The sequence below is a fragment of the Lottia gigantea genome (assembly GCF_000327385.1).
Source record: "Lottia gigantea unplaced genomic scaffold LOTGIsca_29, whole genome shotgun sequence".
Lineage (NCBI taxonomy): Eukaryota > Metazoa > Mollusca > Gastropoda > Lottiidae > Lottia > Lottia gigantea.
In genome coordinates this window covers 2,035,667-2,096,614 of record NW_008708943.1, presented here as the reverse complement: position 1 = coordinate 2,096,614, position 60,948 = coordinate 2,035,667, and the positions used below count along the sequence as shown (strand labels likewise).

At 33.4% G+C, this 60,948-nt stretch overlaps 7 protein-coding genes across 7 annotated transcripts in view; 5 read left to right on the top strand and 2 right to left on the bottom strand.

The window, feature by feature from the left end:
* Nucleotides 1-3,607: 3,607 nt before the first annotated feature.
* Nucleotides 3,608-10,073, top strand: LOTGIDRAFT_215812 (hypothetical protein; the record flags this gene model as incomplete). Its single annotated transcript, XM_009056884.1, has 13 exons — nt 3,608-3,712; nt 4,337-4,727; nt 5,141-5,238; nt 5,436-5,545; nt 5,883-6,126; nt 6,405-6,644; nt 6,919-7,081; nt 7,420-7,556; nt 7,947-8,077; nt 8,382-8,559; nt 8,884-9,000; nt 9,469-9,651; nt 9,981-10,073. The coding sequence occupies exons 2-13, from the start codon at nt 4,370-4,372 to the stop codon at nt 10,071-10,073; spliced, it is 2,052 nt and encodes a 683-aa protein (XP_009055132.1). The 5' UTR covers nt 3,608-3,712; nt 4,337-4,369.
* Nucleotides 10,074-14,073: 4,000 nt separating this feature from the next.
* Nucleotides 14,074-18,893, top strand: LOTGIDRAFT_232526 (hypothetical protein). Its single transcript, XM_009056883.1, has 8 exons — nt 14,074-14,127; nt 14,621-14,786; nt 15,115-15,203; nt 15,501-15,622; nt 15,948-16,061; nt 16,585-16,727; nt 17,020-17,170; nt 17,626-18,893. Exons 1-8 carry the CDS (start codon nt 14,094-14,096, stop codon nt 17,719-17,721), a joined length of 915 nt encoding a protein of 304 aa, XP_009055131.1. The 5' UTR covers nt 14,074-14,093; the 3' UTR covers nt 17,722-18,893.
* Nucleotides 18,894-20,909: 2,016 nt separating this feature from the next.
* On the bottom strand, nt 20,910-22,241 carry LOTGIDRAFT_73790 (hypothetical protein; the record flags this gene model as incomplete). The annotated part of the gene is made up of 2 exons (XM_009056714.1): nt 20,910-21,001; nt 21,188-22,241. Coding segments are annotated over 2 exons (1,146 nt in total), but the record flags the coding sequence as incomplete, so codon positions are not given.
* Nucleotides 22,242-25,095: 2,854 nt separating this feature from the next.
* On the top strand, nt 25,096-28,170 carry LOTGIDRAFT_161510 (hypothetical protein; the record flags this gene model as incomplete). The annotated part of the gene is made up of 2 exons (XM_009056882.1): nt 25,096-26,616; nt 27,589-28,170. The coding sequence occupies 2 exons, from the start codon at nt 25,096-25,098 to the stop codon at nt 28,168-28,170; spliced, it is 2,103 nt and encodes a 700-aa protein (XP_009055130.1).
* Nucleotides 28,171-39,993: 11,823 nt separating this feature from the next.
* Nucleotides 39,994-46,801, top strand: LOTGIDRAFT_161509 (hypothetical protein; the record flags this gene model as incomplete). Its single annotated transcript, XM_009056881.1, has 13 exons — nt 39,994-40,003; nt 41,958-42,073; nt 42,236-42,576; nt 42,744-42,911; nt 43,202-43,328; nt 43,536-43,859; nt 44,056-44,124; nt 44,357-44,466; nt 44,741-44,955; nt 45,289-45,427; nt 45,905-46,010; nt 46,165-46,323; nt 46,652-46,801. 13 exons carry the CDS (start codon nt 39,994-39,996, stop codon nt 46,799-46,801), a joined length of 2,034 nt encoding a protein of 677 aa, XP_009055129.1.
* A 2,554-nt stretch (nt 46,802-49,355) lies between these two features.
* On the top strand, nt 49,356-53,118 carry LOTGIDRAFT_161508 (hypothetical protein; the record flags this gene model as incomplete). Its single annotated transcript, XM_009056880.1, has 7 exons — nt 49,356-49,538; nt 49,866-50,053; nt 50,253-50,398; nt 51,307-51,461; nt 51,940-52,109; nt 52,265-52,409; nt 52,936-53,118. The coding sequence occupies 7 exons, from the start codon at nt 49,356-49,358 to the stop codon at nt 53,116-53,118; spliced, it is 1,170 nt and encodes a 389-aa protein (XP_009055128.1).
* Nucleotides 53,119-56,683: 3,565 nt separating this feature from the next.
* The window catches only part of Syt16 (synaptotagmin 16), a gene marked incomplete at its 5' end in the record, with an annotated part of 40,490 nt that continues 36,225 nt past the window's right edge, over nt 56,684-60,948 (bottom strand). The window contains 5 exons of the mRNA XM_009056945.1: nt 56,684-57,280; nt 57,989-58,201; nt 58,600-58,786; nt 59,023-59,180; nt 59,667-59,946. Coding sequence (XP_009055193.1) covers nt 57,177-57,280; nt 57,989-58,201; nt 58,600-58,786; nt 59,023-59,180; nt 59,667-59,946 — 942 coding nt within the window. The remainder of the gene's footprint in view (nt 57,281-57,988; nt 58,202-58,599; nt 58,787-59,022; nt 59,181-59,666; nt 59,947-60,948) is intronic.

The following is a 60,948-nucleotide window of genomic DNA, read 5'->3' as shown; positions in this document are numbered from 1 at the left end:
CTGACTCATCCAGTCAGCTCTTCTGAACTCCCAACCTCTGTTGCTCAGTCTCTTCCTGGACAAGTCAGACCTCAGTATCCGGGACCTCGACAAGCAGGACCTCATCAAATGCCGCACAGTACTCTTCCATCTAACATGTCTGATCATCACCGTCAAATGCTGGCACAACAGGATGCAGGATCTCAGAAAATGGTAACCTCATCAGCCCACCATTTCACTCCTGGGCACAGACCACCATTGTCTGTCTCAATGCCTCATGGAATACCAAGCAGCATGGCAGGCCCTCACACAGGTTACCATAATCGACCACCAGCCCCTGGTCTACTTGCATCTGCAATGAGCCCAACAGGGTTCCAACATGGACCACATCCTCATCAAATACCAGGCTCATTCCCAGGATTGCCACTTCATCAAACATCTGAGGCTGTTTCAAACCTGGAACATTTTGTATCATCTGCTAGCATGCCTTCAGCCATCAGTAATCAGGCATCATCATCAACCACATCCACACCAAGTCCTCATCTGACTTCACCAGCCTCTAGTACATCACCAGCTATAATGAACATTAAACAAGAGCCTGGAACAGAAGCTAGATTATTAGGTGAGAAATTTTATAAATTGTATCCCTTCTTGCATATTTTCTTCATAGATCTTCAAGTGAGCAAATACCCAAAGGGGCCAAGTTACAAAAAAACCGAACAGATTAGCATTGAATATATTTTGAATTTTGGAATTTGAAGTTTATTTGGACTTGGAAATCTCAACAATTGTTAATGTTTTAAATTTGATGTTATATTTAGAAATGGTAAATGAAGACACTGAAGGTGGAGAACAGAGACCCAGTCAGAATGTGTTGTTAAAACAACTGTTAGCTACTAGTAGTGCTCGAAATCTGTCACAGGCAACTAGATCAGAGACACCAAGCTCACAAGGAGTAAGTTTACTAGCTATTCTGTTATAAAGCTGTTGCTTAAATATGAAAAGTAAATACTAACAATTTGCACAACAAAATTCAAAATTCAAATGTATTCATATGAAGAAGTATACCAATCATAAATGAAGAAGTATTTCATAATAAGTGGTATTAAACTGGTAGTAAATATGACACTCCCTGTTTTTTTTTTCAGACTGATGATGCCCTGCCAGAATTAACCCCTGAACAACAGAGACAGCTTGAGATGATAGAAGAAATGCCAATATATAAAGAAGCTGATGTGTCTCAAGAAGAATGGGAGAAAAAGACACCTGAGGAACAAGAGGCAATTATGGGTAAATTCATTTTCATCTGATTTTACAGTTTGATTTATTGCCATGAAATTAAGAGCAAAATGTGTCTGTCATGGAACATGCCATCTTTTTTCAAATGCTTCCACAATTGATTAAGAAAATTGGATCTTTGGATCCTGTTTTTGTGTTATCAGGTGATTGTCCTTTTCCAGAACGAAGGAAACAAGAATATGAAGAAAAGAGACGAAAGTATGAAGAAATACGAAAGGCAAAGAGAAAAATTGGTCAACCGCCAGATCAAAAACAGAAACGTCGTAAAAGAACGGAGGGTGGAACTGGAGCAGATCCTCCACAACCTGGAGTTATCAAGCGACGGCGGAAATCGAAGCTCAGTAAAGAATTTAAACCATCTGGGCCTGAGGCAGAGTTAGAAGTTATGTATGAAACATTCATGTATCAGTTAAGAACAATGCCTGCTGTACCTTTACAAGAACCAATGTTAGAACTTCATCATAATATTATACCAATCAAAGGAGCTTCCACAAACAAAGGTACTTCACTTACAAAACTTCTTTAATTCCTTGCCACCATTGAAAGACCCAGGATATCTGTTTTTGGTACATTTCATGCAAATCTTTTTAATTATTTTTTTGTCAGACTGGACTAATTTTTATTATTATGTACATTTTTAAAGGTGTAGAAAAATTTTGTCCCATGTGTAATTTTGAATGAAATGGGTAAGATGTAGATCTACAAGAGATACATATTGATCAATTCTAATTTGATTTTACAATACTAAGTTTTAAAGCCACACTTATCTTTAGTCACCAACAAACCATCTTTTTTGTTGTAGAAGAGAAACTGAATGGTAAATATGGTCATGGAGTATTTGATCAAGAACCAGACTATTATGGCAAACTGATCTTATCTCAGATGTCCCCACGATCTTTACGAACCTTACCAGGTTTGGATAAAGCCAGCAGACGACGATTTTTGGGTATGACAGACAATGCTTCACCATGTAAGAATTTTTGATATTTTGTTTTGTTATGTTTGAGAATTGCATCTATATGTGATCTAAGAACTGAATTTTCTGTACATTTTGTTTGCTTCTTTTTGTTTAAAACATAAAAGTTTTCAAGAAATGTACTTATGACATTCTGCAATTTGAATTTATTTTTGCTTTGATCTAATGTTTAACATGAATAGAGTCAGAAATTAGTGTACTGTATAAAAGATATTTTCAAGACGAACTGAAATTTAAAATCAAAAAGAAATTTGACTGCAAACTTAAGTTTATATTTGATTGTTTTTGCAGTTGACATGAATGATCGACAAAGATACCAATTAATGCCTGATAAAGATGGCGGATTATTGTCACAACAGTTGTTGTCTGAATTTAATAAAGAGTTACAGTTACCTCCCCATCCTAGAATCGATTCAAGATTAACACTCATAAAAAGGTAAAGATTATATATTATGTATTATTTATGGTCACAGAATTTTTCTGATTTACTGTAGTGTAAAATGTGAGCATTATATTCCCAATTATACAGTTATTGATTATGTCAAATTAAGTTTAATTCATGAGTATGAAATTGTCTTTACAGAATTGGCAAAGGATCGACTGATTGTCACTACTTATATATGATTAAGTTTAGAAATATATTATTTTATTTTGAGACTATTCTTATTTCAGCGAGAGTCCTGATACTGTAATTTCTTCATCATCCCCTGAATTTGGATTTGGTGAACAAGAATCAGTTGATTTCCCAGCATTACGTCCAATAGAGCCTGCTGAATCTTCTCAAGATGGCAAGATCTCTCCTTTCGTACCTTTAATTCAACCAATCCCCATTAAATCTGAGCCAGGAGTGAAATTGAAAGAAGAAGAGGAAGAGGAAGCAGAAGTGAAGATGATCACAGACGGTCAGAACGAATTAAAGGAAAAAGATCTTGCATTGGTTCCAGTAACGAAGGGGGATGAAATGATCACCAAAAAGTTACCAATCACATCTGGTCTAGTCAGTCCATTCACCGATCCTAATTCTGACCAACAGGTTTCAGTGACCTTAACCTTATCAGCATCTGCTGCAGAAGACATAGGTGGCGTAATCGCAGGGATTGCAGATCTGTTACAGATTGCAATACCACCCACTTATGAAGTCAGAAGAACACCATCACCAGAATCTTATAAAGTACAAATGACTCGTAAGTAGTTTATTCATATGAATTTTTTTTTGCAATTTGACATAAAAACTGATGTACGCCTACAAACTATAAATGTATTGCATGTAACACAGTTTAAAGTCTAAATAATTTTATTTTGTCATGAACAGATAAAGAACAAGCTTTGAACATCCACTCCCTGGTGAAAGCAAAACCTAAATTCTGTCGTCATTGTGATGTGGTAGTTATAAGTTCTGGTATAATCAAGAAGAAAGCTGATCTACCAGTATTAACCAAGGAGGAACAGGTCAGGACTGTTTTATTTAAGATATTCTATATTTAATACCAACATTGCCCAAAGAATTTATTATGTACTGCATTTTTAATGTACTTATATTCATTTGTCTACAGTTATGATAAAGTGCTTCAATTTGAAAGAAGTCAGACAAAATATATTTTATTGATTGCTATGGTTTTAATAGTTTGATTATGTACAAAAATATCTTTTTCTTGATATTTCATTTTAGGGTTTTCAAAGTTTAGAGTAGGCCTATAAGTATTGCCATTCATTCAATGGATTTCTTAGTTTAATCATGACTTATTCATTGAACTTTCTGTTAATTCAATCAACCATTTTTGGTTGTGTTAAAATTTGATTTTTTAATGCCTGATTTCTATGAATGTATTTTCAAATCATGATTAATAGTTAATTTAGTAAATCATTCTTCATTTAATTTTATTGTTTAACATTTGTTCTTGTTATTTGTGTTTTTTATTTTATGTGCTCCTCTATTTCATTTGTTAGTTCCATGTTGCTCATTCATTCATTCATTCTTATTGATAATTCCTCTCACAAATGTATTTTCATTCTTATACATTCATTATCATCAAGTCATATCATTGAAGATGTGCACACTAAGATTATTCTAATATATTCCAGGAATCTGAAGGAGATGATGTGACATTCTGTAGTATGAATTGTTACATGCAATTTTCTATAACTCATCAGTCAGCTCATGCACAAGCCATGGAGACCAAAGAAAGTGGAAATATCGTGGAGCATAAAAGCGTGGAGTCAACACCGACAACATCCCCACGTAATGTCATGTCAGCATTATCAATTACAACAACGCCACCTAGTGGATCATCATCAGCCAATCATACTCTCCCATCAACGCCGACCACCCCATTACTTACACCGAACTTTGTAGCTCCTAAAGAAAGTCCCTCACCTAATACCCTCAGTCCTCAGATAAAGTTTAAACAGGAAGAGAAGATGAGTAGAAAGTTAAAAAGAATGAGCAGTATGACTTCTGATCCTCCAAAGGTTTGTTTCATTTCTTTGTTATTGCTTTTTTGATGCTGAAAATAATTTTCATTTTGCTTATTACTCTAAATTTTTGTTTTCAAAGACAACCATGCTACCCCTGCTACACAGTTTATTCATTCCTCATGAAATGCTGAAAATATTTTACTTTTGCTTATTTTTTCCTATTTTTGTTTTCAACGAAAACAGCATGCAATTGCCATTTATTGAAGAACAGCCTGTCCATTGGAGCAATACAATGAAAGGTGTGTGCAGTAGAGACGTGTGATTTCATTCCAAGCAAATATCAATAAAAACATAAAACACTTCTTGGTAGTGAAATGATTTATCCTTGAATTTAATCATATGTTATGTGATGGCTGATGTTTCAGTTGCAATCTTTGAAATAAACATATGTGAAATTTTTGTAGCCTGTAGTCAAGAAATGGAAAGATATACGATGGAAATATTGGGATATTGAAATCTCTGAAAGTTTAGTCAAAGTTAAGAAGCACTCTAAATCAGAAATCAATGAGGTAAGTTTAAAAAAGTTCAGCCATGCTTTACTTATTCATCATCTTCCACCTTAACATCACGTGACAGAAAGAGTAAGCAACTCCACCTGACTAGAAGGGAAGTTACTCTTGTTTAGAAGGGACTAATCTAGACCACAAAATATGAATTTTGACATTAAGGACTAATTAATGACTGATATTATTTTCTTTATTCCTAGTTATGGGCTAAATTAGAACTATACTATAAACCTAATCCAATGCCTGAAGATACCAGAGTGTGTTCCTTCTGTACATTAGTTGGTGATGGTAAACCAAATGGTCCTGGCAGGTAGAGTAATTTACTATCATATCAATATCACATAGTATATCTAATTCAACGAGGCATTTACTGAATAATGCATAGCATATTAGATTCAACTGTGTAAAGTTAAATGATATTGAATAATGCTTGTAAAACTTCACTACTCTAACTGACTTATATTTAGGTTTATTAATTTTCATGTATTGCTAATATGTAAGATATACAAAAACTGGCTTAATTACACTAAATCCTGGAATTTTTGTGTCTGGATTCTATTGAGACACCTTGTCTGAAGAATTTTATATCAGTGAATACCAGTTATTCACAGAATATATATTCCATCAATATTTGTTGGTTATTGTAGGTTATTGAATTTAGATGTTGATAAATGGGCACATCTAAACTGTTCACTGTGGTCCAGTGAAGTATATGAAACTCTAAATGGAGCATTGATGTCTGTAGATATAGCTTATAAGCGTGGGCTAACTGTGGAATGCCATCGCTGTAAGAAAGTTGGTGCTACGTTAAGTTGTTTTAAAGTACGTTGTGCCAATTCTTTCCATCTACCATGTGCTCAGGATGCTGGCTGTATGTTCTTCCAAGATAAGGTATGGATCTTTCACACTGTTACAAAACAACTTCTCATGATGCTTGATAAGGCTTGAATAATAAAACAAACTCAGTGTATCTAATGACAATAAGAGGGTTTGGAGATTTTATAGGACTTTAGACAACCTCTTCCCATAGAAGCCATAAAATTTCCGTTGGAACTCATTTTTGTATACTGTTTGCTTTCTAGCCATTTCAGTATATCATCTTGTTGTCAGAGAATTCATGACTTACAAGACTAAAGTTGATGTCTTAATTTTACATATTCATTTTTCAGACAATATTATGTAGTAACCACTTACCAAAAGGACCAGTAGAGAATGAACTGTCATCACTGGTGGTCAATAGACGTGTCTATATAAACAGGGATGAAGATAGACAAATAGCTAGTATGATACATCAAGAAGAGGGCAACCATATTCTACGTATTGGTTCTCTCACTTTACATTGTATTGGACAGCTATTACCACACCAAATACAGACCAATAACTTTAATACTAGAGAATATATTTATCCTGTAAGTACTGATTGAGACAGGAACTTTTATCACATTGGTGGCCCACAGGCACTTGAAAAGAGACTCTACATTGTGAATTTTGTTTAGAGATTCTATTGTTGGATATTGAACCATCTAATGAGAGCAGTGCCGATAATAAAATATTTCTAGAAATTACAGGTATTCTTACCTCATCAACAGGGTTAAAAGGAAAAATGCTTTTAAACATACTATTAAAGGAACAACATTGGTCTACAAACTTTCATTCTTAATTTTATACGATCTTTCTTTGCAGGTTGGATTCCGAACAAGCCGATTCTACTGGAGTACACGAGAGCTGTATAAACGCTGTCGTTATACATGCTTCATACAAGACAATGATGGAAAACCTGAATTTGCCATCAAAGCTACAGAGACTGGTTATAAAGATCTTGTTTTTAAAGATTCTAATCCTAAAGGTCAGTAATTACAAAATCCATAAGATTTAAATGTGACATTAAAATGCAAAAAGGTAGTGATAGTTCATATTTGAACAAATATTAGTGTGCATAGTTACTGTCAGATATCTTTGGCTCAACAACTGTTAGTGTGCATAGTCACTGTCCAGACCAAAATGAGTGTGCCTGATAATTTTATTGGCCTAAGTACTGCTAATTCGTATAGTCAATGTCAATAGTCTTTGCTCAACTATTTTTAATTCTCTACGATGTGTGTGCATAGTCACTTTGAATATCCTAAATCTGCATTGATTTCTTGAATGACCAAAAATACCCATGTTTATGGTTTTATTTTTTAGATGCCTGGATGCAAGTGTTTACACCTATAGAGAAAATAAAACGAGAAAATGATTTAGTTAAGTTGTATCCATCATTTGTGACTGGTGAAGAAATGTTTGGTTTAACTGAAACTAATATTGTTAAAGTATTGGAATCAGTAAGTATCTTTCATATTATTGGTTTCTTGTTGCTTTCTTTAAGGCAATGATTTCAATTGGAGATGTTGTTTCTACTTATAAAGATATACAGTTGGCTGCATGACAACTCTCAGCCTAACAGCAAAAAGTGTCCTGTTCTTTTTGGCACAAAATTTCTTTGACTGCTGTCATAAGGCAGCTTTAAATCAATTAGACAAAATCTTTTGGCAAGAGAACAAAAACCCATACATATTTCACAGGCTCCATCAGGTTAGTTGATTTGATGGGTGTTAACTTGTCAAATAGACCTACATCATAAGATCAAAATAAGCAAATTCACAGAACAGGAACATATGATTTTTGAGTTGTCATGTGGAAAAGTTAACCATTACTCTCTTTTGTGTTTGCAGCTTCCCGGAACAGATTTATTAAAAGATTATAGTTTTAAATTTGGAAGATCACCATTGATAGAGATGCCATTAGCTATCAATCCTACTGGTGCTGCTCGAACTGAACCTAAATTACGAACACACTTCAGAAGGTAATTTTACTTTATATTGTCTAGGAAGACTGCTAATTGCTACCTGTGATTACACCAACCAGTCAAATTCTGACAGAACTTCATGCATTAAGCATTGAGATATTTTAAGTAGATGAGAGTCTGTGGCAGCAGAAATTTGTGTCTTTTCTTGCCTTGGCAGACAGATGACTGTGCTTCTTGGGTACTTATAAAACTCCCAAGTTCTTTCTTGCTGCTGGTAGGATACTGCATTGTCATTCAATCTGCCAAACCAAATACCATGATCAAATTTCATGAAGATAATGGAACGATGTATCTATTCCAGACCACATGCTTTACAAACTAGCAGTTCATCACGATCTCTACCATCAACAGTAACTGGTGTAACTGGAGATATTAACTCTCCGTATATGAAACAATTTGTTCACTCTAAATCACAACAATATCGACGTCTAAAAACAGAATGGAAAATTAACGTCAATTTAGGTAGATCAAGAATTCAAGTAAGTACAGCTGTAATTTTTCAGAAAGCTAATAATTTTGCAAGAGTTGTGTGAGAATTTATAATTCATTTAGGCTTGTTTCAAATCCTTGTGAAATATCTAGTAAAATTTATTTGGATACCGGTACTTTAGACAGATATATATTGTTTGCATGGCTGTTTTCCAAGATAGATTTCAGAACGAAATAATGATCATACTTTGTTGATCTCTTGTATGGCATCAAATTCTGCCATTGAATCTATTAACTTAACTTAATTGATATAAGATATATGGATCAATTGAATTTTAAAGGTTTATTTTAAAGATGTATTTGTATGTTTGTAGGGCCTGGGTCTATTTGCTGCTAAAGACCTAGAGAAACATACAATGGTGATAGAATATATTGGTGATTTGATACGAAATGAGGTGGCCAATAGAAGAGAAAAAACATACGAAGAACAGGTAATATTATTGGAAAGAATTACTTTCTGTTTGGATAAATTCTCAACCCTAATTATCCTGTGTATTCTTGTAGGTGTGTATTGTCTTATTTTATTGATTTGTGGTCAATAGTTGTCAACCTTCACAATCTCCTATCTCTAATATTACATAGAATTCTATAACTGTAATCTTGGATTGACTGAACAGTGCCAGAATCTCCACGATATATGTATGACTATAGATATAGTACTATCTGTATTCTATACAATGATATATTGAACTATAAATGAAACTATTGTTATATATTGTAGAATCGTGGTATATATATGTATGACTATAGATATAGTACTATCTCTATGCTATATTGAACTATAAATGAAACTATTGTTATATATTGTAGAATCGTGGTATATATATGTATGACTATAGATATAGTACTATCTCTATGCTATATTGAACTGTAAATAAAACTATTGTTATATATTGTAGAATCGTGGTATATATATGTTCCGTATTGATGATGATAATGTAATTGATGCTACTATGTCTGGAGGTCCAGCACGATACATCAACCACTCCTGTGCTCCAAACTGTGTAGCTGAGGTGGTACCATTTGAGAAAGATAGTAAAATTATTATTATTACCAATAGAAGACTGAGTAAAGGAGAGGAAGTAAGTATATTAGATGATATTTGATTACCTTATAGGCTCCTGGATTAGTGTGTTCGATACTTAGATTATATTCCTTGATAAGGACATTTCAACAGCATAAGATCTGGCATTGTTCTTACTTGTTTTTGTATACATCCAGACTAACAGTTCAGTACACAATAGTGTAAGTAGTAATGATTTTTAAAAATCTGACCTGTTTAGCTTCAATTTCTTTTTATTTTAGCATATAATATACTTTTTGTATTATCTTGGCTTATGTTGGCCTTTTTATGTTTACAGTTTATTTTTATTATTTCATTGAATATATGATGATTATTTCTGTTTTTCAGTTAACCTATGATTATAAATTTGACTTTGAAGATGAATCCCACAAAATACCATGTAGTTGTGGAGCAGGTTGCTGTAGAAAATGGATGAACTGAAATATGCACAGAGTAGAGTTGAAATATGTTAACAGCTGGTCTGTTTCTTGTGAGTCAAAGAGTTAGGAAGGGCCTGAAAATGAAATATGTGAAAAATGGAAATATTGCGCACAAGTTTTCTGATTTTGTGTTAGATATATTTTTCACAACCTGAACATAGACCTCCAACCCCAAATATAGTGTAGAATCCTATTAATGACATCCACATGAAAATCATGTGAGTGAATGCGATGACAAAATTTTCTCACTGAAATACAGCACAAATACTGTTACTTGGAACAAAATCTTCCAAAAATTGTGACCTATTACGTAACAAGATGATTTTAAACCAAGAAAATACACAGACATTTTTTTCATGTATTCTGATAGTGCTATGCAGATTATGAACATATTTTTTACATACTTAGTTTCATTTTTCAAATTTTTTGTGTAATTAAGCTAAGTTTTCATACATCTTTGTAATAAATGGTAATTCACTTTTCATTGTAATTAAGATTTTTTATTCACTTTTTGTAAATTATTTAGGGAAGAGATGTTTCTTAGATTTTGCAATTGCAATGTTTTTTGCAATTTTTCCACATATATACATCATGGGATTTGCAATTTCAAATCTGTAACTATTTGTATTTAATGTTAGAAAGATACCTTGTTACTGTTAGTGTATTCATATATTTTCATTAAAACCAATTTTAGAGTCAAATATTTAATACTTAATGGGTACCTCAATTTCACAAAATATTAATTTTCAATCAATCTTAACCTTAAGGAAAATTCAGACCCTGAAATGAGTTTGTAATAAAATTCAAATATATCAGAACTTGATACAATTAATTTAAGTCATTTAATCAATATTAAACTCATATGACACCCAAATATCTAAAAAGCTCATTCAAATCATGTCATAAAGAACCAGTGTATTATTAATTATAGTCACTCTTGTTCTCAGTTTTTATTATTATTGTGATAAAATACCAGATATTATATAAACAAGGGCAATCATCTATTCAAATCTTGTACATAAATTCAAATTTCATCAATTTTTCACCCAATAGCAATAAAATGTAGATACAATGCTACTCAACTGTTGATTATTAATATTACCATTTAAATCATAATTATTATATACATTTAATACATAGGCTATAGGCTATTCTCAGCAGAATTTATTTTCTGTCACGATTTGATAACAGTATGGTCTTCAGAAATGTCCCACTTACTTCTAAAACCTGTTTAGTTTGACACTAATACAATAATTTTTGTGCTGGGAGATATTAGCAAGGCAGGGCGTCATTTTAATGCATCACGTTTTTGATCAAGAAATTTATTTTGAAAATTACAATACAAACAAGATATTCATTGGTTATTCATTTAATTTTCACCCAACTGTAAACCATGTCATAGATTTAAACTTTTCTACTAGTGCTGCACAAGAAATCCAAAATTTTCTAAAAAGCAATCAGATTTGGATTTAAGGTTTTTAATTGGTTATTTGTGAAGCAATCATCCAATCAAGTTAAAGAATTTCCATTCTAATTAAGTGCTTCTTAACACGTCTCAACATCTTTGTGCTAATATTTTATATTTTTCATTACTTTTTTACAAATTTGTGATTTGATTCCTTGATATTTTTTACTCGCTAAATATCTGCTGAAGTTTTAATGCAAGTGGTGAAAAGGTGCTATGAGAAACAGGTCTCAATGAAATTAAAATTTGGCAACTTGTAAAAGATTTTCTTTTTCATTGAAGGCAATCCATGAAAATTGATCAAAGAATACTATTGCAAAATTAAAACGTTGCAGTCAATAATTCTCATAATATATATGCTAATTAGCAAGTCATTATGTAAACTATCACATTTTCGTGTTCAATGGAAAAACAGAATTAGATCTATGGTTTATTAAATCTTATGCTGCAAGTTTTTTTGAAAACTAAACTTTTGAAACTATAATTGTAAAAAGGAAAATATCCATTTTGAATTGGTCCAGCAAATATTAAATTTCTTGATGTTATTATCAATTTGGCCAGGAGCCATTTTTTATTCTATTTTATCTTCTATTTTATTGAATTAATTGTATACTAAACTTTTACAATTTTCCTCTTCTTCCATTCTATTTTTTCAATTTTTCTTCAAACTTTTATAAATTATTACATTAATTCTGTTTCTTTTTTCAAATTTCTGACTTTTAATGTCATTAAATGAATGAATGACTTAATTTGCATAAATTACATCATTGCAGAACTTGAGGTCCTATAATTTATGAGATATCAATTATATTTCGGTATTTTTGCAGATCGTCGGTTTTCAAGTTTATTATATTTCCTGCATCTTATCTTATCTTATCTTTGTTTACTAACATTATATATCTCATCAATATATTCACATTCAAATGGTTCGAACTGTGAAGGAAAGATATAAATATTTGAGCCTACTTAAGCTTCTGTTTAGAAAGTTAAAATCTGAATCCAATCAGTAGAATGGTTTGTATGTGAATAGAATAACACTGGGTCTTACTGAACATGATGAACATCTTCTAAAAGATGAAAACAAAGGCATTTTTGAAATTGTTTGAAATTTGGCAATCCTATCATAGGTATGCACAAATAAAGCAGAAAAATTCAAAAGAGAGTCTAAATATTCCAGTATTCAAATTTCTTATCAAGTTCAGCATAGATCCAGCCTTAATGTATAAAAAGATAGATTTTATCGTGTAATTTATACAGTGTGTTCATTATATTGCATATTATCATATAATCATCTTATTTTGGAGAGTTCATTATCTTATATTACTATTGTCTGTTTATCAGAATTGTAAGGATTAGTGTTTACTAGCACTATGACCAATTCTCAAGAGGTTTTCTACCCTACATGTCTGAATCTGAAAAGTACAAATAGAAACTGTAAATGTTCAAGATACACCTCAAGATATCATTAGCTCTAGAATGTACACTATCTTGTTACTTTACTAAAGCCAAAAACTATTTGATTTTATACTTTCATTTGAGAAAAAAATTTATAACAAAATAATCTCAAGATTATTATGTAATATACGGTAATACTAATTACTAAATTGATACAGCAGTAAATGGACAAGATGATATTTATAAGTTTTCTGTGTGCGAAGCTTGGCTTGTTTCTTATTTTAAGATGTTATTTCTAATTTGAAAATACCCAACCATATATGTTGTTTCAAGATCTCTGTGTGCCAAGCATCAATTACTTGTTGTTTGTTTTTTATTTTTGTTTATTTGTGGTATATATTATTGTCTGGTAACTATGGCAAAAGTTGCCTTGGTAACAGAATCTTCAGTGACATGAATCATTGTTGAGGAATTCAGCATTTTAATTATTATCAATAATAATGATAATAAGGCTACAGCCTATTGCTGATGTGTTGTCCTAGAACCAGTTGCCATAGTTACCAGACACTGACTTAGTTTAATATTCTAATGCTATAAATAGTGTTGTCATGGTATTTTCAGTACATAGAAACTTGTATATAAACCATTTTCACCTCAATAAAATTAAATATACTTAAATACCTGAAGTCTTTATTTTGATAAAAAAAAAATTGATTTTTACCAGTTGGTTTGCCCGCTGTATGCCCAATTGAAAATTGACCAGAAGAACATAATCATGATATTAGTCTTTCAAAGGGGTTTCATGTTGCCAAAAAGCAAGGAAAAATTGTTACCAAAATGCAAGAATTCACGATTTCTAACAAGAACATCTGATCCATGAAAAATTTACATAGCCTACTTATTTTATTGGCAAAAATGAGAATTAATAAGTGAGATTTTGTCACTGATGATGTAATCTAAAGTCATCTGTGTAACTGAACTTTTCTGCGTACCTCCTAAAATGAAAGTAGAAATTTGACCTTTTACCCAATAAATTGAGTTGTGTAATCAGCTTCTGTATTGGATGTTAAAAATAGAACAACCAATCAGAAGTATCGTGACAATAAATCAGGAAAAGATAACTCTTTATCACAACTTGTCTGCTGGTGTAAACAAACAAGAATGTTCACCACCAAAGTTGCTGGAATTCTAAAAGGTAAAATTGCCTTTTCACTATCCATTTTTCATTTACTTTCGTGTGAGAATTGTTCAACAGCTTATTTGCATCGAATACAATAACTTTTGACGGAGAAATTCATTCAAACATTTCATGTTTGACAAGCAACTTGATAAGGGTTTCTGCAAGGTACAAAATCAAATTTCAACAGGTTCAAAGTCCAAAACATTTATGACATGAACGTTCTTTCAAAGAATCATATTTATTATCTAAGTGTGTTGAATCTAAGTTAAAGTACCTAAATTTGGAAAGTTAATTAATGTCATCAAAACTGGCCTTGATTAATTTGTCCCTGAAAATTTGACTACTCAACATTGTTCAGTGGAAATTTAATATTAAAATCTACTGACAAAGGCGCACTTCAACATTACAACAGTACCGGTAAGTGTTGTCTGTCTGTAGTCTGTCACTCATCTTAATCTGAGCATATGACACAAAAGATACATGCTTTATACTTAATTTGATTTTCAAGGTCTCACGAAACCATCAGTTTTAAAAATGACATCCAGAATGTGTAGTACTGCAACATCCACCTATAATTTTGAAACGTTGAAAGTTACACAACCGCGAGAATTTGTGTTACAAGTAGAGATCAACCGGCCTGAAAAACGTAATGCCATGAATCAAGCTTTCTGGAGGTAAATATTCATACATGTAATATGAGACAATCAATTTGGATTTTGGTTTAATATTTTGATTTTAGTGCATTCTTGGAATACAGCTGTGATCAGTTTAAAAAAGCAATAACAATTTATACTGAGAGTATGAACTTGCATTGAAGTTACAAGCCACTGGGGTTGGTAATGTTTAAAACTTGATAAAAAATTGCAGTGTTTGCATCAAAATAAACTAATAGTATCCTTTGATAATGAGTTGATCACTGATCATTACAAATTGTCGAACTTATTTTGATTGCAATTTGTTCTTATTTGATGAAATATTAAAGATAATGGTATTTATTTTAAGAGAAATGGTAGAATGTTTTAATCAGATATCAGATGACAGTGATTGTCGCGCTGTTATATTTACTGGCTCTGGTAAAATATTTACAGCTGGTAGGTAAAATACATTTTCTTAGTCAAACACCATGGGATTGGATTAAATTTCTTCCTCAGTGTTCTGCTGTTTTCAACAAAGCCTTGTTTAAATAACAACACATATAAGGAATTCATTGAGTGCAAAGTGCTGATGATTGAATCTTGCAATGTATCCTACTAGCCAGTTCTCAGTTTAGATTATAATCATGTTGCATAGCTATTTTATATGAGTTTGAAATTGATTTAGAAACTTTACTTTCACATCAGGAATTTCCATGCCCTTTTAAACAAGAAGTTGTATTTCTTCATCTGTAGGTTTGGATTTGATGGATATGGACAATGCCTTCATGCAGTCTGATTTAGATGTGGGTAGAAAAGCCATGAAGTTAAGAAAACTTATCAGGTCTTATCAGGAATCTTTTACCGCTATTGAAAAGGTTTGTTTATGTCAGCTTAGAATAAGAACATACTTCCAAGACTATTGCTGTTGAAGTTTTACAGTAGTCACTACATTCCATGACTGTTGATCCAATCAATTGGTCAAATACAAGATAAAATGTAGTCTGGTCTGTATCTTTTAGACTGACAACATGATACAATGTGAATGATGGACAGCACAATTAGTCTGCCATTTATGCTTGAATTTCATTAATTTGCAGAACCTTCTCAAGTTCTCTTTCTCGTCCTATCTAAAAGACTTGATTCAATCATTTCTCAGATTCCTTTATCAGCAATTTGTCTGATATTCATTTAATGTTCCAGTGTCCGAAACCAGTAATAGCCTGTGTACACAGTGCCTGTGTTGGTGGAGGTATTGATTTAATAGCAGCCTGTGATATGAGATATTCTTCATCAGATGCATGGTTCTGTGTCAAGGTGAGTACAAAATTGTATATTTTAATTTGTAGTGTATGCCAGTCTGTCTGGTGATTCAGCTTTGTATTTGATTTGGTTTGAATTAATTTTTGAAGGTGAAATTATTTGCAAAAACACTTAGCCAAAACATTATCTTCAAGTTTAGTAGATAAAAAGATTGTGATATCTTGATAAAGACCAGCTCAAATAAAGTTAGTAATTGTAATCCATAAGAATTGTTTTATTATTTCCAACACCTTTACTAAATGCCATTAAAAGATTATCTTATGGATATGTTGAACTCTGTTTTATGCTTTGGCAAGGAATTTGAAAGTTGCTGGTATTTCAAAGTTGTTCAACCGAGTTTCAATTTTGTGAAAGATGTAGTGTTATTTGTCTTATTACAAAGTACAAAGATGTTTTTTTATCTATGTCAATTTTAGGTCAAATTATTGTCCTAAATTGAAAAGTGTTATAGTTTTTCGTGGCCACCCGATATATCTTTTAACTCTAGATTTGATAACAATTTCATATTGATTAACAGGAAGTAGATATTGGTCTAGCAGCTGATGTTGGTACATTACAAAGATTACCTAAAATAATAGGAAATGACAGTATCGCTAGAGAACTGGCCTATACAGCCAGAAAATTCTTTGCTGATGAAGCCAAACAGATTGGACTCATAGGGTAGGAAACTCTCTTTCAGTATTAACACCAAAAAGCATAAGATTTTTAAAACCGGTTTGAGTTCTTTCAATCAATACATTTCAGAAAATTCAATTATTGAGTGTTGAGTTGTAAGGATGAAAGATTTGATGTTGGTTGATGCAATTATTGTTTTTTTCCAAAACAATTAATATTTGGAGGACGTAATATGGTTATTTAATTTACTTGAATGAACCAACCAAAAAATATAAATACTGGTCTACCAAAAACCTTAATTACTGTGCCTGTTTATAAGTATTATTTTGAATTTCAGGAGAATATTTGAGAATAAAGAAACAATGATACAAGGTGCATTAGATACAGCTAGTTTAATAGCCAGTAAAAGTCCTATAGCTGTACAGGGTACTAAAGTGTGTTTAGTCTATGCTAGAGATCATGGTGTCAGTGAGGGACTGGATCAAATGGTAACTACTGATTACAATTTTTCTTAATAAGAAATGGGGTTGAGGATCATTCCATGTCAAATCACCCAATGAGGTAAACCCCCTTTTTTTGGGTGATTTGACACGGAATGACCCTGGGATAAAATTCGGAATAGCTTCTGGTCAGTGGGTGGGCCTTGTATTCCATGATTAAATATTCCAAGATTCTATTTTTACACCATTCTGGTTTCATACCCATACTTCAATATTGTAGTATATTTACTACATAATAGAGTTCATTATTTTAAGGATGGACAGACATCATAACCAAACCTCGCTAGTCAAGCTATGTTATTGAAGTGAAGTGCACATGCAATACGAATAAAGTATAACAAGTGGTTTGCCCACGTATGGTACAAAACATAACCAGTTTATGAAGTGTAACCATTATCATTATTACAAATATGTGGTTGATTGATGGTATTATGTCTTTGCAGGTAACATGGAACCAGAATATGTTACAGTCAGAAGATTTGATGAAGGCTATGGTGGCAGGAATGGATAAAAAGGCACCAGTTTTCTCAAAACTATAACGCCCCTATCAACTTAGGGTAATCAATAAATACAAACTAATTAACAGAGTGGCTCAAAGCAAATTATTCCAGTCAATTGTGGACGTACAAAGTTTCCTTATGCCTAGTTCACACCAACAGCGAATGCCGCGCTTTAAATCGGCAAGCAAAGCGCCATCATTTTTTTTTACTTTTCAAAAAATATCACGATCTCCTAAGTAATGTTACGCTCTGATAAGCTCTGATACGAATTGGTTACGATTTGGGGACGAATTATTTCCCAATTTGATCAGGCCTTGTTACGCTATAAATCACGCTTTGATAAGCTTTATTAAGCTTTGATGCTTTTAATCACGCTCTGATACGATTATCAAGCTCTGTTGTGCTTAGTTAAGCTCTGTAATGCATTGGAAAATTTCGAGATCGCCGATTTCATGCCACTTTTGATCAAGTGGTGACAGATCGTGAAGACTGGGGTCCCAGCTTTGAATAAAGATCTGTTAAGCTTTCCTAAGCTTTGAGTCAAGCTTTGCTGAACTTTGTTACGCTTTGTTAAGCTTTGATACGTTCTCGACGCTTTAATCAATTCTTGACAGAGCGCCCAAAATTATTAAACAGTTTAAAAAATTTTGGCGCTCTTGCCGAATATCCAGCTTTGCTCAAAGCTTTCCAACGATCTATTACGACCCTGGCGCTTTAGTCGAGCTTTGTTACGCTTTGGTACCGCTTTGAATGCCGCTTTAAAGCGCCATCAAAGCGCCGTTGGTGTGAACTGAGCATTATGAATTTTTGCAGATGTTCTTGGACAGGAATCCATCTTTTATACACCAACAGTATGTGATTGACTTGTAAAGTGAGCATATTAAAGGTTTATAGTTTTGGTAAATATAAACAAAACTTAGGGCTGTATGCAGCGCTCTTTCCTTGACTAAAGTTGAACTTTACAAAGTTAGGATTAAGGCTTTTATTTTCTACACTTGATAGTCAAATTTAAGCATGACTTTCGTAAAGATTGACCGGTGCATAGCTAAAGTTCGACTTAAGTCTAACTTTAGTCAAAGTTTAGGTAAAGTACGAGCGCTGCATATGGCCCTAAGTATATGATGTATAGTTGAGAAATTAAATCTTCTCAACTATTTATATATATATGTTAAAATAAAAACACTGTTTCAATAAATAATGATATATTTGTTAATATTAGGATTTTTTCATTTATATCTTTTACATAGTAACTAAATTCTTTCTATCATATTTTTAACAGAGTTTAAGCACTGCCCAGATACATACTTTTAGATACATGATAAAAAGAGGATTTGCAGCAATATAATTTGCTCTTATTTAAATGGTCACAACCATGATATAGGACTTTCACTTTTCAATTTCCAAGCACGATTAAATTACAATAACTCTAATTATTGTTTGCAATTATTCTTATAATATTTTACCTTTGGAGCATTTTCTCCTTAATAATTTTTCATTCGCACATTTTTTAATACCTGATAATTAGAAGTACAGCATCTGATATCCACATATACTAATATAGAGGGAAATGCCTCAAAAAATTTAATACATCGGAAAGGTCAAAGACAAACTTCCATTAAATAACTATCAAACAAAACTTAAAAATTCAAAATAAAAATTGTGGCAATAAATAAATAATACAAAATCCCTGGAATTACCTTCAATATTATTGGAATAAAGAAACAAATAAATAAACAATGTGTCAAAAAAGACAGCCACAAAAATAGGTAAATCCCTTATCAAAATGACTAGCCCAGCCCTGCTGGAATATTTTATTGATACAAGCAGAATACATAATATATAGTTTCAGAACATAAAGGCTAAATCAAAACGATAATGGATGATAATAAATGAACTTCAGTCTGACATTATAACAAAATATCAAATAAAGGAACAAAATTTTATGGTTATTTTCACCTGATGATGGCAATGTAGATTGTTAAATCGCCAGGTAAACAATAAAACCAAGGAGTAGTATAACATAAAACTGTTATTTAATGGGATCTCTATCCCTAAATGCCACAGGATTATAACAAAATAAATTCTTAAAGAAAACCCTGGATTATTGTACCACATTATATTTCTAATCTACTGCTTAAAACAACAAATCCTGACAGTCTAATGGCAATATACTTTGGTCAATAAATAATTTTGAATAACTAAAAATATACAATGAAATGAAACTGATATGTAAAATTTAATATGCTAAGAAAGTTTTGAGTAACATCTGCTATGTAATTATAAAATCTACTTTGTTCCCTGGAATGTTTTTTTCAATTACATATTTCAATTATCAATCATAAATCCAGTATTAACAAAAGGCACAATAATTATTTTAGTTGCCATTTAAAAATTGAAGAGGCTATATGATCACCATACCTGGACTATAACTGGAGTACTGTCAATATGTGTAATTTTAATAGTAAACTGTAATGGATTTCAGGTAATCTTTATTATAGGAGGGACTGATTGAGCCATAACATGCTAAAATAGAGCAAACGGGACATATAGGCCGAAACATCTTCCTCCATTCCAGCAGTTGACAGCTATTTTGACAGTTAGTATTGGCGGTCTTTTCCAGTCAATAACTGTCAAAATAGCTATCAGAGGCTGGGATAGAGACAGATGTTTTGAACTAATAGGACATGTGCTCTTAAAATAGTAAGAGTTGGTGCATCATGTGATACACATACCAATATTGATGATTTCATTGCCAATCTCTTTCAAAGAATCTGATGAAAACACAGCTCAAAATAGTAGGCCAAGTAACTCGTAACAAGTAGGGCCTACAGTTATATTTATTTGAGTTACTTCACCAAATGGGTAACCAAAGGAACAGAATTTGAACGTGATAATCATTCAGGTTTATGAACAGTAACACAGGCATGATTGGACATGGATACTCGTAACGGAGGCATCATACTCCACCCTTCTTCAGGCTTGCTCAGGTCAAAATAATGAACCATGTCATGTGACTGAAAGGGAACTTCCAAACCGCCTGTACATACTAGTTTATTATCAATCACTGTTGATCCAGCAAAACGATGGTAACCATGACATTGGATTAGACTGGATAATGTCTTGGTTACCGGGTTGTAAATTTTTATATACTTTCCTCGATTGTCGTCAATACAAATCAGGAAGCCATTAACTGCCAAACAGTCTACACCTGTCACACGTAAATTTTCGCTTTGTATGTGTCTACTCAGGGCAGATAACTCATGCCAAGAGTTATCTTCAGGATCATAATATTGAGCATCTTCATAATTATTAATTCTTACTTCCTTATTTGGCTTTTTTTGACTGTACATTCCACCCAATAGAAACAGACGTCCATCTAAAGGAACTAATGCTGAATTTCCTACACCATCAACTCCACGAATAGAGGTCAATCGAGTCCACTGTTGAGTTTCAAGGTCATATGATTCACAGTCACCACGCAAACATGACCCAACCTGACCTCTACCCCCGACAACAAAAACTGAGTTAAGAAATCCACTGGTAGCGTGATTAAACCTTGCAAAATTCATAGGAAATATTTCTTTCCATTTGGATAATTTGACGTTAAATTCCCAGCATTCATTGTAGACAATTTTATTAGTATCGAACAGAGGCACTTCATTGCCTACGCCACCTGTGATATATATGTTGTTATTGACAACAGCAACTCCATATAACTGTCGATGATCAAAAGGAAAACTTGTTAGAGTATCCCAACATTTGTAGTCTTGATTATACCAGATAATATCAGATTTAACACTATTACGTGGATGGAGAGGATTTGTATCACGGCTAACCAGTACTATCACTTTATTCAATCGTGGCTTTATTTTCACATCCTTTTCAAATTCCACACTTGACAGAATCTTATGATCCAAAGATGATAAGGTTGAGTGTTCTATGCGCACACATTTGATCAGATCTTGCAGGTGCTTTTTACGTTCAGAATGATATGATACCCATTTATCAATAACAGACAATAAGTCAATCTCAAGAAAAACTTTGAGAAAGTCACTAGATAATATTTTCAATAAACATGCATACGTAATTTCACAGAAATCTTCTGACTGGGAGACGGCATCAAAATTTTCCAAAATGAAATTCCACGTCTGCTCTGCTAAATGATGTAAAGAATAACAATCGGCCATTTGAAAGGCTTTAAGGCAATTTTCACTGTTGATATGTTGCAATAAAAACCCGCTACATGATTTAACAATACTTCTAAAACCCAGAAAATCAGCACACTGTAATATTTCTACTACCGTATCAGCAGTTATGGTTAACTGAGCTGTATAAATATAATTCAATAATTCATTAAAAGCAACAGCACTGAAATCTCCTATTTCTATCAAATTATTTGGCTCTTCTTTATGTTCCGAGAAAGAAAATGACGATTTGAAATAGGGACAGGAAGCATCCAGAAGAATTTTATGACAATGGAAAATTTGATCCTGGACTTTAATCCTGACATCTGTATAAAGGTTCCGACTGCGACACTGATTAAAATGTTCCAAGATGGAGGAATATAGATTGTAGTTTTGATAAACATATTGATGTGTTCGATGTTCATCTAAAATATTATTCTCGTCCCCAGACATAATTCTGGAGCTCTTATCTGACGAATATCTAGAAAAAAGAATAAATAGATCAATCCAGATTCTAATACAAAGTTCAAGGATTTTCTTGAAGATATATATACCATACTCAATAATCATTCATCTTAACAATCGATACAAAATCATAGGTATTACTTTGCCACAGAATGAAAATCTTAAATCAGGTTTGTCTTTAATAAACCCAAATTCCAAAGTCCTTTGACCAATACTATTGAACATTTGTGCTAAAACACTTACAATTGGGTTTATGCGAATCATTGGGTAGGGGGTCTGTGTAGGGGCCACTGAATTATCATGGGGGTCTCACAGGCAAATCTATTCATATGTAATGTGATTTGAAATTGAAATGGGGTCGGGGGCTAAAGCTGTGCCAGTCTAAATTTTGGTAGGCCATGCTGCCTCCAAATTAACTATCTGAATAACTTTGAATAGTAACCTTAAACGCACTTCCGTTAGAACACTGGTATATATATATAATCCATTTATATAGATAGTAAATTATTTATCTGATGGTGCTCCTTTTAAACCCCACCTGAGATGATAGTTAAAATTTACCTTTAGATTCAGATTACTTGTATTTCATCCTTACATTAGCTGGACTGTGATGTACAGTAGCACCAGAAACCATCATCAGAAACCATGTATATTGCTATCAAACTTGCAACATAGAATGACATAGTTCATAATATAGTTCAAATTACAGCACAAATAGAGACACTGAAATATATAATGAATACTTTCAAGAACGAAGACACACACAACAATGAAACTTTAATTGAAATATAATGCTTATGTAGGATAGCAAGAATGTTGTTAGTTTTTATTGTCCATTACTTCAATAGCTTGTGCCCCCCATGACCTTTTAAGTCAGGTCGTCAACTAACAGTGAAGTCAATCTAGTTGTTTATCAAAAGCAATGTTTACAATTGAACTATGGTGTAAATTTCTAACAAGGAAAAGTTACAGGTAGGTCTATACAGATTGTTTTGTTTCAATGAAAGAATGATTCATGTGATTCATGTTGGGTTCCAAAGTTTTTTTACATCGTCCTGTAAGCTTAAAAAATGTGTTTAACCTAATAAAATACTGGTATAAGCTTAGATCTATTACACCACAATCACTTCAGTGACTGAAGGCTAGACAGCGTGTCCTTGTATATTGGACCTAATTCTGACCAATGTAAATTTACTCTCTGACTTCTCTGTTTTCTGACTTAAATTTTGGAAATCATTTCCACATGAATTGAAATATCAATTACAAATTACTACTAAGAGTTCTGGATTGATGAAAATGTCAACCACTAGAAAAGTTATCATTTGTAAACATGATTTTACAGTTGGGAATTTTTAATTCTTACATGAACTTTCTGGTATCTATTTAAAACGTAAGACATTCTAAGACAATTGGTATAAACTTGAAAATTATATCTATTCTATTCTATGAAATTTAGCTCTCTTAACAAAATACTATCGTCATCAATTTGAATCGAGCTAAATCGAGTGAAGTTAATAAGAACTTCCGTTAACAAAGCTGTCAAAGCAATATGAATTACTAAGGGAAAAGGAAACCAGAGCTTCAAAGCACAGATTTGGGGTCTAAAAACATAATTTTTCGCGTACTAAATTATTCAGCTACCCTTGGTTCTGTCAGAAGTAAATGAATCAAAACAAACCTCACTGCTTTACTTGCAGTTTGAAGAGTTCCGTCCCTTGATGAGTGCGTATAGAACAATTTATTTGATTCGTCAGTTTATTTCCACGAACCAATCAGAGACTTCGATAGAAACTCACGTGTTCAGTCGAATACTTCTAAAAGAATTGGACCGTTGAATGGAATTTCAATGTGCTTTTAAGTAAAATTATTAATGAATTCTGCATTATTTTGTAACCTATTATTATGTAAATCAAATAATACTTGTTCACGTTTTTTTCAAGCAGGTAGGCAATGATCAAAACAGCACGCTTGGCTATGTCGCTCCGATGGGTTTTTGTTTTGAAGGTTTTGAGTAAGTCACGATGTTGGCATACAGAATTTCATAGAAAAACTTTTGTTGCTGAATTGGAATTTGTCTGGAATAACTGAATTAGCATTATTGAAATCAGATTCTTTACATAAAAGCTTTTTTGAGTGAATGTCTTTATGTTCTGTATTTCTGTAGGTTTTGTATTTTTTGGCCTACTGGTGTGAGGCTTGAGGCTTAATTAAGTTTAAGCTTTAGTTTCAAGTAGGGTACCGGTACATGAAAGAGGCCTAATTTACTGTTAACTAAGCTTATATTTCACTTTTTAAATAAAAGGAAGAAGACACATTTAAAGGGACAGGTTCGCCATCCGTTTAGCCAATTGTACCGGAAAGGCTACTTGAGTCTCAGTAAAACAGTAAATTTTGAGCTAAGCTAATCAGTAGGCCTAATATTGTTCACAGCTCACTCAATCCATGTGTCATCTGAATTATCTGCGTTTGAATATTAAAATTATGCGATTTTGATGCGTTCTCAATTCTCAAAACAATATACATTCAAAACCCATCTCATGCCCTGAAATTGAAAATGGCAAATCTGTCCCTTTAAGAGGGACTATATAGCTTTCGTCGTCAAGGTGAAATGATTTTTCCTGACGGCGACGAAAGATCATAGAATTGAATACTTACTAAGTTTATTTCTTATATTAAATATGAACACAGAGTGATACGGCATTACATTACATTCTAGAATTTCAGATGTCACCTTTTGACTTTTTTACTTTCAGGAATAGGCACAATGTCAGGCTACAGACATCATAGAGGTCAAGGGTACAGAGGCCGTGGTGGAAGAGGTCGTTACTATGGAGATGGTGGTAGAAGAGATAATGATGACGGGAGAGGTTATAATAATGGCAGAGATCATTCTCCTGGTGATAGATATGAAGACAGTGGGGACTCATTTCGTGGGAAAAGTGGGCGTGGTAGAGGTGGAAGACCCCCACCAGGATTAAAAGGAAGGGAAATAGGAATGTGGTATGCAAGAAAAAGTCAAGCTGCAAAGGACAAAAGAGAGAAACTTGATAGACCAGTTGTCCATGTGAATGCTCAGGAGCAGAGGAAAATTCGAGCTGCTCTAAATGATCTGGATGATGAACCGTCAGATCAAAGTCATCAAACTGGTGGAATGAATCAGCAAGCTACAAGTTATGGTCGTGATTGGTTTGATGAAGATCCTCATCAAGCATCGGCCTCAAATTTTACTTCATCATCATCTTCTGACCCGAGATCTGATCCAACACATATCAGATTTGAAGATGAAAATGACTCAGATGAAGAGTTGGAAATTTCTGGATTCAAGGAATATTTGGAAGTTTCTAAGCTTGAATCTGAAGACTACATTGACTTGACTAAATGTGACGTAAGTGATTGCTCTCAACCTGAGGAAGATTACAGATCTTCCAAACTTGATCAAATTTATAAACAAGATCTTGATGATAAGATGACAAACGAAAAATATATTTCAATGTTGAATTTCCGCAAGAAGCTTCCCGCATATCAAATGAAGGATGAAATTATTCAGACAATTTCAACCAATCAGGTTGTAGTCATCAGTGGTGAAACTGGATGCGGAAAAACAACCCAAGTTCCACAATTTGTTCTGGATAATGCGATAGCTCAGGGGCGTGGTTCACAATGCCATGTTATCTGTACACAGCCCCGAAGAATTAGTGCGATATCTGTATCCCAACGAGTGGCTCAGGAACGAGTTGTCAAATGTGGAGATGGTGATGAGGTCGGCTTTATGATTCGACTTGAAAAGAAACTACCTAGACCTCGTGGATCACTCTTATTTTGCACTACTGGTTGTGTTTTGAAATTTCTAGAATCAGATCCAATGCTTAATCGAGCTACACATATAATCATTGATGAAATTCATGAACGTGATTTACAGTCTGACTTTCTCATGATTATTTTGAAAGATATTTTACCTCACAGACCAGATTTGAAAGTTGTTCTCATGAGTGCTACACTCAATGCTGAGTTATTTTCCCAATATTTTAATGGATCCCCAATGCTGCACATCCCTGGATTTACATATCCTGTTGAGGAGTTTTATTTGGAGGATGTAATGGAGATGATTCAATACCAAGCTGAGAATAAACCTAATTATTTCAAGCCCACAAGATTTCGGCGAAAAGGTCAGGAGGCAGAAAATGAGTACAGGAGAGAGATTGAACGAGAGGAATGGCTTCAGAGTTTACGAGGAAAATATTCCAACAGAACAATTTCTAGTTTGAAACTTGTAGATGATAAAAAGGTGGATTTGAATTTGATTTATGACTTGATTAATCATATTTGTGAAAGTAAACCAGATGGAGCCATTTTGGTTTTTGTACCTGGCTGGTCGGAAATCAGTTCCTTGAATAAACTTTTGATGAATGAGAGGAAATTCTCTGGTGGTGGATTCCGAATAATCCCTCTTCATTCATTGATGCCTACAGCCAGTCAGCAGGAAGTTTTTGACCGACCTCCACCAGGCGTTCGTAAGATTGTCATAGCAACCAACATAGCAGAAACAAGTATCACAATTGATGACATAGTATATGTTATTGACGCTGGTAAAATTAAACTGAAGGACTTTGAGCACGACAAAAACTTAAGTACCCTAGAATCAAAGCAGACATCTCAAGCTAACGCGAAGCAGCGTCGTGGTCGAGCAGGAAGAGTGCAACCAGGCGTGTGTTATAGGCTGTACACAAGTGAAGAGAGCAGCCATATGTTGGATTTCTTCCCGCCAGAAATATTACGGACTCGTCTTGAGGAACTCTGTCTTCAGATTAAAATCTTAAAGCTTGGAAATATTATTCCTTTTATCAGTAAAGCCATGGAACCGCCGTCAATAGCTGCCTTAAACCATGCTATTTCAACTTTACAAGACCTGCATGCTTTGGACCACAATGAAGAATTATTACCCCTAGGACACCACTTAGCAAGGATGCCTGTTGATCCACATATTGGTAAAATGATCTTATTCGGTGCCATGTTTGGATGTCTGGATCCAATATTAACTATCGCTGCTAGTCTTGGCTTTAAAACTGCTTTCCTGACACCTTTGGGAAAAGAAAAGGAGGCCGACCAGGCCAGGCTTGATTTGTCCGAAGATAGTGAGAGTGACCACATTCTTCTGATCAATGCCTTGAATCAATGGGAAATAGCAAGGAATCAAGGAAGGGAAAGACAGTTTTGTCATCTGAACTTTCTGTCATTTAACACTCTGAAATTGCTGAAGGACATGAAGGGACAGCTAGCCACCTTGCTTCAAGAAGTAGGATTCACAAGCAGTAGCAATCCAAAACATCGTGAAGCCAATATGAACTCCGATAATTTGAGTCTTGTGAAAGCCATTATTTGTGCTGGTCTGTATCCGAATGTGGCAATGATTGGAAAAATACCCAAATCTAAATTCAAGACTGTTAAACTGAACCTCAAGCATGGTCAAAAGGCAGCCATGCATCCATCGTCAGTGAATGCTTATTCCCAATTCTTTGATGAGAAATGGGTCATTTTCCACAAAAAGATGAGAACCTCAGACATCTATATATACGATTGTACCACGATCTCCCCCTACCCATTATTACTGTTTGGTGGAGAGATCAACCTGCTCCAGGATGCTGGTGATTGTGTATCAGTGGATGGTTGGATTATATTTAAGGCTAAACCAGATGTTGCCAACCTGGTGAAGGACCTGAGAGTTCGACTGGATAAAGTCCTTGAACAAAAAATCACAAAACCAGGACCCACTGATTGGACGCATGGTAGTAAGGAAGGGTCCTTGATGAAGCTGATTATTGATCTTATGTCCCAGAAGTAGGAATATAAATTTTAGTTAATTAAAAGATTGTATTTGAAAAGGATGGTACTTAAAATTGCACTTGTTTCAGAGAGAAGATAAGCATGTAAACGTAATGAATAAAAAGTTAAATTTCTTGTTTGAGGTCTATTTGAAGAAATTATTTGATTTTCGTACATTTTTAGTGGTTCTGAATACAATACACATATATTTAAAGCTTAAATCAACCCAACATCTATAACTTTAATACAAGAATATTGTTAAGGTTGTGATGTAGGCATTATTGATACGTTTTTTGCAACGGAACAATCTAGTCAGAGACATGGTTATTAATTCTATAAAGAATAATAGTCTATCTTGAACCTCCTACTTCTAAACTTCGAGACCTTTAAGGTCTTGTTAAAATATCTTCTTTTCTGTTATTTGGTCGCTATTCCTAAAACACGATTTTACGAAGAATCTAGACAGATCATGGATGATAAGATAGTAACTTGCATAAAAAACACTAATCGAAACGTCAAGATATTTATTTTAATGTTATTGATTGCGTCCACCAACTTGTCATCATATGGCATAAGAAGTCTGGTTAGTGGCTCTAACAGATAGAGGACAGGGGCTATGGTACGCTTTTTATAATATTTACCTGTTTTCCAGGTTACGTGCCTGCTGGAAACAGATTTCCAACGACATTCTCAAGCTATAATTGACTGTCAAAAGTCATTTAATTGCATCCTGACTGTATTCGTATTCCTTATTTAATTTTGTACTTTTGCTGAAACTAAAACGTCTTGTATTTTCTCTCGGAAGTATTTTTGATATGTAGATCACAAATAAAGATCAATGCAATGATTGGCTGACTGACTTGTTAAAATATAGACCTTAGCCTATATGAACTTGATAATAACAATTATTTTTGCTCTATTTTGTAATTATGATAGGCCTAACCTATAATAATAATGGGGAAAGTGCGAAATACTTTGTGGATGAATGGACAATGTAATTTTATAATTTCTGTTAAATTGTTGATATTGATTTTATATCGTTGTTAAGTTGAATTTTTTTTTTTTTTTTTTTTGATAAACAATCTTTTCTGTCATTTACTCTTCAATTTTATCCTAACGATTTATCCTAAGCGTGTGATGACTATCGTAAAGGAACCTACAATATTAGCAGCTTTTGCGTTGGTGACGTCACGAAACGCTTAATTCTAGTTGAGTTACAAGAATCACACTCGTTAGAGTGGTGCAGATGGATACTTTCAGAGTCCGTGAAATACATAAATTTTGTAGAAAACCCCCTTAAGAATACGACCATAGACCAACCCATGTGTGCTGGCCAAAACAAACGCTACTAATGTCCATTCTAACCAAACAAAAAAACATCCATTGAGGAAAGCATAGTTCTCTGTATCTACAAGCATCCATGTTAAGATTTTGGTTTCTTTACAAACGTACCCTAAAATATTAGGTTTAAACTGGGACTGGATGCGATTTTGGGTTTTTTGGAGACGTGGCTTACATACTCTTTTCTGCTGATTCCATGAATTCCATGAGTATGTTTAAGAAAATTGAACTTTACCGGTTTTAGAATTAGGCCTAATTTGTAATGTTGTCAATGCATTCATGTTGATGAATTGTTGTTAAATCTTTTTCATTAATATATAAAAACCTTGAATATATCGAACTGGTAGTTTCTCCACAGAACTATATGAAAAAACAATAACAGTGGTATATTCATGTATAACTACTAGACTAGTGAAATATAGATAGGCCGAAAGTGATAAAGTTAATTATATTATAACTATAAAATTGATATTAATTTCACTTTTCTCACTTTTTACCATATATTTTCTCGTAATTCTAACTGAATGGCCGAGGTTGATTAAATAAATAGTGAAACAATCGGGTAAATGAGTCAGAGAAATTTATTGAAATTTAAAAGATCATTTCTGTGTAAATCGTAGCTTTTTTTTAAGCTTAAAAAATATTATGCCCATCAACACGGGATATTGTCATCTAAATATTTGTAACACGTCAACTTAGACTCGTCACTTCCTGGACGTTAGAAACATTCACAGTCATCGATATCATTACGTCATTGGTGATAGATACAATCGAGAATGTCTTATCAAAGCAAAATTTCAGACAACTATACCTTTGAGAGTACAGGTAAACATGCATATTGTAGCAAGCTTAGGATATAACACCAAGCTGCAGTTTCTATTGGATTACATGTATTTGATAAATGCTCTTTCATAAGGGCCATGTACGTACAGCGTAAAGCATCATGTCCAAACCAAAGGGTAACCCCCCATTCGTCATACATCCTCGAGGAAGACCATGTCAAAATCCACATTCGATGATCGTTAGGCATCCATCGGCGTTTATGATGTCAGTTGCCGCGTAAAATGCCCTACCTTACACAGTACCGCACACCATTATGCTTCGTCTATTCCTATCTTCCTGTATATTTCCTTGTATTATTATCTACGTGGGTATGAAAAAGTCAGATGTAAAGAGGAGATGGTTGATTTTCCCCAAGCGTGATATCAAATTTCCAATTACTTTGTAATGTGAGATGATAATGGACAAACGGATTTTAATAAATTTAATGACCTATATTGCATACGATTGCATGCACATAATTGCATAATTGACATAAACTGGTTTTATCGCATCAATTGATCTATTCCAGTTTACTATTCTCTTGTCATTACATTACTTCTTATGGGGGAATTTATATCGAATGTAATAATACAGAGGTTGTTATTGCTTTAGAGATAAAATAATAACAGATTATTATTGAATGGTTAAATTATACAGAGGGCGTTATTTCTTTGGAGTTGAATTATGTTACTGTTTATAGCTAGAAAGTATCGAATGTTTTTTTAATAATAATACGTTATAAGATATAAACTTAGTATTAATAGAAAGTGTCGAATGTTTTGATTATAAAGAGGTTGTTATTAAAGTTAAAATATGAACTTAGTTTCGACGGAAAGTACCGAATGTTTTAATATTACAAATCTGGCTAAGTCTTTTGCGTTCAATTATGAACTGTTTATGACTAGAAAGTATCGAATGTTGTCAGTATACAGAGGTGGTTCCTCTTAAGATTTAAAATATGAACTGATTACATATAGACAGTATCGAATAATGTATTCATGCAACGCGGGGTTTGTAAGTTAAATACGTTAGACAGTATCGAATAACGTATACATGCAATGCAGGGTTTGTAACTTAGTATCGATAGAAAGTATCGAATGTTTTGATTATACCGAGCTGGTTATTTCTTTAGAGTTAAAAAACGAAATGTTCATGACTAGAAAGCATCGAATGTTGTTATCATGCAGCACAAGGTTTGTTTCTACGTTAGAGTTAAAATATGAACAAAATATCGATTGAAAGTATCGAATGTTTTAATAATACAGGGTTTTTACCTGAGTTGCCTACCTGTTAATTAGATATTGTAATCTAAAACAGAACAGTCATGATTCCATGTTGGAAGTAGCATATACAAATTAGAAAGACAGAAACAGAAATTCAGAGAATGCAAGAGAAAAGTGGCACCTGGAATTGATTGACAGAGATGGCTACTGATGTTTAATTTGCTACATTGGATCTGAAATGAAATAGACTGCAATCTCAATCGTAGAGTGGAATCGAGTGACTTGTTGGGGTAAGTTTAGCAATTATAGCTTTTTAGACCATTTTGGTATAACAACGCTATTTTGAGTCAGAAGAAAATGTTAATTGCCCTACAACATAACATGCCCGAATATTTTTTTTACTCGAAAGCATATTGATTTAAATGGGTTTGGGTTCTCAGCCCAGACACCCGCATCCCTCTATGGCTATTGAATGATTTATAGTCTCGCAAGGAATTTGAAGCCCTGGGCAAATATATATAGTCTGTATCTAATTGAACGTTTCTTAAGATTTTTAACAATGAACACATTTTAAAATTTGAGAAGTGTACTATGTTAACGAAAGCCAGACTTGATTGTTCGGAGGGGCAAGTAATATTTGCAGAAGGGAAATTGTGTATGGTGGTATGTTTTCGCCCCAACCCCTGAAGCTATGGGCCTTAGTTCAATAACACTTGTTCAGTGAAGACTTTAAGTAGTAAGTCATGTATTTCGGTACTTAAAAGTCAAGCCTTACTAACCAAAACATGATCTACATCTTAACTCTGATATGAAAGCAAATTTAAACATTTATATACATCACTTTTTGTGGGCATTGTGGTATATTTTGTAAAATCTATTTTACTTACATGCTCCATATGACACCCTTACTCATTAACTATCAAAAGTCGGATAGATTGAACAATTTGTCTTCTAAATATCTCTTTAAAATCAGAATCCTGGGCTGTCTCAGATATTATGGGATTTAAAATGTACTTATGTTTGGAACTTGAAAACAAAAGGGTATAAATTCGTATGTATGTTTTCTTTGTTCTAACAAGAAGTAAATTGTTAACTCAAGTTTACTTGCTGGAGGGACTTTGACATACAAATCAACTATACTATAATAATCCGTGTGAACTCTCTTAAAGTACAACTAAATAACATCACATCAAGTCTCCTATGTGAACTCTGTTGATTGAGGTTGAACGAGACACAACATCAAAGTTAATACAAGATATTTGCATTACACGCTGATAGAGCTCCATTTCATATGCAGACAAAACGTACAATGAAATTCAGATTGTCACCTTCCAAGTCGTCATAAACATCCTCTTGTGTAGTTATGTCAATGATATAATTACTATACTCGAGAATTCTAATAACACACCAGAAAAGACACCAGTATAACGTCTCTTCAGGGCCAGTTAAAAACAACCCAAAAAACAAAAACAAAACGAAAAGCAACAAAAAATGCGAAAAATACATTCCAAAGGGATAACTGGAATGGAATGAAATGGAGTTGTATGTCCTATTGAAAATTTGTCTTACCCCTCAACCTTTTCTAGACACGCCCCTGGGCATATACCACACGAGGACTCGGCCTAATTTGCGATGCATCACTAACAGAACACCTGGATTGAAAATCATAAGATATCAATTCGATCTATGCAGGTATTGATTATACAATATCAAACCAGTGCTATCAAAAGATCAAATTAAATTTTATATTGAACTTTAAAAATAGTAAAGATATCGACAATAAGTCAAAGCTCAGAAATGGGGTGATTATGATTTAATTTAGATCTGTTACGATATGTCTTTTCTTGCACAAAGTTTTCTATTTTCACCTGTAGATTTTAATCTCTTGATAGAACATTATCCATTTTAGATCTGGTGGAACTCGTTTTTCAGTTCCACAAAAGTGAACTTATCCTCTTGACTACTTCAACATCGAACCGTTGTATTATCACAAAATTCAATAAGGTTAGTAGGCCTATAGGAATTGATGTGGTCACAAATACAGAGGGAAATGCATTTAAAGAAATCATTAATTCAAGGATTTTTTAACATTAGATTTGTAAGAGGACTTAAAATTCTGCATTTTTATCAGATTGTATGCCGGCATGCTACAGGACCCTTACTACATTGTGGCAAACCCCTTATGCCTAATTTGACCAAAAAGTTAAGATAAACTAAAAGACATTTTGTATCAAAAATCCAAAATATAATCGATATCTGCTAAATATATTACTTATTTGATGTCTACGGTAGAAGGTGGTTACCGTTTGAAGTCGAACCGAAAAGGTTGCGAAGAAAGACAACTGGATTTTTGCTTCATAGAAAGAAGATCCTAAAGTTACTGCCCTATAGTTCTAGAAGTGTTAATATAATATTATCCTCGGCACTCTCTTTAAGAATTTAATGTAATTGGAAAAGGCTTATTCTTTCTTGTAATTAATTGAATCAATAGAAATGTACAACTTGAAAATTGTTTATTTTGCCCCGTTTCCTACACTACATGTACTTGGTTTCTATTTAATTCCTATGCTGACCGCCCATCGACATACTTATTTCAAATAATCATACACAATGCAACTGGATGGGCCCTAAACTCATCTACTTTATCTAAGTTTTAAAAGACTGAACCACACAAGAATAAAGCAAAAAGTACTTAAATGGAAGCCGACCGTTCGTTTGTAAGGTGGAGTCATTAAAGCTAACTTAAAGCTATGCCAAATTATACATGAGTTGTTGTAGAAAGTACCTGTTTGGTTGACGGCCTTGAGATTGATGGTGAAAAGTGCAAGATATACACAGCAAAATATTATTTAGGATTCTTTAATTTTTTGTCTTACGAACTGACTGGTTCAATTTTATTCATTTAATATGAATTAACGCACGAGAAGTATCTGAGAACTGTGGGTTCTTATTCGATCTTTAACTCCTGGCCATTTCATGGAAGCTTTAATGATACCTAAAATATTGCAGATTACTGATTGTTTGAGTTGCACTCTATTTTCGGACAGGGTACAGGTCACTTTAACCGAACGGGTTCATTTTTATTCATGCTATATATAAAACCCCCTCTCTGGCAACAGCAAAATATCAAAGTTAGCAATCTTAAACATGTACCAGAACTTGAATGAGTATACTGTCTTGATGTTTGTGAAGCTACTTTTAACAAGTCAAAATCGAAGCCACTTTAATCTCATATGTATGATATTTTATATTAGATAGCAAGAAAGGCTTTAATTAACACCAGGAAAGAGAAAATTGTACAATAGCTGACCATGGTTTATTAATACAGTAATTCATCAGGTGACAATAGAAACTGACATCACTGATACGCACAGAACAAAAGTGACAGAATATAGCAGTCCAAAATATAAAGTAATTCAAATCATTATGTATTTCCACATACAAAAAAAAACAAAAACAACTGAACGTAGGCTTTACGACGTATGGAGTTGAATTCCCAAATGAAATCCGAAACGGATTGTAAGTAAATGAAATCAATTGTAAACTTGACACCTTTGTGTGAAGATTTTCTCTATTTGTCTATATCGCAATGACCCCCAAAGAACAAATTCTGACAACGCCCAATTCCATAACTACAACTAAACACTCTTTTTCCCCTCCGGGTATATTACTGTTAAAGATTATAGTTCATAATTCATGGGGGTTGATTTTGGCCTCGAATATTATGTAAATGATTATCAGAAGTACTTCAATTGTACTGAAATCTCATAAAGTTTATCCTCTGACTGAAAACTTGGAAACCTGAAAATATTACGTCTTATTGATTAGGTCTACAGTAGAAAATACGATACGTATAATTTTTCATTACCTACATCATAGCGGAGACTTAAAAAAAAGGGCGAGTCGTCAATTTAATTTTCAAACACGGATAAAAATACTAAAATTTTAACGGTTAGCTGTGAGCACTATTACTGATAAGCTTTACTGAATAATTCCCTTTTCCACGACCAAGGTACGATTGACCTCTTAAAATGTTGAACAATGACCTTTAAAATGCGATATTTAGGGAAAGCAATTTTGTTCTGTTCATGTTGACAGTAAAATCAATATAAACAGCAATATTGTCAAGTCACAGGTAGAGTATTGTGACAGGTGATAATTACAATTAACATTTAAGGTTAATTAATGTATTTAGCGAAATGCCATCAACTGTGTTATATAAACCATCACAATTTAACAAAAGTCGGTCAGGGTGGTGTGGGAGGGGGGATATGCTACCTTATACCCTTCAAAAATGCAAATTAATAGTAAATGGGTTTCCATTTAACATTACGAAATTCAAAGTAGAGCAGTATGACAGCCCCTTTCAGTTGCTCAATCCCGCAATTCGTCATTGTTTTCAAGAAACGAGTTCAAAATGACAAGCTTTGGTTGGTTAGAAATAGTATCAATAGACCAGGACTGTGGTAGAAAACTAGATAGATTACAACGGAGACGAAAGTATCAGAAAACAAAACAGAGGAAGTGTAACCTAATTTAGATTAGATTGAAGTACTAGTTACTGTTTACGGATTTCAATTATATGTTATAGAATGACTCCCTACCCCCTTTCCGTTATGTATTTCTCCAAGAGAGTATCTACAGCTTGAGACCAATCTACCAGATCAAATTGGCGGAAATCGAGTTCCCTGGTCTCCATTTACTAAGAATCTTTGATAGTTATAAATAATGAACCAGGAATAATCCAGAGTGCTAGATAGTCATAAAGGAACTCTCTTTAATGCGTCTTTTATTTCAATTCAAAATATCTATTATAGATACTGTCCCTTTGAGGTCACTTTTACATCGACTGTATTATATACGTTGAAGTCTGTGCTATGACTTTATAAGCCTATGCCGCCTCCAGTCTATTAAAGCCCCTTAAGGTTGAGCTTGTCCGCAGATTTGTAGTCTATCATTTAAAACATTCTGAGAGTGATAACTAAATATGTTCATCCTTCATACCATCAATGAGCCCTATCTTAGTAAGTAATAAACAATGGTGTTCTATGTACTGGGGTAAACAGTCGTTGCTAATCGTCTAAAGAATTGAAACATTAAAATTCCATTTATCTCATTATATAGCAGACAGTTGCACAGTTGACAATCGACATGCGGAAGAAATTAATTTTCAATCGAGTGATTTATTTAGCCCAAGGGAAAAATGCAATCTGATTAACTGATATTGACTCGGCCTGTATCTAAATATTGTCTTTTATTTATCGTTTGCCACGTCCGATACAGTCTGCTAAATATTATTCTTTTGATTTTGAATTACCTATTTATTTGAGAGTACTCCATATCAAAACTGAATTGAAATCCAATGTTCTGAATGATAATGGGAAATTCTGTACTGGAGTTGAGTAGGTAGAATACTGAATTAAAGTCACAGTGTACTATATTTAAGATGTAACCTATAAGTTATATGACAGTCGACTTGAGAAGAATATTTATAATACCGACAATTTGATGATTGTTGTACTAATTCTATAATTCTGTCATCTACTGCAGATCTAGATGTTTAGGTGCGTGTTTTATTTCTGTTGATACTTCATTTGCCATTCACGATTTAATCGTATTTCAATCATGCGCTGAATATTTTTCTCTGGTTCAGTTTTTGTGGAATTTTGACCTATCGAATGTTGTAATGATCTATACTATAGCCATGGGGATTAAAACACTGTTTTACAGAGAATACATGTCAATATTTTCCAATCTACGTTGATTGGTTCAATACTAAATGACATAGAACATCAGATGTAAAACAATTTCGTCAGATCATTGAAAGAAAATACGAAACGAAAATCCAGCTTTCGTCAGGGTGATTTTTTTCCAGATTGACGTTACCTATTATTATCTAATGGAAAATCAATAACGGAACCAAATAATTGTATCTTAATGCATTTAATGCGTCTCATATCATCTCTTGATCTCTATTCAATCTATCAATCCATATTTTATTCGGCGTTGATTTAGGTTATGATCTATATGAACAAGGGATGACCATTAAAGCTATTACTTCAAAAAAGAATATACATTTTAAATTTGTCTTTCCAGCCATTAACAAAAAACCTGACAAATCACTAAAAAATATACCATTCAGGCCATATTTTGACGTCATAACTTGGTTCATTTCTAATGATTGTTTTGAATTTTTTTTTATCTCAGGAATCACAGACATCGAAGAGAACGGGGACTCTTGAAATTCCATTTTGATACAGACTGAAATATACTGCTCTTTATATCTCTGTATGTTGGCCAAATAATCAATGAATATCACAGTTTTTTTTCTATATCTCGATGTGCAGTTTTTGTTCAATTAATGACGCTTTATTATGACATTAAAAACCTTATTGTAGGTCGATAAGCTCATCATTCCCTATAGATATTTAATAAAACAACTTGACTTGATTACGAAAACCTGTATCCAGGAAAAATTATCATAATCGTAAATATACCCACAAAAATAAGCTCTTTAATTCAAACAGATATCAATTTCAGTAGAAGGGAGACCTATACTATGGGATAATTATTTCACAGCGATTGAGAAATTCAGCCACCATCAATTATATGTTATTGAAAAGATTCATTTTTTTTTTGTTATTTCAGGTAATTGTAGTTCGTAGAGATCGTAGTGATGTATATCACAATCGGAATCAATTTGGTAACAAACGCACAGAACTCCTGTCTCTAATTTTAAACTGAAATCATGATGATCTTGGTATTATTCCTTGCATTCGTGACCTCAACAAGAGGAGTTGTAGAGCAAGGTAATAATTTTTTTTTTGCATTTATTAAATACCAGGTGACAACGTGAAATGTTAAACTCTTGCTAATTGCATGCATTTTCCTGATCAAATATGAATTCATAAAAATCAACCTTCAAAGAAAGAAAGAAAATGTCATCCGATGAAAGTGAATAAATCAAGTATCAAAGTATAAGTATTTTAATTTGCTTGTTTTAAATTCGACTAAATTATACATTCACGTGTAATTTTGTTTTTCTAATGCCTTCCGTATGTAGTAGTTACAAAACGTGTTGTAAGGAACCGCTTTAGTATTAACTTTTCTCTGCGAATCGGGATTTGCATAGGTCTCAAAGCTGAAGTCTGTCTTTTTTGAGTAATTGATAAAAAGGTTTACCACGTGTTTATTTTTACATTTGACTTAAGTGACGGGTTTTGGCAATTTATTTTTACGTTTGTGAAATAATACCTCTAGGGTTGTGCCAGTGTGAAATCAGTATGCCAGTGAGATGTTGTTTAACGACTACATCGATTATGTAATATCCAAGTTTCTACAAAGTGTTTACGGAAATTCAAATTACCATATTACTAAGACAACTTATATAAATCTCTTTTGAATATACTGTTTTACTTTGCAATACCGCTCAAATCATGGAATTATTTCAGTAAATGATAAGTATGCTTGAAATCTATAAAGTGTTATTTCCTCAGAATTATAGGGTGATATGTGAATATTGAATAGCAATAAAGATAAATGAAAATAAAGCCAAGTTTATAATTAAGCCTTTACAAGAATGATAATGCCGATATTTCTGATGACTGTTATCATTAATTTCTGTCATCTGATTAAAATGCAGATTTCTAGATGTCTCTATTTGTGTTTTATTTCTGTATAGATTATTGACTTATAATACCCATTATTAATTCTAGTTCAGATGTACGAAGGAGCAAGGTACAGGTAATGTGTGACTAGTAGGCTCCACAGATCTAAGCAGATTCGAGACAATTTTAGTCATTAGCGCCCCGGAAAAGTCTCTGGTTTATGCATATAATCCAAGAAGTTTAAACATCGAAATAGTAAATAATACTGGGAATTCTACTATGAGCTTCTTTTTTTTTCTAGAAAGACTTAAGGAAATAACTATGATTGATACTAAATCACGGCAATTGTTTTCTTGATCAATTCAACTTAGTCAGAATGACGGGCATTCCCATCATAAATGGTTGGAAGATAAAACCAAGATTATAATTATACAAATATGATTTAAGCCACGATCAATTAATATTTACTTAAATCAACGCCTTTTATTAATCCACACAATCTAACTCAGTCCAAAAAATGTAAAATGTTGAGTGTTCAGGAATATATTTTTTCATAAAAATACAAGCGGTCCACCGTTAAAGTTCGGCCTGCGGTCTTCAACATATCACGGCAACCATGTGATGTTGGTAGTTCAAACACCAGAGGCTCGTCCTCCAGGACTACAAGCTATTGTAAACAAAGTCAATATAAAGAAAGACGTTGTAAGAAATTGATCCAAAAAGATAACAAAATGTATCATTGGTAAACAAATATCATTAAATGAATAGCATACGTGTCAGAATTATATACCCTGAAGGTTTTAAATTTATGGTCTATATTCAGGTCGCAATATTATTTGACAAATAACTATGAAATACCGTAAGTAAAGAGCCTCGACCAAGATGAAACAACAAATCTACCAGACAGATTCAGCTTTTCCGAAATTCCGAAGATCGCCGAATGATACAAATAATTCAAAAAGTTCAAAAGTCGACACATTAAATTACACTGGGAATTCTACTATAACTATAATGGGTTGTAATAGCATGGTTATTGTTCTCTTATAGATAATTAACAAAGTCAGATTCCCATTTCAATCATAAATGACAGAGGAATCAATGCTTTCATATAAAACAAATCCTATCGGCTAGTAAATTATACACCATATGATATACTGTATTTGCCTACTTTGATATGATACGACTTTGACGCTAGCTCTAAGACATATTTTGTCACTTATGTATGAACCATAAGTTATGTTTCATTTACCAGGTTCAGAACAATCCCTTACATCACGAGTTCATGATTTTTAATACGATGATAATATCAATAAACGAAGCTCGGTCTTAAATGAATAAGAAACAAATGTACTGCATCAACCATGGGCGTATCCATTAGTCATAACAATAGTAGTAATAAAGAAAAAACATGGTGACTCGGTAAAGACATTAGAAAATTCTTTTCAATAATAATGAAATGATTATACCTTTCTATATGACTTTTAAAGAATCATTTAATGTGACTTCAACAAGATACGAAACCAAATTAGATTTAACACCAGGTTAATGGCAATTCATTTTAAGACTCTATTCAATTGCAGTGATGTCTATATTGCCATAAGTATTAGTCAACATACACCAACACATGACCGCGCTAAATAAATACCTCCAAAAAAACACGAATCATCCATTAAATTTTCAAAAAAAAAGCAATTATATTTTTGTATTGGTTAGTCCCAAGTCGATATTATTGTGATAGGTTGTTTAATTGTGTATCTCATTTTGATTTAAGAGCAACCATGTGCTTAAAGTCATTACATTGTTGTTTGAAAGTTAATATGAAATGAAACAGAGTTCTAGTCATAACCTCTTTACAATGTAAAGCTATTTCGAACATCGTCTTATACCTTGACTGCAATATTTTCAGCCTTCTTGTATCACGGAATGCAGCCATTTGATTGGATAATACGCCTGCGAAAAAAGCCAAGACTGTCGTGCCCTCGGATTGGCTAGCGCTAGCGTTGAATCCAAACAGATCACTGTACAAATTATGTGACACAAGAAATGGGGCTATTGATGTCAAGGTATATTACTCATATAGTTCGTATTGTTTGACATTGTGAAGACGATGGAGGTGTTCTAGAATTTGTACTCTAGGCCGAAGGAAATATCAGGATGACCTGTTCGATTTATCATTAAAATCTAACCTAAAAAGAATTTGTCGGAAGACTATCCTGTTTTATTGATATAAGATAAAGATACATGATACGTAATTAAGTCCTTTTGATATCAATATGGATAAAAATGGAAATAAAAGTTCCAACGATTTATCTTCAGTTCAGTGAGGGACATATAGATTTCTTTTATTAAACCTTTTAGTCGCCGTGTACCATTCACCATATAGACATATACTATCAAGTTCATAACAGCTTGACATTGTGAAGATGCCATGCAGGATAAAATACATAATCTTGAAACAAAGACTTTGTTTCTGTAAACAACGAAAGACGAGAATGAATACATGAATAATTTATTGCATACAGAGGCGGAGCCAGGTTTACATCCGAGAGGGGGGCGATTGGGGCGAAATATCTGAGATTGCCCGAATCTTTAACCTAGTTATGAGATTTTTGCCCGAAAAACATGCTTTCGGGGCTGTGAGGTTGGGGTGGGGGGTAGCTAACCCTCTCCCCTCCCCCCTTTTGGCTCCGCCACTGATTGCATGAAGGACAAATGAATAAATGACAGATAGATGAATGATTTAATCCTACAATATTGTTATAAGATAACGTCCCTCTCAAACTATGTGCTGAAAGAAAATCTCATTGTTGTAGATCTTTTATCTGAAGCCAAGAAAGCTCTGGAATATGTGAACCGAGTTGAGAATAGTAAATGCACTGGTGGTACTGAAGATGTTCTGAATCTGGTTTTTAATACCACTGTTTGGAAGGTCTGTATCCATGCCTTCATTCATTCCTTGACAAAAACATACACTTTATATGATTCTAACCCATTTACATTGGACAAATTGAAATCTTTTTTAAAAATGACCAATTTTGCTGTAAATCATGGTTCATAGGTCGGTAAAGTAATTTATTTCATATCATTTCAGGCATATACCGACGCGGCTATCCGCACCGCTAACATACTTAGTTCCTTCATCCAAATACACGGCGATTTAAACCAACAGGAAGAAGACTTTTTCTATACATTAGTAAGAAACAATGTACACGGGGATACTTTGATAATTGGATCGGCGATAGCTCTAGAGCCAGGGTTGTTCAACTCATACCCGCGCTATTGTCCGTATGCTTTAAAAGAGAATGGTACGGTGAAGGCGTTTGATATTGCTGTGAATTACAACTATTTGACTACAAGTACGGAATGGTATAATGTGGTTCGTAGTAAAGATTTTACTGCTGCTACTATTAAAACAGATCTGATCACTTACAAGTAAGTTTGCTTTAAATATACTCCGGGCTTTTCCCAACCCATCATCATCATAAAAAAAAACCATTGTGACCAAATTATTGGGTAAGCTCCAAATATTATGACTTTATAAGCCATCTGTTTGTTTATTATTATTATTACTATTACTTTTTTGTTGTTGATGATTTTAGTGAATCCTCGGCAACTTTAACGGAAGTAGAATTCGATCAACCAACAGCTAAATATAACGATGGTCATTGGACGTTTCCATATTTTGATTGTGGGGGTGGCAACATCTGGATGGTGACATATTCTTCACCAATATTTTATATCGATACCAACCGCTCCATTCTATTCCGGTGAGAACTTGCAGTATAGTCGTTAAATATATCCCTTACGAGCTAAAAGCCAACTATCAGCTATCCGTAGTCCTTTCCAGAATTGAAATTCGGCGCCCAGTACTCCCACTAATCGACGAAAATGTTATATCAATTATTTTACAAAGCAAGAATGCTAAAAACGATCTGGAAGTGACAACAGTCTTAAAAAGTTGTCCTTTTCAGAATTTTCATTATAAACATATTTTTGCAACAGGACAAGAGTTCTCCATTTAAGAACAATAACATTAAACAAATCTGTCTTTCAACAGGGGTGTGGCTACCATTGATATTGAATTAACAAATGTAGATATCAACCAATGTGATTTAGAGGAAGGTGCCACGAAGGGCGCCTTAGATGTTTTTAGAGGAACTCACAACTGCCAGGCTACGACTAAGGTAACCAACCATGAGCGCGATCTCAACAACTTAATGGTGCACATAAAAATGTTTTTTTTTATAACCTTTTCAATAACAAATTCGTTATCTGATTCCAATTCAGAAATGTATATGATAGAGCAAGCATTATTTTCAAACGATCGACAAAACCTTTTGAAGTCTCTCTTTAATTTTATTTTCTTGTCATGCGCATTGCTTACATTTCAGTGCGTACCATTGCTTGGTCAAGGTTTCAGAAGAGGGGCGTATTTATGTGAATGTCAGCGCGGTTTTTATTACCCTGTAGACTCGCCTGTCAGGGCATATTCTGGTTATGAGATTGAAACCTATGTAGACAAGTATTTCCAGCAAGTTGAAATACCATTCCGTTGTGTGAGATGTGCCAGAGGTTGTGATAGTTGTGTTGATGCTACACCATGTTTATATCCCCTCGACATTGGTATACGATTATTCGTCGTTTTGTTTACTATTATAATGATTATTGGTTGTGGAGTTGTTTCCCTTCTTATCTTCAAATATAAACACGAAATGGTAAGAGAAAATTTTGAATTCTCCCGCCAAAACTCCTTTACCGTAAACTTGAAGGCAAAATATATTAGATATTTTTTGGCTTCTATTAAAGTAGCCCACACAGGCTTCATGTATATTCTCGACCGTCCTATATATTTGAACCTACTTCCTGCGGTAGCCTACAGGATAGGTTTATATTGTCTTGTGTATTTTTCAGGTAATGAAAACGGCTTCTCCTATATTTCTTCATCTGATGTGTTTTGGTGCCATTCTCATGTGTTGTCAGGTAAATTTGAATACTCTGAACGTCTGATATTCGTTATTAATAAGAATGTTAGAGTGAGATTATGCTACGTGACTGTTGTCCATTCTGACCGTAGAAAACTGCCATGGACACGATATTTCCTATGGTTGCGGACATTATAAAGGACAGATAGGCCTATCCGATACCTTCTCTTATATTCCAAGCCCTGCTCCCTTGTGATATATGTTAAAAAGTTTATGTTATACATTTCCAGATATTCATTGCTTATTTGGAGCCAACAGATATATTGTGTATGATAGAGATATGGCCACTTCATCTGGGGTTTTCTGTCATGTTTGGTGCATTAATCATAAAAACATGGAGGTAAGAGAATCTATTATTGCTCAAAAAACGAACTTAGACCCGTTTTTTTTGGTTCTTTTTGGACTTCAAATCGTTTCATCAACGCGTCCGAAATTATAAGGCTACATATTTCTGTCTTTTTCACTTAATAGACAAACCTTGAATATAGACTCAACTGAGGTAATATAATGAATTCATGATGTCACGATCAGTCAACACACTCCAACCTACGTTTTTTTTTGTAAATATGAGCATACGAACGAAATTTTTAATTAGTTTATTATATTTTCTTCAGAATATCTGTAATATTTGGTGTTGGGTCAGTAAAGCGAGTAAATCTCCCTGATTCAGCCTTATTAAAGCGGTTACTTCCCCTGATATTTGTATTTATATTACTGATAACGATATGGACTGGAACCAATCCACCTCGTGTTGAAATACTTACACTTACCAACTCACTCAAATTCTACTCTTGTAGTGTCACTTGGTGTAATTACACCATGTATGGTAGTAAGTATTATTTTTCTTTAATTTGATTGACGAGTTCGAACTTAATTATGAAGTGCGAAGCGGAGGAAATGTAGCCATAATATAATATTTTATAACCGACGATTACAACTGGTGCAATCGTATTTTTTTTGCCTGAAAACATGGTTTTTGGGGGTGAAATATGTAGGAAAGTGCAGGGTCGAAATTTGATAGTTTTTTTTTTGTTTTTATATTTTATATTATTAGAATGATAGATTTCTGATCTCCAATCCATTTCGCAAATTGTTCATATTATTTGAACATTCTGGAAAAAACCCCCCAAATATTATGAAACCCATTATCTGTATTTTTCAGTCGAGGCGTTATTGCTACTATTTGGTGTATATTTGTGTTTTACTGTAAGGAAAGCACCCGCTCATTTTAATGAAAGTAAACATATCACATGGGCTGTATATAATGCTATCATATTGGGTAGTTTTATCATTATTTTAACGTAAGTATACGAATAATTTGAACCATTTCATTCGACATCATCATCATCATCATCATCATCATCGTCGTCATCATTCTATGTCTAAGTAGTCATTCTATGTCTAAGTAGTTAAAAATCATCATCATCATCATCATCGTTTTTGTAGTTAAAAAAAATCAGTAATATATCATCGTCAGTTACCAAAAACCACCAATTCATCATTATCGTCATCATCGTCGCGTATGGAGTTAAAAAAAAATCATTATTATCATTATCGTCCATGTAGACAAAAATCATCATCATCATCAACGTCTATGCAGTTTAAAAATGATCATCTTCGTCTATGTAGTTAAAAATCATCATCATCATCATCATCATCATCATCATCATCATCATCATCATCATCATCATCATCATCCATGTAGTTAATAATCATTATCAGTTATTCATATACTATAATTATATTCATCTATTATAAATATGCTTGTATATTTTCAGTCAGTTCATGTCGGAGTCTGGAGGACCAGATATTTTATATTTATTACTACTTGCTCAACTTCAAGTTTTTATAACCATTACCATTGCTTTAATATTCATTCCCAAGGTACGTATGGAAAAATGATACGCAATATACAGGTATAGTGGAATAGATGTTTTGAATTACTACGATTGCATTCATTCCAAAACATAGATTAACCTGTAAACGTTTTGAAGCACCGTGACCTCTAAATATGTTCATTTTATTTCAATTTAAATAGTTTTGGGCCATACGAAATGGTACACGACCGGAAGTAAATAATGGTGCGGTAACGACCATAACTGGAAGAGTAAAGTCGCAAATGCCAACGACAGTTTCCAATATGAGGGCAGATGTGAGAAGTATTGCAGTTCAAACGGACGACATAACGTTAGAAATGGTAAGAAAAGCCAACTTGTCTTTTCAACATTCTGAAAGGACACATTTCAATAGTTGTTGTAATTTTCGGGCGGGCTGTAACGCAGCCTTTTAGAGCGTGGTTATGGTTTCGCATGACACTATCCTTAAGCTGGACCGGAATTCAATTGTCTGCAATACAGTACAGCAGCAGTCAAGTTTCAAATATACTATCAGAGGCTGAAGCAGAAGCAGATGTTTCGGTCTAGAATGATCATAGGCCAACAATTCGTGTAAACAATGAGCGAGTTTTTAGATATAATATTTTTCTTCACCCTTATCAACTTTCTAAATTTCATAATATATTTCAGCCTTTAACGCCTTCAAATTCATTTAAAACATCGAAGTATTCATCGAAAGTGTCACCATTATTGGAAGTCCCAGCAAATAATTATACAAATCCAGAACACGTCAACGAGCTCGAAACTACGAATGACAAAACTCCAGATAAAATTGTGTAACAATTCTTTCGCACATTTTTCATACGGGTTAGAAGTCGGTTGTGAATGTCATTAGAGATCTCCTTTCTTGCCTTTTTTTTTACTTAGTGAATAACCACTCTCACGTTTTCAAAAGACAATTTGTACTTTAAGATTTAGATTTTTTAGAAATGAGAGAGATTCAGACATACTGATTTTCTTAATATTTAACTTCAACTTCTCCATCTACAATGTCTCAAATTTGCTAGTGATAGATAGTAATGAAAATCGACGGAATGGACCAGAGTCCAATATCGTGATGAAAATTACAGACAAAATCGGATCACAACTAATCAAATAGTGCGATGATAAATAGAAACTGATTGGATCACAGCTTGTAAAATATCGCGATGAAGAAGAGAAACTGATTGGATCACAGCCTGTCAAAGATGGTGATAAAAAAAATAGAAACTGATTAGATCACACCTAGTAAAATATCGCGATGGAAAACAGAAACTGATTGGATCACAGCTAGTAAAATATCGCAATGGAAAAGAGAAACTGATTGGATCACACCTAGTCAAATATCGCGTTGAAAAAGAGAAATTGATTGGATCACAACTAGTATTTCATCACGATGTAGATAGTAGATCACAGCTTGTTAAATATCGTGATGAAAAAAAGAAACCGATAGGATCACAGCTAGGCCAATATTCAAAGATAGCGATGTAAAAAAGACACCGAGAATGGCTCACAGATTATCAAAGATTGAGAGACTGCAGATCCATAATCCTTAAAAGTGAAAGCTTGTAGCCTAATAGGTCGTGAATAAAAAAAAACAATCCAAATATTCTAGGGTAGTTTATTGTCTAATTTTATTGCCAGTCTAATTAGACTTGGGCTAAAATATTAGGCCTTGTCACAAGGAAGACACGAGTCTCAAACCTTTCAGGGTCGATATTAAGAAGAGAAATCTTTATCGTCCCCACAAAAAAATCTTACGAGTGGTTTTAAACCTAAGATGGTCGTACTCATAGACCATATAAGTTATATAGTTATATAATAATTATATGACATGACGTATTCTACAAGACAGGAACGGACAGGGGCGGAGTGTAGGCCTAAACAGACGACGTGTTTTTTTTTAATACATAAAACCGATTTTAATTTCATTAGGTAGATTACATTATGTCTATTTATGACCGATTAACTCTTCTAAACTATGGCCTATACTTTTCTGGTTGTCTAAAACAAAGGACATTATTTTTAGGCAAGTTTGTTAACAACGTCCATTTGACGTTATGTTTAAGTAGACCTCTTTCCTCTTATAAAATGGCTGCCTTCCTCCTGTATCGGCATAACGTCACGTGACAAGTTTAGTTCATATCAAAATATCAAATTATTTCAAACACAATAAGTTCTTCTTATTCATTAATTTGTTTGAATCTGCACATAAAAGAAAATTAAATCTCTTGCCCTTGCCACTTTGTGGTTCTGTCGTCTGCTAAAGCGGAACACGTTTCTGCGCATGTCTTTGTTTAACTTTTTTCTACGATTTTTGACTGCCCGAAAACATAATATTTGGGGGGGACAAACGAATGAAAGTTTTGTTTTGTCAATTATGTGACGTATATATGTATATCACCTTATCAGGTTTTATCTCTTCAACTTTCATTTTCAAGCTGATTTTTGTCTACTTGTTTTTCAATTCTATTTTTGGAAAATCAACTTTCCGACTTCCTAGAAACTAATAAGAAATCATGTTATCAAACATGTGAGTACTTTTAAGATTCCACGTGCATAACATTACAGAGATAAACAGGTTACGAGAAGGACTGGTAAGTTGTCAATATATTTAGAGCCCCCTTATTTAATCGCTTTGTATTTGTAAAATATTTGTTGTAAATCTCTCCAGAAGTAAGTAATTTTTTATCAAATTTATGTATATGCTGAAATCCATATACTATGGGAGAGAAGAGTATCGCCTATAACACCCTTCACTAACATAGGATTCGACTCTGCTTATAGCGAGTTAGCTTGTACGCCTGCATTATCGAAATTTTCTCGCTTATCTATATATTACTTTTGTATCGGACCTATATATTATTAACGTAGGCGAGTTAAGCATACATAGGCCTAATATGACTATAGTTTATTGAGTTGAGATATCTTGACTTTTTTCTTATCTTTAAACCTTTTTTTGTCCGACAGCTGAAAGTGAAAGGTAGTGTAAATATATATAATTATAGTCACTTTTCTATTTAGTTATCACTCTAGGGATTTCCAACCTTTTCTTTTGATTACATTTCGATTTTAAATCGCATTTTACCGATTATTATGAAGGGTGTATTGTTCTGTAAAGATAGTAGATTTAGGTTACGTTTCTCCTCGGCTACAAATCATCAAGATCATAAAGTCGAAGCCAGGGGGGTCAGGTTTTTTTTTTAAGAATAATTCGCTCAAATGAAGCAATCCGTCTTAACCACTTAACCAACAGCGTCTCAGCTGTTTAAGCAAATACTAAAAATGTTTACGCCTACCTTACGTGTAGTTCTAGGTCAGTTTGTCAGTGAAATTGTGAGACATGTTTTCGACAATGCCTTCAAGATATTTGCCAGATTTACAGCCAGGAGAAAGCTTGGAAACGTTTATAGACGGCCACCTTCGACCACCGAGACAATTTAAGGAAGCTATGTTAAAATCAGTCGATACAGTTGTGAAATATCTTCATCAACTCTCCACAAAATACAGACATTATAATATTAAAGAGATTGTCAAGGTAGGTTTAACGGGAATTCCCCACCTTCTCAATGTCAAGCTATTGCCAACCTCGTCCTGTCTGCAATAGCAACCTTCACTTCTCTAACATAGAATGCAGCTTTGATTGACTGAAAGTTTTCGCTCGTGTACAATCGAAACAAATCGATTAAAGTTAAACAAAAAAGCGGGCCATCGCATTCAAGGTTTAACAAGGCCTAATGCCGAAAGTTGTTTACGTTGTTTATTCATTTTTCTATTCAGACTTTTTGCTTTGGTGGTTTATTTATTTAATTTTTTTTTTCGAGTGCGGAACAGTAGTTTATTTATTTATGTATCAATTTCACAGAGTGGATCACTTGGGAAAGGAACTAGTTACGGTGAAACTGCTGATGTTGATCTGGTGGTATTTTTCAATGGGTATAAAACCATGAACAGTTTTCTACAAGATAAACCTAACATAATCCGAGATATCAAATGGTATATGTGCAATTCAGATCCCGATTCTTGGAGATTTTTTGGATGGTTAAGACCTAGGTTGGACAATTTTTTTTTCATTTCAAAAATATAGTTCTATGTTGGCCGCAGAAGAGTACTATTCCATTTTCTGAAGAAACTGGATAATCATCATACTGTCGGTAACTCCTGTACAGAGAAAGTCCAAAAAAGCAAAATATCAAAGATACAAAGGAATATTGTCTTTCAACAACCGTACAATTTTGTAAATATTTTGCAGTTATCGTCCAAAATGGATAGATAGCATCCGTGTTGTAAGAACTACAGATTACCATGTAGAGTTTGAAGCTACGATAAATTTCAATGGGAAATTGGTTACTGTCCATCTTGATATCTTACCAACGATAGACATCATAGATATGCATAGTATGTATGTATACATCTTCACATTATCAAGCTATGACAAACTTCGTCTAATACCTTGACTGCAATAGCCACTAATCGTGTAATATGGAAGTTTGTGAATGCAGAGATTTAATTGGATTGCATGCCAATCAGAGGTCTCGACAGAGAGTCTGTAAACACTGAGCCATAACGTCGAACGCTATGATCGTTGTATTCGCTGGCGTACAATCCAATCCAATCAAATCAAATCGATTCATTCACACTAGAATAGTGGCTATTGCAGTCAAGGTATAAGCCGAAGTGAGAGTAGTGATAGTAACACGAAACTCTAGGCGTGTATTATGATATTACACTCTTCTGTAATTGTATGTGCTACATTGCTTTGTTATCAACACGTTATTTTGTCGACTGTGTACGACGTTTATCACATCTATGCGTTGCTTTCAAACCACCCTTCGCCACTCCCCATATGTTTGTTATTAATTTTGATTGGTGGACAATTAACTTCTCGACCAATAAGAATCCTTCAAACAAATTATTGAAAAAGTTCGCAAAACCAGACGAAACATTCTTTGAATTTTTGTGTGTGAACATATGTTATAAACTTTTTGTCAAGTTTCACATCGATCGATTGACAAGAAGAAGTTTGTACAGAAAGTGAGACAGTTCCCAATAATTCAAGGGAGGCCGTCATTTTCAATCAAATTCCTCGTACTCCAAATGTTGCCAGATTACTGATTGGATAATTCATAAAGAGAAGCAAGGTTAATATTCCCAAAGACGAGAATATGGGGTTGTGAAAGCAACAGGTAGATTTGAAAAACGTCGTACAACATTTCTTCAGGAACATGAGTTATTACAGAAGTGAGTACTACAATACATGTATACGGCATGCGCCTTGTGCTCATTTCTCTGTTGTTTAACTGTAGATGGGGTCAACTCAGTAAACAAGGAAATAGAAAGCCAACCTCCAAATATTCGAGGACATTACTCCGTGTGCTTTTGTAAACGCCAAAAACTTCTGTATGATGGCGGAATGGCGAAAGTTAAGGATCTTATACGGTTGTTGAAATATTGGAAGAAGGTAAGTAGTGCCATCTTCATAAAATCACAGCCAATGCGAATTTGTTTTAAGTCACATGCATAGCTGGATTCTGTTTTAAAACAACGCATATTGGAATGCAAAGCGACAGAAATGTCAAAAGAATTGTGAAAAGTATTGTTGCCCATGTCATTTCTTGCTGGGACAAAAGAAGACGGCCAGAACATGTCAACTTAAGCAGTTGGCATCTATCAGGGGCAAAACTTTTTAACTCAAAAAGACCACCACTTGTGGATCCCGTTTCTCATAAAGACTTAAGAATTTTTCTGAAATTTATGATGAGAGATTGAGAAATACCATACATACCACAAAAAATGGTTGTAAGTTTTGTTTTGTTTCCGTGTGTGTGAAACGGTACCCAGATCTGTAGTGTTTATATACGAGATTTGAGTTATATCTAGATTCTTGAAGAACCTGGGGATTGATATTACCCCTGTTTGCCAATTTGTTGTAATTTCAGAAAAATAGACTTAACTTAAAGTCGTATGCTTGTGAGGTTTTGGCTTTATGGGTTTATAGAAATCGTTTAAATGAGAATAAATCTTTCAAAATGGTTACTGGATTTACAGAAGCTTTGGAAATTTTGGCCTCTAATCAATCAGATGAGATTGTACCATCATACACAGGCATGTAAGTAACAAGCAAACAAACAAGATACTTGTTCAAAATCTTGACGGTTATATGCAGGCTTTTGAACTAAGCACCGTGTTTTGTTTTGATTATTTCTACCAATTAAACTTTTTGTATTAAGTATTGCTACTATTCTTTTTTTATATGACTTGAAGAAAGAGTGAATATTTAGATTGTTTCCACGATCCGACCAACCCATATTCTCCTACCATTACTGACTGGGGGTTTCAAGAAATAATCGACTGTGCTGATAGAACTCTAAGATCTGTGGATAATATCGATGAGGGAGAACAGGCAATGGTAGGTCAAACTATTACCTTTTGTAATCGTTCTTATCAGGGCTTGGTTTGGCCATGTTTGCTAGCTGTCTCCAGCTGTTCAAGATATAGGTAGCATTAGAAGTTCAAGACATTTAATTCAAATGGCTTAGTTTTTTTCCGTTCAGTTGCTACATCTGCATTGGAGGGGGCGGAATGTTATGAAATAAAATGAACCTCCAGCTCGAACGCTGATTTTCTGTGAGCAAGTATGCCTATTGACCGAGATATCTGGCTTAATGCCAAGGATTTCCAGAACAAATACAGTTTAAGAATTTAAATGTTAAATCACTAGAAAAAGGGACTTCTATTGAGGTTTCAAAATCACAGTTTTGTGTTTATATCTATAGTGTATGGTAATGTAAGATGAACTATATTGGTGTTGAGGACGTTCCAGAACTATGTTGGCATTACATATCAGTCAGAACTATATTGATGTTAATTCTTCACAAGAACCATATTGGCGTTACATATCAGTCAGAACTATATTGATGTTAATTCTTCACAAGAACCATATTGGCGTTACATATCAGTCAGAACTATATTGGTATTATTTCATCACAAGAACTATGTTAACGTTACATATCAGTCAGAACTATATTGGTGTTACTTCAACACAAGAACTATATCGGTGGTATTTCTTCACAAAAACTATGTTGGATGTTAAATATCCTCCAGAACTATGTCGGTGATATTTCATCACAAGAACTATATTGGTGTTATATCAAAAGAACTATGTTGGCATTACATGTCAGTCACAACTATATTGATGTTAAATATCCTCCAGAGCTATATCGGTGCTAATGCTAAACCAGAACTTTATTGGTATTTATTAGATCAATTTATGCTCCTTCAGAACTCTGTTACATATCATCTTGTATTATGTGTTTATGTTCCTAGATTTATATTTTTGTTAATGCTATTACAGAACTATGTTTGAAATGTTGCAAAAATTAAAGAAAGGAGTAGGTTATCTATAATAATGGTCTTATTTATTTAATGTTCTATTTACTTCTGAATGTCATTTAGTCAAGTGCTTCTCCAGAATTGTCAAGCACAGGGATATGGTTGGGCTAAGGTTACAATCAAAAAAGCATGTGACAGACATAATTTATTAAGAATAAATTTAGTACAGTTGCAATTTAGTCAAACCATGATCAAATTGTCATTGTCTGTCTCGGTGAATGTGATCCCTGACCACTACTTTATGCACAACAATAAATACATAATATCTATTTCTATAGTTCTATTTACATTTCTATTTAGAAAACTTGTTATATAAATTACTTCCCTCATACATACAAGTAGTACTATTTCATATCACATACCATAAACCATAAAAAAGCTGTTTCTGTATTTTAGATTTACAATATCGAAACATTGCATGAAAATGGTTTTGGCTAGTCAATTCATCTGAAAATAAATAGCTTGCCAGGCATGGTAACTATAGAGGGGGATCGTTGCCAAAAGTATTCACAAAGTCAAACTTGAAAACAAGGCCTCGACTTTACGAAGTCATATTTCAACATTACACAATTACAAAATAAACCTTCCTAAAATCAAAAAGTCAATGTACTTATTACAAAGTAGAGATATTGATAGTTTAATTTTCAAACTTTATTTCACATCAGACACCATTCAAACTTTCCTTTACGAAAATTAATTCTTAACTTTGCATTATTGACATTATCAACTATGTCTTCTTTGCATTCGTGAAAGATGTAAGTTCGACCACTGTATTCTTGAGAGTTGTAAAGTCAACTTCTGCATTCTTGAACGTTTACCATATAAGGTTACGTGGCCTGCTTCATTTACATTATCCGGAAATATAACTCAATAATTGCTCCTTGTCAAAGGGATTTAACTCTAAATAAGCCTCAAAACCGGATGTTCAAATGCGGCATTGGTCAATTACCGATTACACATTACTTCAGTGGGCCGCCAATTTTTGTGGCCAATGAATACATTCATTTTTTGGATTGATTGTAATTGTTGTAATTAAATCAAAAAACGAAAAATTTGTAATTCATTTCTTATTCTAATGAAACCTCTAAAAGGTCGTGTAATGAATAGAATCATTACATAGTTATCAACATTTCTTTAGCCAGTGACGGATATTCAATATGGATATTGAAAAATGGCCAATTTTTTCCAATGGTCTCCTTTGGAATTATGAATGCAATTGTTGGTGCCATTGAGGTCCTGAGATGCCAATCTAACATATTAAGGTGTACAATGGGGAGAAATGCTTTTTATTTCTATAATCGCCCTATATAATGTTAGAATTTTAGGGATACTCACAGGTCTGAAAGCACTATGTGATTGAGTTTGTGCCAATTCCATCCAAAAATCTGCCCCACCCCCATTACTATGGACTGGGCTTTGTCTTTGACTGGCCAGTCCGCCATATTTGATATTCGTCAATGACTATATTTTAGCGATTATAGGAATAAAAAGCATTTCTCCCCATTGTACACCTTAACATGTTAGATTGGCATCTCAGGACCTCAATGGCACCAACAATTGCATTCATAATTCCAAAGGAGACCATTGGAAAAAATTTGCCATTTTTCAATATCCATATTGAATATCCGTCACTGGCTAAAGAAATGTTGATAACTATGTAATGATTCTATTCATTACACGACCTTTTACAGGTTTCATTTGAATAAGAAATGAATTAAAAAATTTTCGTTTTTTGATTTAATTACAACAACTACAATACAAGTAATGACGAAGTGTCAATGCTGCATTTGAACATCCGGTTTTGAGGCTTATTTAGAGTTAAATCTCTTTGACAAGGAGCAATTATTGATTTATATATCCGTTAGTTTCCGTGAATTTCCGGATAATGTAAATGAAGTAGGTCACGTAACCTTATATGGTAAACGTTCAAGAATGCAGAAGTTGACTTTACAACTCTCAAGAATACAGTGGTCGAACTTACATCTTTCACGAATGCAAAGAAGACATAGTTGATAATGTCAATAATGCAAAGTTAAGAATTAATTTTCGTAAAGGAAAGTTTGAATGGTGTCTGATGTGAATCTTTGTAATAAGTACATTGACTTTTTGACTTTAGGAAGGTTTATTTTGTAATTGTGTAATGTTGAAATATGACTTTGTAAAGTCGAGGCCTTGTTTTCAAGTTTGACTTTGTAAATACTTCTGGCAACAATCCCCATCTATAGGTAACATGATAACATACGATCACCATAACACGATCCAAATCTCACAAATATCAAACTTTTCCAAGATATTGATATACATTTGCATGTAAAAGTTTAGGTATCAATCTATAGCTCTTTTTGATAGTCCATATCAACCATGCCTAGTCAATATCAACCATGCCTAGTCAATATCAACCATGCCTAGTCAATATCAACCATGCCTAATTATATCTCCAAAATAAGCTGTAATATATACTATTTACAATGATCCAAATATTGTAGATTTGGACCTCCATGGTAACATGACACCTTCACTATAAACTGGGACTTCTGATGTCAAGTAAACTGGGACTTCTGATGTCAAGTAAAGTGGGACCTCAGTCAAGTAAAATGGAACCTTAATTTTCATGTAAAATGGAGCCTTTACTTACAAGTGAAATGGAACTTCCATTTTAAAAGTGAATCTCCGTTTTAAAGTAAAAAAGAACTGCTACAGTAAAGTAAAATAAACTCTGAATTGTCAAGTACTTGTAAATGGGATCCCAGTCATCAAAATTGGAACCTTCATTATCAAGTAAATTGGAACCTACATAATAAAATACTCTCATTTTTAGAGATAAATCACATGGTGTAATTAGCCACAAATTAGACTATGGTATTTGAAATATATATTTACTATTCACATCTGAGTTTTGTGCACACAATTACTTTCACTTCATTATAAGATTATAACAATTAAAATATTTCTTAATATTTCAATATCATAAGATTATTTAAATTAAAATCATTTCCTAGAAGTATGTCATTTTGTAAGACCGTTGCAAAATTTTCAATGTCACATAATGAAGTGTGTAGTACTGATGTTTATACTTTGATTATTATTTTCATAACTTAATTGTTATTTTCATAACTTAATTGATGTTTTCATAACTTAATTGTTATTTTCATAGCATATTTCTTGTTATCTTAGCATAATTGTTATGTTATTTGGAAACAAATTGTTATTTTCATAGTCTATTTCTTATTTTCTTAATAGCATAATTGTTACATCAAAACATAAATGCTATTTTCAGAATATAATGGCTACTATCAATAACATTATTCTTATTTTTCAGTGCAGTTACTATATTCACATGAAATATAAAATATTGCACTGTTATAATAGGGAGTACATATCTCAATTTCTTCAACTCATATAATTTTCTCTAAACTATAGTAGAGAACCTTTGTGTTTATTACATATATCAAAATTATATTCCTTAATTTTTCATACAGTCTATTCTAAATGACACAGATAAAAGTTTAGCACTATCAAACCTTTAAATACATAAAGTCAAATTTGTTAGGAAAAATTCACAATTAGACTTTTCCTATAGTCCATAATCATACAATAACTTAATCACTGTTGAAATCTTTGTGATTATTTCCTACTATTCTACAAAACAATACACATGATGTGACTTTTGTGAGTAGTTCCCAGATATTTTTGAAAGTGTTATGTGTTTTCTATTTCTACTTGCACTGTGTGACTCTAATGATATTCAGACATCTTGTGAATAATTTTAGTGTATTGAGGTTTTTTAAGATTCGAGAAGGACATGCCAGCGACACACTTGATCTCCGCCTTTACTTTCTCTCATATCACTCCAATGTCCTTGTTCCTCTTCACCACTACTGTTCATACCTGGATAATGATGATAATAATCATGATAATGTAGAGGATAATGATGATGATAATTTTCATAATGATGACAGAGATAATAATAGAGTACACAAGGTTAGAGATAATGATGATGATTAACATATTATTGATGATAGAGGTAATGATGATGATGATAAAGAACACAATGACCATGAAGATGATAGAGATAATGATGATGGTAGAGAACATAATGAAAAATGATAATGTTGAATGTGGTGATAATGGTAGAGATAATAATGACCTTGAAGATGATATAGATTATGATGATGGAGATGGTGATGATGAAGATAATGGTGATGATGACAGAGATATTGATGATGATAAACTAATTAATGATGATATTACAGCAATGATGATAGAGATAATGATGATGATAATAAAAATAATAAAGATGATGATGATCATAATAATAATAATAATAAAGATTTTTATCAAATCTAAAATGTTAAATCCCCAAAATAGATAATAAGTAAACCAGGAATTTAAGACAATAACTAGAAAAATGTATCACTGTTTTGAAACTAAACAAATGTCCAATTTAAATAGTCAAATTTCGTTTGTGAGCTGTGAATACTCTTACTGACGGCCTCAGCTAAAAAAGTCCTGTTTCTGGGACTAATGTATGATTGATGAAATAAATGGTGCACCAGTCCCTTTAATAAAAAAAAAAAAATGGAAATATGAAATTACCTAGAGAAAACCAGCCTATCATTTCTTTCTTTTTCATATTCTTTTTATTATAAACTGACACCATCAAGGTGACTTCTGGTAGTTGAAACTGGGCAACTTGAAACATAAACGTTTCTTTGAATAACGGATTTGGTTGTCCTCGTCTTACTGATGTTTTACATCTTTGTAATTCCTGACCACTTGGTGACATTAAAGTTAATTTCACATACGTATCTGAAATAAATATACCAAATTATGTGAACTGAAAAATGTCTTGTATTGGTGTAAAACAAATAGCACTTTTAAAAATTATAAAATCTCCTTATCTTGCTGCTAACATTGAACCAGATCGTAGGGCATTACTAACAATCTCTTAAAATTTCAGTTATTATTGATGAAATCATATATTACTAAAAGTAAATAAAAGTCTGTACAAGCAAGACAATTCTGTTAATCAAACTTTCCAAAGCATGGCAAAATCGAGAGTAAAAGTTGTATAGTAGTGGACTCCTCCAAAGCGAAGTGCCATCAGGTGTTTCGAAAAGAGTAAAGCTGCGATTACATATGTGGTATTGATACAGAAAACAAATGAGATGTTATGCTGTTACGCAGCATGTAGAAAATGTCCTCACCTGGTGCTCTATTCATAGCCATATTTCTAAAGTTACTGCCCTTGATCACTTCTACTGCCAATCTTCCAGTGGTTCCATTATATCCCAGACCTAATAACAACTCTGGCATTCCGCCATGTTGTAACGACTGTGTAGAAGAGGCGCTGTCACTTTTCGATAAACTAGCAACATCAAACCCTGAATCACCCTAGAAACAAATAAACAAATCTCAATTCAATCCTTTAGCCCAGCTGAATATAAGATTATAACTGATTATCAGCCTTAATCTACATCAGAAAGAAAACTCAAACAAACAAATCTCATAAAGAAACAAGATAATGTATTCAATTCAATTATTCTGAATTTGTATAGAAATTAGATTGGTCCAAGAATAAAACTCAGAGAACTTCTCATCTATATTTGAAAAGATTTATGTAAACTTACACTTAAATTACTCCTTGGTTCTAAAACAACAGTATGTGTTTGTTCTTCATCTAAATTTAATGAAGCAAATCCCACGATACTTTCTCCAATCATTCGTTCTCGTCTCATTCTCTCAACTCCGTACAGACGGAATCGTACTCCCATACTCTGTACATTGTCTGAAAGAGACCACAGCCATATATATATATAAATATATCCTATAAAATTGTCATTCTATGTGACAAGACCTTTCATTGGTCTATTATTTTAGTAATATAAATGTCATGATGTAGTCATTGGATATTCTACAAGAAACAGGTAAACATTATATCTATATGACCATGTTTTCATAATGTGACTTAACAGAATTCCTAGTTAACCAAAGGGACCCAACATGTTAGCAACTTCCACCAAAAAGAAGCTAAAACAACCCCTTGGTTACTTTGAACAAATAGTGGTTGTGGATTCTAATCATTATGTCATTCCCTGCATGTCAATCTTAATAAGTCATAATTTCAAGGCGACCAAGGCCTAAATGGTTACAGATAATCTGGGAAAGGTCAATACCAAGAGGTTTGACCAAGAATTAATTAATAGACAAGAATTGTTGAATGACTGTTCAGATGGAAAAAAGGCTTCGAGATATATGAATGTATGAAGCTTACCTGGGAAAATTTTATTAAACACAATATCTTCATTAAACACAGGGTTATCTCCTGTTTTCACTTTTGTTTTGTGTTTTTGACGTTTAGTGGGTAACAACATAGCTCTAACTTGTACATGACTTGCACCACCACGATCTTTTGCAGGAATTTCTAGAGCTTGCAGGATTTTAATGTGAATCTTTCCTCGTTTGGCTTCATAACGGAATGTAACTTCTAAATTACCACATTTTGATATCAATGGTGGTTCATTTTGTAGATCACTGACATCAAACAGATGCTCCTGAAACAACCAAATGATCACCATTTCAGTTTAGGTACAAGCAGATACAAAATAGGCATTATCGCTCTGCTCATGCTTTGGCTAATGAGTGGAGAATAAACACCATGCAGTGTGCAATAAGGGAAATTTTACTCTAAGGTATATTGATCATACATTGCCTATATTACACAAGACCACATCTGAACGACTAGACACAATTTCCTTGTCAGACTCGCCAACCTGCAACAGAACAGAAGTTAAGCAGCAGATTTAGCTGAGAATGATGCCTGAATCCACTAAAAATAAGTGACATACATAACATATCACCAATTGTATCACAATTAAACTTAACAAACAACTCAACAAATACCATCAATAGAACAATGAAACAGTAGAAATCTTTGCTTACTCTATATGCTATCCCAAACATTATCCTGATCTTAATCCCTGTTCACTAGAATGAGCTTTTAAACTACTGTTATTGTTGTAAAGAGAGAGAATGTACCAGCCTTAAATCCTTATTAAATATATATATAACTGTACTGAAATTACAGGATCTGCAGACTTTGTAGGGAAAAACAGATTTGTGCAAATACATAAGTCTTCCTGATACACATACAAAGTTAAGATAACCTCATTTAAATCCCTATAAATATTTGATAATAATCACACCAATAATGATTCCAGTAATTTTCCATTCTTACAAATGAGATTCCTGACACAGATCAGAGAAATGAATTAGGTAAATGTGAGGTTCTATAGCACAGTCGGTTAGAACATTGGTTCTTCTATGACGTCACTTGGTACTAATCAGCATTTGCATGTGAAAGTCCAATAACCTCGAATAAGTCATATTCACTCATAATATCAGTCGACCCATTTTTAATTGGGTACAGATAATCCAGGAAAGATGCTGGCCAAGAACAGCTGGTAGAAAGGATCCTTAACTGTGAACCGTTAACTGTTATCCTTGTAAAATATTATTGTTTCTTTCTTTCTTATTTCAAATCATACAGGTTTCAC

Bases quoted from the DNA above. Each gene is read 5' to 3' on its own strand.
- LOTGIDRAFT_232526 (XM_009056883.1), top strand. From the start codon at position 14,094: ATGTTCACCACCAAAGTTGCTGGAATTCTAAAAG. The intron at 15,204-15,500 runs GTAGGTAAAATA...CTTCATCTGTAG, and splicing joins TGGTAAAATATTTACAGCTG to GTTTGGATTTGATGGATATG. The intron at 16,728-17,019 runs GTAGGAAACTCT...TTTGAATTTCAG, and splicing joins AAACAGATTGGACTCATAGG to GAGAATATTTGAGAATAAAG.